Source organism: Lactuca virosa, chromosome 9 (genome assembly GCF_052849685.1).
Source record: "Lactuca virosa cultivar CGN04683 chromosome 9, Lactuca_virosa_CGN04683_v6, whole genome shotgun sequence".
Lineage (NCBI taxonomy): Eukaryota > Viridiplantae > Streptophyta > Magnoliopsida > Asterales > Asteraceae > Lactuca > Lactuca virosa.
Window position 1 is genome coordinate 177,855,430 of NC_136434.1, and position 72,089 is coordinate 177,927,518.

At 36.8% G+C, this 72,089-nt stretch overlaps 2 protein-coding genes across 2 annotated transcripts; one reads left to right on the plus strand and one right to left on the minus strand.

Annotated features, from left to right (window-relative positions):
• Positions 1–19,408: 19,408 nt before the first annotated feature.
• On the minus strand, positions 19,409–27,559 carry LOC145140048 (uncharacterized). The gene is made up of 9 exons (XM_079073665.1): positions 27,347–27,559; positions 26,582–26,642; positions 25,985–26,094; positions 25,846–25,888; positions 25,092–25,183; positions 24,559–24,607; positions 24,392–24,462; positions 23,691–23,810; positions 19,409–19,501 (listed from the first exon to the last, which is right to left on the minus strand). Exons 1-9 carry the CDS (start codon positions 27,557–27,559, stop codon positions 19,409–19,411), a joined length of 852 nt encoding a protein of 283 aa, XP_078929791.1.
• Positions 27,560–64,655: 37,096 nt separating this feature from the next.
• Positions 64,656–65,417, plus strand: LOC145140050 (putative mitochondrial protein AtMg00240). The gene is made up of 2 exons (XM_079073666.1): positions 64,656–64,998; positions 65,314–65,417. Exons 1-2 carry the CDS (start codon positions 64,656–64,658, stop codon positions 65,415–65,417), a joined length of 447 nt encoding a protein of 148 aa, XP_078929792.1.
• Positions 65,418–72,089: the final 6,672 nt, after the last annotated feature.

The following is a 72,089-nucleotide window of genomic DNA, read 5'->3' on the forward strand; positions in this document are numbered from 1 at the left end:
AATAACTTTTTAAACGTTAACACAGAAAATAAAAACTAAAGAACCAATCGCTGCAATACAAATGTTTAATTTGCAGATTTTAACATAAGATGAATGTTATCAAACAGAAGATGAATGTAGGGTTCAAAAATAGTCGATTTTTTTGGTAACATTGATTATCACGAATCATGCAACAAAATTGAAATTAGGGTATAAAATAAAAATCAAAGATCGATACCACATGTTGATTAATAGGCATAATCTAAGATCAATTTATGCATAAACATGAAGAACACTAAATCAATTGAAGAACACTTACTTGAAGGAATTGATGTATTCTATAGTGTTGAAGATGGTGCCTTACTTTGATTCTTTTCACTTCCCGTAATGGTGCTTCAATGATAATCTGATGGATCGATTTTACACATATGATCACGGTGTTTATATGGGAGGATTGTAAGAGGGAAAAGAATCGTTCTATTCCCATCCTCATACGTTTCATATATGTGTGTTAAATCATCATAATTGCACCTTACGAGAAAGTTATATAACCATACACATTGAGTCCCTAAGGTTATAGACGAATGTCATATCCATCATACTACACATTTAAGTCTAGGGACGGAAATGTCATTACGGCAAATGATATGGTAAAAATATAAGTGTACCTAACATGTAATTAACATTACAAAATAGTCCGAAAGCCACACTAATTGGTTATTTTCCAACAATGGGCTCTTCCGGAATGTCATCAGGCTTCTGGAGTGGGGATTATCCTTCATCTATGGGGGCAATTCTGGGAGAAGGAATCGGGGGCATCATTGAGGTGGTGGCTCGGAAGGCATCAGTAGTTAATTTGCAATTTACCTTAGCCATTTCCATGCTTCTATGAAGAACACCAACAACAGTAGATGGCCACGAGACTGCTGACCAGATTCTTTGCTCTTCCTCCGTTAGCACTTTAGCGGGAAATTTCCTTGGAGCTTGAAGTCCCAATACTCTGTTCTTGACATACATAACCTCTTCATCACTTTCACCATCATCATCATTGTCGTCATCACCAGGAGAACCTGAAAGGATTTGTAGAGAGTCATCGGATTCATCTCAGAGTCTGAACTCCGAGACAGGTTTCCATGGTTGAAATCTTGAGCTGGGTCCTTCTTCCCGTCTTGCAACGGATGGCCCGACAACCGATGGAAGCATAACAGACTCTTTTAGATCTGAAAACTTGTCAAACACCTTTTGAAAACCGGTGTTGAGTTGGAGAGTGAGGGCGTCATAAGCTTCAGCAGTGGGAGCCTGAGCTTCAGCAGTGAGGGCGTCATAAGATGATCAAAAAGTTGGGAGAGAATGGAGAGCATCTCATCAAATATATGGTTCGGAACATCCACGATGTTCCAACACGCCCTGAGTAGCTTGATTAGAACTTGTTGTATAATGCGATTCATCTCATCCTTCTTCCGAATCTCCTTCTCTAAACACTGAATTTGCTTTTCATGACGAATGTGGGTCTGCTTGATGAGTTCGTTGGAAGCATTGAGCATATCGTCATGAACTTTCAACATATTTGTGATTGTGTCAAGGTAGTGATCGACTGAGGCATCATACTTTTGTTCCACTTCCTCAATAGTGTGCTTGAGCCTTAGAGAGATGAGTTGATCAAGCTGAGCCTCTCGTTCAGCGACAGTGGGTCCGGACTTGTTGGCTTCGGACAATGAGTTAAGGATTGCATCAAGCTTCGAATCCAGTCCGGAAACCTTCTCATCAATCTTTGTGTTGAGTCCGGCCACAGAAGATTTAATGGAGTCAACTTTCTTCATGGTGTTAGAGATGTTATCTCGGAGTTCCAGAAGGGCAAAAGTATCAATGTAGTTCCCTGCAGATGATCCTGTGTCCGAAGTGGAAGTCCGAGATGCATGCTTCGACTTGAGATATGGTGAGCTCCGAATGTCTTGTCTGAGCCCTGTCAACAAAATCTTCCCACATAGGATCGTTAATTCCTGGTCCTCCTGTACCCTTACCGGGTATCACACCAGTTGAGGCACTTAAGGTTGGAGGGACAACTCCAGCCTCAGAATGCTTGGGGTCCGGAACAGGGGTTTCAGACCGTGCTTGTGAAGAAGAAAGTGGGATCTCAAAAGTGACTCGTGGATTTGTTCCAGGGGCAAGGAACTTTCGTCAACACGGGCATCACCTTGTTGGGAAGGTGAGGGTGGATTATGTGGAGACTCCCCGTGTGTGTGTGTGTGTGCGTGTGATTTGAAACTCTGAAGGGTAATTCGGAAGAGTGGGTAGGTGGGGTAGAAGGATGTCCAGAGTCAGCCGGAGTGTCCTTGGCTCCTTCCTTTTGAGAGGAGGAACAGACTTTGCTTCTCTTTCTAGCTTTTGGCTTGGAGGGGGATGATTTCCTCTTGGCGGATTTCTTTTTCTTGCCTCCGGAAGGAACTGCTTGTGCCTTGTCCGAGATAGGCTCAACAGAGACATGGGTAGATTGTGTAGGGCTACACACAATCGAAGTCTCTAAGTGTTGTTTCAAATAAGTGGACTCGGATAGAATTAAGGCTAGCATGTGTTCCGGTAAATTCCTGATAGGTCCGAAAGACTTTTGGTCCGGAAGGCGATAAGATTTGACAGTTTTAAAAGTAAGAAGTACCTCTTCCGGAATGGTGCTGATAGGAATGGGATCATTACGTTCCTTGTACAGTTGTTGGATGGTAAGAGCCCAAAATCGAGGGCTTGAGATCTTATGTGGCTTGCAGTTGATGGCAAACTTCCGAAAGTCTTTCCATAATACTTCAGTGAGATCAACTGCATTTGTCTTCCCGTAAAAGATGTTGTAAACCACGTACAACCAGTCCTTGCTCAGTGAGTCAGTTCCACCATGTTTGCCCGATAGTCCTCTTACGATGAAGTGCATGAGAACAGTCCATAACCCTGATACAACAGACTTCTTGAACTTCTTTGCTTTGTACTCTTCGCTGTACCCAATGTGGTTTAGAAACAACTAAAACTCTTCAGCCGTTGGTTCTTCAACCTTGAAGTTTTCTGGGTTTTCTTCAACACCAATTGCCTTCAAGAATGTCGATTTGTGAACAAGCACGATTCTGTTGTCAGTTATCTTTATTTCAAGAATATCATTGTCGATCTTGATTCGTTCAAAAGCAGCATGTAATAGACGGAGAAGAATTGGTGGGTCTGGTATTTTGGTAAGAGGAACCGAGATGGGATGATTTGCGATGAACTCGATCATAACACAGATTGATTCATCATAGTTGTTTGGATCCAGAGAGAAAAGTTGGGTAGTGTCTCTGAGGAAAGGTTCTGATGACATGGATGATGAAGAACCCTTCGATGATTTCTTTTTGTGTGCAGGTTTGGCGATTTTGGGAGTAGTTTGGATGGACGCCATTGTTGCAGGTTGAGATCTTGAAGAACACTTGAACTGAGAGAGAAGAAGAAAGATGAAGGTTTTGAGAGCGTAACGGGTAAAGGAGGTTTCGTTTGGCTTTTATAGGTTCAGGAAATCAACGGGTCGGGTCGAAAAGTAATGATGAGATCCATATTGGGAACCGGATCGCATTAAATGAGTTGCCAAAAATGGGGCTGAGTTGACCTGATGTGAGTAAAGTAACCATGATTTAACGTAAAAAATGGAAACCGTCGCTTATGACATGATGTTTGCTATAGCAGACGTGGGCAAAAGTTGCAAGTTTCAAGTGTAAAAGATAATCATCAATAAAGAAGTAACCGTTAGAAACGTTTCACCTTAAAACCTTTTGGACTTCAGCATGTGTGTTGCTTTCGGAACAATGGGGTTCCGGAATGTTTTGAAAACAATTTCTTAACATGAAGAGTCCGAGATGAAATTTGGTGATTTCGGAACATGAAAAAGTTTTGAGACTTATTCCGGAATGAAACATTTGAGTTAAAATGGTCCAGAGTGATTTTTGAAAATTACGGAGTCAAGAGTCCGGAGAGAAAATTTAATGAAGTTCCGGAGCAAAAAATTTATGAGATTCCAAAGTGAAATTTGAAAAACTTCCGGAGTGAAATGAATTCAATACCTTTCCGGACTTGAATTCTGAGATGATCTATGAAGTAAGTTCCGAGATGAAAGTAGCACCAATCTGACTATATTGTTCATGAACATCTTATGATAAGATGAACTGTACAACTTAAAACTCCAATAGGTGGTTAGAGAAAAAGACATGTAAAATGACCCTTTTTATTCCGAGAGGCAATAGTTCCGAGATGAAAAGCGATTTCGCTTCGGCACTAATTCTCTTTCTGATGTTGCCATCAGAGAGTGCAAGCCTCTTGAAAGAACAGAGGATCAGGCATCATCATACCCATTTTGTTCAGAAAACCATTGAATTTGGTTTCGTCTAATGCCTTAGTAAAGACATCAGCAATTTCATCGTCAGATGGAACAAAAATAAGTTCAATGTTACTATTCAAAACATGATCTTTAATGAAATGGTACCGTATGCCGATGTGCTTCGTCATGGAGTGTTGAATTGGATTGTGCGAGATGGCAATGACACTTTGAGAATCACAATAGATTGGAATTTGTTGAAACCGGTAACCATAATCCAAGAGCTGAGATTTCATCCAGAGAACTTGAGATGTGCAACTAACAGCAACAATGTATTCCGCTTCGGCTGTTGAAAGTGCAATGCAGTTCTGTTTCTTAGATGACCAGCTGACCAGTCGTCCACCTAAAAATTGACAGCCACCAGATGTGTTTTTTTTTGTCCAATTGAAGACCGCAATAGTTTGAATCAGAATATGCTTGAAGGAGGAAACTCTCATTTGCTGGGTACCAGATTCTGAGATTCATTGTACCTTTGAGGTATCAGAATATTTGCTTAACAGCCAATAGATGAGACATCTTTGGATTGACTTGAAATTTGGCACACAAACATGTTGAAAACATGATGTCCGGACGACTTGCTGTGAGATAGAGTAGGGAACCAATCATTCCTCTGTACTTCTTTTCATCAACTGCGACACCTGAAGTGTCCGAAAAAATCTTATGTCCGAAACCCATAGGTACCTTGGCTGAGGCACATGTGTCTTCTCTTGGTGAATGAAGATTCCTCTGTTGGTCTGTTTGACTTGGAGACCTAGGAAGAAGCTTAGTTCCCGATTCATACTCATTTGAAATCTACTGACCATTAACTTAGTAAAGTCAGCAACCATTGATGAATCGGTGGATCCAAAAATGATGTCGTCAACATATATTTGGACAAGCATGAGATGTTTTCCATTTGACCTTCGGAACAGAGTAGGATCGAGTATACCTCTTTGAAAACCTGAACGCTTGAGAAAGTCGGTGAGGGTCTCGTACCATGCGCGAGGAGCTTTCTTGAGGCCATAAATTGGTTTCCGGAGTTTGTAGCAGTAGTTCGGATATGAGAGATTGACAAAACCGGGAGGCTGTTGAAGATATACTTCAGTATCAAGTTCACCATTTAGAAAAGCACTTTTAACATCCATCTGGTAAACCTTAAAGCCTTTGTGAGCAGCATGAGCAAGAAAGATTCTAATGGCTTCAAGACGGGCAACAAGAACAAAGGTCTCATCGTAGTCAAGCCCTTCGATCTGTGTGAATCCTTTAGCCACCAATCTTGCTTTATTCCGATTAATGACTCCCGCATCGTCTAATTTGTTCCGAAACACCCATCTAGTACCAACAATAGGATGATTCTGAGGAGGAGGGACGAGAGTCCAAACTTCATTTCTATCGAATTCTGCCAATTCTTCTTGTATGGCTGTAATCCAATCAACATGTTCTAGGGATTCTTTGATGGATTTGGGTTCACCATTGATATAAATGCCGAGAAATGACATTCATTTTGAACACTTGTGGCAGAGCGAGTTTGTACACCATCATTTGGGTTTCCAATAACTTGGTTCGGAGGATGATCCTTAGTCCAAACATGTAGTCTCGAAAGCTCTTGTATAGCAGATGATCCAATATCAACAATGGGGTTGTGTTGCTCCCCTTGAATAGTTTGAACTTGTGGATGATGCTCCCCCTGAACTTCTGAACCGGATAGGTTAACGTCATCACCAAGTGGGAAATCGAAGAAATTTTCATCATCATTGTTATTGATAGGATTAGAGTCGAATTCAGCAGCTGCATTTTTGAATCCACCCACATTTGATTCAAGGGAAGGTTGACCATTCTCCCCCTCAACCTGAGTAGGTTGAAACGGTTCGGAATCAAATGGAGAAAAACTGGGTGTTGGATCGAAATCATTTTGGGAGACCGGAGCTTTGGTTGATGAGGTGTGTCTTGTTCGAGATTCCGAATCAAGAGCTGTTTCTGAGGGTCCGAACAAGGTTTCAAAGTCAACTTCATAGATTGTTTGCTGGTTCGGACATCCTGGCGCTGGAGCATCAGACTCCATGATGTGAGTTGTAACATGGGTTGGGCCAGAATTCTGAACGACATTGTCATCAAAGGTAACATCAAAACTTTCTTCCAGAACACGAGTTCGTCGATTAAGAACTCGATAAGCCTTTGATTTAGCAGAGTATCCAAGAAAGATGGCTTCATCAGCTTTGGGTTGGAACTTGGTAAGCTGATCACGATTGTTCTTGATGAAGCATCTACATCCAAAAACGTGAAGAAAAGAGATACTTGGCTTCCAACCGTTCATGGCTTCATACGGTGTTTTGTTGAGGCGTCGATTGATGATACTTCTATTTTGAGTAAAGCATGCAGTAGAAACAACTTCAGCCCAAAGATAGAGTGGGAGATTTGCAAAGTTAAGCATGGATCGAGTAGCTTCAACAAGTGTTCTGTTGCGACGTTCGACTACACTGTTTTATTGAGGAGTGTATGGAGCAGAAAAGTTGTGGTCAATACCCTTCTCGGTGAGGAAGTTCTCAATGGTGGAATTAGAGAATTCTGAACCATTGTCACTTCGGATTCGCCTTACTGGCAGTTTGATGAGAACTTCAATTCCTTTGATAAAGTTGATGAGTTCGGATGCTGTTTTTGACTTGAGCCTTAGGAAGAATACCCAGGTGAACCTAGTAAATTCATCCACGATCACAAGAATGTATTATTTGTGATGCAAACTCTCTACTGTTGAGGGTCCACACAGATCAATGTGTAGAAGTTCTAGCGGCTTCGAGATTGATTTTTCAATGATGACGGGATGACCCTTCTTGGACTGCTTTCCACATTCACATGCAGCACATAAATAATCATTTTCGAACTTGAGGAGTGGCAGACCTCTTACCATCTCACCAAAAACAAGATCATTCATATATCTAAAGTTTAGGTGAGCAAGCCTCCTATGCCATAACCAACTGACGTCAGGAACATCTTTTGAGAGTAAGCAGAGTTGGGGCTTGCCGATGATCATGTTGATGTCAAGAGGATACATATTTTTGTTGTGATTTGATTTGATTAAACATTTCTTCCGGTCTTCTGACATGACATAGCTATGTTTCTTGCAGAATTCAGCTCATCGATTTTGCATCAGTGAGTTGAGCCACACTAATCAAATTATGCTTCTAGTCAGCTACATATGCCACGTTTGAAATGGAGAAGTTGCCATTTTTAAGGGTTCCATAACCTCAGATCTGAGAATTGAAGTTGTTGCTATACGTTACATAGCCAGCATTTGGTGAAAATTTGAGATCTCGCAGAAAATTCTTCTTCCCCGTCATGTGCATGGAGCAAGCACTATCAATATACCATATTGTTTCTTGCTCCGAAGCACAGAGTGCCTACAAAATTAGTAAGTTGTGGAGTTTTTAGGCTCCAAGTTAGATTTTGGGACAAAGGCACGAGTTTTAGGCTTCGATTGTGATTTTTGAGCAACAGATGGTTTGGAAGGTTTGTTCCGAGATTCCTTAGGAAACAAACAGAAAGCCATGGTTCTTTCATCTATCCAATAATCATACTCAATGACACGAGGATTTGGAACAACTTTTCTCGGACACTCAACTTCCGGAGCAGTGAGAACCACTGTGTCTCTCGGAGTTGCTGTTTCATCTTTGTGAATTTTTACTTTCCATACAAAATTTTGTTGTGAAGATTTTTGTGAAACTGTTTTCTTTAAAACTTGTGCTTTGGTGGATGGTACATTTGATTTTGAAAGTTGTGGTTTGAAAATTGTACCATCAGATTTGGCTATGAAAACAGATGAAGTTGTCCGAGGAGAGTTGGTTTGAGTAGATTGAGTGCCTATAATGGACTTTGGCGGATTAGGACTAACCACTTTCTTATGTTCTACAGATTTGGAAAGAATGGGAGGTCTCTTGAGGATCTTAGTGGGTGCGAAGGTGTTTTGAATCTTGGTTGGTGAATAGACAGTCCGAGATACACTCTTTTTGGAGTTCTCAAGGAATCTAGAATTTTGTCTCGATCTAACTTCCTTTTTGTGAGCATTCCGGGATTCTACCTTAGGATTAACAACATCTTTCCTATTCAACAAGGGTTTCCTTTTGGAACGAAGTAAAGATTTAGAGGTTTGTCCTACTGAAGGGTTGTTGAAAACATGCTTAATTGGAACTAGTTTTGTTTTGGAAATCACTTGGGGTTCAGAATCACATGAGATTGACGAATCGTCGACTTCACTATCTAAAGATGCCCAAACACACTCAGAGAATTCAGGTCCAGTTGTCTCCGGAAAAATTTCCTCAACAATACAATTGTTAAGAGGACTGTGGTTCAATTTTTGAACAACAGAATTCAGAATATTAGAGTAGGATTCCGAGGTCCGATTCAGGTTCAGGTTTATCAGAGGCGGAAGAGGCGTGGAATCGGGACACTTGACAACTATAGGTTTAAACTTAGGAATCAATGGTGCATATTGGTCAGAAGTCTCAGGAAGGGGTGACAAAGGCGATACAGGGGTGTTCGAATGTTTGATGTTCGGAACGTCTCCCATAAAAGTTAGGTTTTGTAACTCCTTCAAGGGATGAGCAATAGGTTTCAGAAACTCGCTTCTGACACCAGGAGCTTTTGACCAAGGATGACGGAAATTGTGAGTCATCCAGTCATTTGCTTCAAGAATGTCAATGGAATTGTGCAAAGCATCTATTTTAGCATTGAGACGTTTGTTGTCAGAAATTAAAACATTTCTTTCAGAATAAGTGATTTCACATTTGTCTTTAAGAATGATACATCCATCTTGTGACATTACAAGCTCTCGTTCTAAAGACTCTATTTTCAACTTCTTATCCTCAAAACGTAATCTAAGACGACTTAATTCACTTTCCTTCTTCTCACTGGCTTCTATGGGTGACTCATTGGCTTTGTAAATGATGTTCATATCTGATTGGATCTGGGTTAGATATGGTTCAAAAACAGATAAGTCAAAATTATTATCAGTAATCATAGATTTTACTTGTTGAACGATGCTTCTGCCAGGTGGATCGTTGGTAACCATGTAGTAGTAGTTTGGCTCAGCATCTTCATCATCTCTTTCTGACCCAGACGACCAGTAGCCTTCATCACATTCTATTTCTTGTCAAGCCATAAGACACATGTACCTGCCAGTGGTTACTTCATCATCATCTCCAGATGACCAATACCCTTCTACATCCCTTGATACAGTGGTAACAAAATCCTTTTCACTTTCTGCCATTTCTTGAGCTCGACGTGCATAGTAAGCAGAGTCCTTGATCTTGGGTTTCTATGGGACTTCGGCTAAGCAATCTTTGGCAAAGTGATTTGCATGGCCACATTTGTGACATACAACCTTGGGTTTTTCCGACTTCGGAATTTGTGATGATTCCGGGGTGTGATCTGGTGTAGAAAGATTAGGCTTGTAGGATGGTGGATTTTCTGAGGGTTTGTTGAAAGGTTGACGATTGTTTTGGTGAGGTGCCTGGAAACGCTTGTTTTGGTGAGAAGCTTGGAAACGATTGTTATATGGATTGTTGAAAGGACGGTTGTATTTCATGGAAAGTAAGGCAAACTCCTGTTGGAACCGGAGTTCGGAGTCCATTTCTTCAGAGTTAAGATCACCCATTGATTGGTAGTTGTTAGTGGTGGGAGCAGGTATGGTTGGAGGTGAGGGTTGAACATGAGGGATATAGGGAACAACAACAGAGAGAGGGTCCAAAACAGCAGGGTTCAGATTTTGTGGATCGTAGGAACTGACAATAGCTAGAGGGCCTCCAGTGAGTTCACGCAGGGTTTGTGCACCATTTGATTCATGACCTTGAAGCTCATCGAAAAGTTGGTAGAGCTTCAGCTTTTTCAGAGATCCATTACTCTGAAGACATGATTTCACATTTCCCCACCCCTTTCCGAGGCTATTGATGAACTTGAATACATTTCTTGAGAATTAGAAGCAGCCATTGAAGTTAAGATATCTTGAGAAAAAGTGGTATATAGAAGAAATTTTATCCTGAACACAGAAATGATCGAAATACCAAGGTAATCTCGAATCAACTATAATATGTTATTATGGATTCAAAGGACAACCACTCGAGCTCTGATACCAATTGTGAGAACAAGGATCTGATTGCGCAGGGACAAGGCTTGAAAACTCAAACCTTGAGTTAATGCTTAAGATCAATGTCTACTTTTGATTCTGAATTCCAGTCAAGTCTAGCAAGACCAGTCAAGACTTGAAGATGAAGATCAACAAAGTACTTCAAGTATTAAATATGAGACTATGAGAATAATCAAAGTAAAGACAATAAATGAACAAGTAGAATGTTTGAAAGAGTTTGATTTGAGAGAAAGATGCAAGTGAAGTAAATGTGAAAATATCTATCTTTGGAGGAACAGTCCGTCTACTATTTTTGTCATTAAACGCTCCTTATATAGGTGAAGGAGTTACATCAGATAAACCAAGTTACTTACATAGGACCGGATAAAGTGTTTACTTCTGACACTTCTGATTATCCATTTTGACAAAATAAACTAAGTCCTATGAACTGTTACATCAAATAAAAGACAAGAATAATAAATGCAAGACGGAAAGATAGACTCTGAACAACTTCTTCACTTCGGACATGATCACTACCACTCCGGACACCATCAACACTTAGGACCACAAACTCACTCCGGACGCCATACCACTTCGGAACTAATACTGACTTCAGAACATACAAGGGATAGTGATTGCTAGAGGTTCACTTTCAGGTTACAACAAATGGGTTTGTGGATATTGGTAATGGGGTTGTTGTGGTGGGTAGGATGGTCTAACGAATGAATTTTGAGGAAATGTTCTTGGGTTGTAGCTCATATTGGGATTCGATTTCCAACATGAATTGTAGGCGTTTTGATAACCGAATGGCTTGTTATAGTAGCTTTTGTGAATGCAGAAGATTTGCATGGACAAGGTTTGAGAACTCAAAGCTTGAATTAACTTAAGATCAATGTCTGCTAATAATAAAGATCTAGTCTAGTTTGGTAAACCAGTATAGTCTCGTAATTAATATAATCACCAAAGTACTCAAAAGTATAAATGATGAAGTATGACCAATGTAAAGTAACTCAAGAACAAGAAGAACGTAAGAGAGAATGATTGATTGAATAGTTCTTGATAGATGTGAAAAAGGTGCTTGGTTCCCCACATGATACATAATAGACGACTCCTTAAATAGACTAGGAGTAACTAGAAGACAAATGACAAAAAGTAAGCGTGGACTGCTAGACCTACGAAGATCAACCGATTGATATAGTCGTTGTTGTTGATCTTGTCTCATGTACGATAGAATAAGACAATGGGAACAAAACAACATAGTACTTGTATCAATTAATGTACATTACATAATCAAAAACACTTTAACACTAGGATACATCTCGGACTGAACTGCAACTTCGGAATTGTCTTGACTTCGGAAATCATCACCTCGTACATCTTCACTTCAGATTGCTTAAGGATCAATTTTCATGTTCCAACAATATCCCCTAAGTGACCTTAGCAATCATCCAATTCATCACTTAGCTTCATCAAACACAAACAAGTAAGCACTCTGGAGCTAGGTTCGGACTTCGATGTACCATTAGAGATGCTCAATAAATTTCTTTTTGATATGCTCGGAAGAATCACTCTTGGCGATATTTGAGATGAACTTATGAAGAATATTGGTGGGAACGAGGTATTTGTCAAACACTATGACCAATTCCTTTTGATTGGTCTTCTTTTTGAGGTAGACATAACCAAGTTCTGGTTCTTTAATTGGACCTTCTACTAAGATCTGAGCTTCAGGAAGTTTGGTAGTGATCTTGGCCAAAAAGTTTTTTGTTTAGAAAATATGAGCAAAATCCACATTGGATATACAGAATTCAGAAATGTAGTCCTTTAGAATGCTGATAGTGGAGTTGTAAGCTCCAATGCTTGATTCGTTTGTTTGGAGATCTCGGAGATGAGCAACTATAACGAGAATGTCGTTTGGATTCATTGAGGGAAAATCTACATTAGATATGGTTATAGTGGATTCCTTGTTCCGAGATATGAAGTATCTGTATAGAAGACATTCAAGAACAAATTTGCCTTGGACCTTTCTACCATGACCAACAATTTTGGTAATTCTCTTCCAAGACCACACTTCCTTTTGGGGTCGTGCGTTGGTAGAACAGAAGGTTCTCAATCTCAAACGCTCAGTTCGGGTAATGATTTGAGGATCATCAGATGGGTGCAAGGGTGCGAACTTGATGTAATAGCATCCATGAGGAGATATTGGTAGGTCAAGTTGACCAGCATCGTGTGTTGGAAGATCGAAGTACATAAATGGCACAAAGTGTATGTCATGAAGAATCCGTTCTCGGAAGAGAGGAGAAATGCCCAACATTGGATTTGGATTGTCTTTTAGTGCTTGAATATGAATGCTTTCTTCTAGTGCTTGTTGTAACTGTTCTTTTGACCAACCCTCACACTTTTTGAACGACTTCATTGGGCTGTCCGAACCCGTGGCTATTTATTTGCCTTTGTCTATTGATTGATCAGGTTGAGATGAGATGGAGGAGATGATTTGTTGGCCGGGTTGATTAATGAACAACTCGGATGGAGGTGGGAGAAAAGGCTCATAAGGTATCTCATCAGGTTTCCTGATGGGAGAACCTCCATCGATTAGGACAATCCTCGGAATAGGAATTGGAGGACACATTAGTTGAGTGGCTCGAAAGGCATTAATTATCAGCTTGGTTTTGACCTTCGCCATGTCTCAACTCCTTTTGAATGCTTCGGACAAAGATGATGGCCAAAAGATTGAGGACCATTTCATCTTCTCTACTTCCGAAAGGACTTTGGAAGGTTGTTCCCTGATAGATTGAAGTCCAAGAATTGCATCATCCACACAATCATCTTCATCATCATCAGCTTCAAAAGTATCTAATTCCACAACTTCTTTATCAGAATCTTCATCTTGTAGAGCAAAATCCGAGATTGGTTCCCATTGTACTGTCTGTTGTTTTCTCAGTTGTTCTCCCATATGTTGTTCTCCCCCTCTTGCATGAGATGGCCCTGCCTCCGATACAAGTAATGGATTTGACTTGAGCTTGCTTAAACGTTCAAAGACTTGCTGAAAGCTCGTGTTGATTTGCCTGGAAAGCGAATCATAAGCTTCGACAGTTGGAGCTTGAGCTTTGAGATGGGCAAAGTTTTCGTTGAGAATGAGGAGCATTTCATCAAACTTGTAGTTCGGAATATCCAGATGATGTTGAGCTACACGGATGACCTTGATAAGCACTTCTTGCATGACCATATTCATTGCGTATTTGTGACGAATCTCTTTCTCTAACCTCTGAATTTGTTTCTCATGACGGATGTGAGTTTGTATTGAAAATTTTTGTTGTAGGTTTAGATTTTGTTGCATGTAGGCAATGTAGGAAATTGCATTAGGGTGAGGTGGGATTAAAATAGTTTCCTGAAAATGGTATTTATGATGAGTTTTAAGAGTTGAGGAAGTTTATATAGCTCTCGTATTGTGTAAACCCCATCGGAGTGGATGTGTTTGTGTTTGGTGTATGGGTGTTCGAGTTTTGCTCCATACTTGGTGGAAATGAAATGTTTTTGATTTTTCTTTTGTGTAAATAGAATGAGAGAATGGTGTATCTTTTTTTTTTTGTATATATGAGTATTTATATGTGAAAAGTAAATAGGTAATATATATATATATATATATATATATATATATATATATATATATATATATATATTATTTCCTTTTTGACCATTTGCAACGGTCATTTGATTGTTTCTTTAAAAAATATGCACGTATGAGTTGTTACCGTCGCAACGGGTGACAACACAACGGGTAGGGGGCGGTGTTGTCGTTGTTAGCACGACGTTATGGGAGGGCCAGGTCGATAAAAATGAGGCTTAACAGCCCCATACCACATAGTCATAGCCAAAAAGAAATTGACCGTCTTTAATCGGATTATTAGTTTTATACCAATAAAACATGTATGCTCGGTAGTCCCATCAAAATTTTTTCTTTAATCACATTTGTGTTCTCAATTACTTTTAAGACAAAATTACAAAAATGGTCCCTGTAGTTTTCCAAAAGTCACAAAGCTAGTCCCTACTATTTTTTTTTGATACAAATGGTCCTTGTGGTTTGCAAAATTTGCAAAGTTGGAGCTTTTTACTAACACCGTTAGTAAAACGCCGTTAGGGACTGAATCTGTAAGGGTATTTTCGTCTTTTCAAGTATAAAGGGACTGAATTCGTGACAACTAGGTAAAAGTATGTAAACCAAATTAAACTATCTAATCAATGAAATAAGTTTACACAGAATTTAAATAATTTGTGACATTTGGTTTATATATGTATTTTGAAGTTCATACTCTCTAATCAATGAAATAAGTTTACACAGAATCTCTTTAATCTCTCTTAATCTTCATCGCAACATCTAGTATTGAAATCACTCAAATTCAAAGATAAGAGTAGACCCAGAAGGCATTTGAAATAATCAGGATCATTTCTGAAAACCTTAAAAGAAAGATGTGGTGTTGAAATCATGACAAAAATAGAGATAACCAGAGTAAATTCATGTCTAGAAGACCTAAACATTAGTAGCTTTCTCTTTCTCAATTTACTGATTTACTCTCATGATCGAACATTGTTAGCACTTAGCAGCTTCTTATTTGTGTATGAAAAGGGCATGACTCGGCTAGAAGTTTAAACACACACACAGCCGGTGGTCTAGTGATGAAAGTGGCGGCGGATTCCAGCAAGAGAAGAGAGGAACGACAACGAGGGTGTCGATAATGAGAGAGTAGATGAGGTTAGGTACTTTTAAGAGTAAATTACACAAATCGTCCCTCGTGTAAATGCCAAAAGACACGTTTAGTCCTTATTTTCAAAAATTAACTCACACCTTCCCTCGTTTGTTTAAAACTTTCATCTTCCGTCCCTAACAGATATGAATGACCATATTACCTTTTTCTATTTCTTTTTTCATTTATTTTGTATTCATTTGTTATTTATAATTATTTATTGATTTTTTTATTAATAAAAAAAATATTCACTGCCTTTAGAAAAAATGGGAATGATCCCCAAGCACAGGTAGTTAGGGGGTGTTTGGATAGGGAAAAAAAGAGGGTGCTTATTGCTTATTGCTTATTCCCACCACAATAAGCTAAGTTTAAATGTTTGGATATAAATCCTTAAAAATCAGCTTATTGTGGTAGGAATAAGCTAAATAAGCTGATTTTAATAAGCATCTCCCCCCTTGCTTATTGCTTATTGCTAATTCCCACCACAAATAAGCTAATAAGCAATAAGCGAATAAGCAATAAACTAATTTATCCAAACACCCACTTAAGCACGTTCATAAGTTCCCCCTTTTTCTTAAGTAAGCATCCTATTCAACATCACCACCCACACCGACGACTTACATCTCTACCGACTCCAGTACTCCCGCGACTCCACAAAATCTTTGACCACTCCAAGAAATCTCTGGCAACACCATCAAACCCTTACTCACACACACACACACACACACACACTCTCTCTCTCTCTCTCATCTTTAACTCCAAGAAATCTGGTGCACCTGGCCGGAAAGAAGAATAGATCGGTATACTTGGACATAAAAGACAATCGAAGAGGGGAAGGAGATGGTAACAGAAGGGGATGGGTAGACCCCAAACCCTAAATCGTCTTCGACATCTGAAGAGTCTAAATCGAAACGCTAGATCGACGACATATCCCTTCATCTTTTCCAATATGCATCTGGAAGAGTCATAGTCACCGAAAACCCCTCTTGACCGTATCCATCTCTATGTAGAACTCTCCGGAAACCACCTATCCCCCTCTGCGACGCCATTGATCTGGACTTTCCTCCTCTCCCTTTCTGACTACATCTCTATCGATGACTTAGATTTAAAGAACGATGACGACCCACGTGACAGATCCAGTGAAGCTTTTGATGGCAATAAAGATGGATATTTAGGTGGTTTCTTTAGGGGTTTAGACAAAGACGTGAAATGGTGGTAGGTGACGGCGACACACCGGAGGAAGTGAAGACGTTTCCGGTTCAAATATCTGGTTGTGGTGGTGCCTATTTCCGATGATTTCATAGAGAAAAAAGAGAGAGATAAACACACAAAGAGACATTATGTGAACAGTGAGGACATATTTCTTTTTCATTTTTTTTAAATTAATAATAATAACATTAAATTAATTGGAAAAAAATTACACAAAGGGCATTATTGTCATTTCAGAACTAGCACTGATTAAAATCGAAACAAAATCGTATATCAGGAACGAAGCCTGCAAGTTTTAAACAAATGAGGGACAGTCCGAATTAATTTTTGAAAATAGGAACTGAACATGTCTTCTGGCATCTGAACAAGGGACGATTCGTGTAATTTACATTATTTTAAAGATCCTCTTTTTTAGGTAGGGGTAGGGGGAATTAAGTAATCTAACCATTTTTAATGTGTATTTGAAAAAAATAACTCTTTTTTTTTTGACAAAAATAACCACTTGTCCGGAATGGGGTATTCCGGACCAAGAAAAAACATTTTTTTGACTAATTCCATAATGGCATTCCGGATTCCGAACTAAAATTTCTAATTTTGGAAAAAAAAATCTCTAGAATTTCAAGAACAAATCCGAAATCCGAAGAACAATTCCGGAATTTCGAGAAAAAATTCTTTTTTTTTTTACTTAAATTTAACAAAATGTTAAAAAAAATATATATTAATGTGAACTATATACGATATTAGTGCATGAAATTAGATATTTATTGAGAAACGATGACATTAAACATTTCGAAATGTAGCATGTGAAATCCCAAAATAAAAAAAAAAAACTCCGGAATATGAACAGTACTTCGGAATTAGACATTCTGAAGAAAGTGATTCTTTTTTAAAACTAAAAAAATATGGTTATTTTCTTTGAAAAACTCATTTATAATGGTTAGGTTACACAATTTCCCTTTTTTTTTGTATCGTGTTTACAAAAGGTAAATTAGATTTTAGTCCCATGGTTAAGTCCTTTTAAAGATCCTATGAATGTTTTTTTTTTAGTTTTAACATTCATCAGCCAAACAAAAGTTCCTTGTCATGTTTTCGATTCTTAGATCGTTAACCTTAACGAATCATTCATTTAATCGATGAAAATGACTATTTTGTCTTTTATCTTTTTCTTCTTTTTCATCCCCTTCTTACCATGTTCAAGAACACTAAAATATCTAAACCAGAAATCTTAAAGGCTTTAACATCTAAACCAAAAATCTACGAATTAATAATCATTATCACTACAAAAAAAGTTGCAACATAAGTTTAGCCGTTTCAACCTTATTTTTAGTAAATACCATTTTATCATCAAGTATGTTATAATGTTAATAGGGTATTATGTGTCTATTGTGTAAGTTAAGGATTTTTGGAGTTGACGGAATGATAAAACGTACATAAAGTATGGCAGAAACTTTTAAGTACATTACTATTATAATTTGATAAAGTTGGTGTAATTGGGATATCATTTGCACTTTTGATTTGAGAGAAAAGATTAAGGTGTAAGTTTTATAATTATTACAATTATTTAAAATTTTCTAATGCAAAGTAACAACTAGGTAAAAGTATGTAAACCAAATTAAACTCGTAGTGGTTTCTTTAAGTTCAACCAAGAGAGAGGATGGGGGCAAGGGGCAATTTGTTTCTTTCAAAGGAAGGAGTAAGAAATTTTGCAACAAATTAATTTTTAGGGTGTGTTTGATGAAGGTAAGAAATTCTAACACCCCTCACTATAGCCTCATTTAAAATTACATCATACTTTGAAACAATTTTCTTTTCATAACTTCAACAAGAAATATCAAATAATGTAAAACATCTTCAATATTTGGTCGGTTTGTCGATAATAACGCAAAAAGAAAGTATATTATTAACTTTTAAATCAACACACCCTTGTTTTAACTCTCACTCATTGATTCCAATCTAAACCGCAAAACCTTCTAGAATAGTCTTCTTGTTCTTTACTTCATTTCTACAAAGAATATATAATACTTGTGTCTATATCGAAGAATAAAAGTTTCATGTTCTTGCATTCCTTCTTTCATCCAATGCCTATTTCAGAAAAAAGAAGAAGAGAAATGTGTTAAATAAATTTCCCTTTTTGGAAACTCAATATAGAACCATATAGAAATTGTCGAAATTGGGCAAAAATTTGAGAATGATAAGGACTTGAAAGATACCTTTCTTTGGAACATTCTCATTGTGAGCACCAATGTATCGCGCATTCTGAAAAATGAAAGAGTTAAATCCAAGAAATAGCAATGTACTTTTATTGATTAATGTATTATAACATTTTACTTTCATTTCTTCCTATTATAGTTTTGTACTTTGAAAAAATATACTCAATATAGCTATGTCATCTAAATACAAAGCACTTTTCACTGCTATAATCGAATAGATTTCTCAAAGTACAATGCCGTAATAAGGGAAAAAAAGTACAACGTTATATTCGGGTAGATTTTTAAAAGTACAATACTTAATAAGATATAAGCTGAAAGTATAACACTATAATAGAAAGAAATGAAAGTAGAATGTGATAATATAAAAATAAATGTAAGTACGTTATTATTTCTTGCATTTAGCCCCAAAAGATACAATAGAATGATATCTTGTTGACAACAAAAAGATTGTTCCATTAACCAAATCACCCAACAAATCATTGAATTTAGCAAGACGCAGGTATTAAAGTTGAAGCGAAAAGGTAGTACAGTTTGACTTTTGAGGTCAAAATGTATGTAACAATACTTCCAAATTCAAATTTTGACATGCATCTGTCACAAACTTGCATCAACATATTTTTTATTTGTAGTAGTTGTCATAAAGATTAGTGTAGGCATCAATTCTGCCTTGAAACTAAAAAAAATGACATCAATTTTGAATCTGAAAAGAAGTTTGTTTGAGCTGAAAAGTCAAAGAATACTATCTCTTTGTAATATGTAAAAAACTAACTCACTAAGTAAATAAGAACAAGAGGTAAATATTTTACCGAGCATCCTGGAAAGTATTAAAAGGATGTGAAGAACCATCCGAATATGTCAACACAAATTGTGTAGGAAGACCTGAAGGGATCTTTATCTACAAAATCATTATAAGAAAGAGATGACCATTATCAAAAGAGTAAACTGCACAAATGGTCCTTGTGGTTTGTTCAAAATTGCCACTTTGGTCCAAAAAAGTTTGGACTAACACCAGAGGACCAAAGTTTTCATTTTGTTGCTTGTTTGGTCCAATCTATTCTAATTTTTTTCAAAATGACGGATTTGCCCTTGTTAATATGATTTTCTCTTTTTTGTTAATTGTTTTCCTGATTTTCAGATTTAAAAAAAAATAAAAAAATTAAAAATTAAATTAAATTTCTCTCTCTCTTCTCTCTCTCTCTCTCTCTCTCTCTCTCTCTTATTTCTTCCTTTTCTTCTTCATTTTTATGGTAAAAACACCACCGGAGGTGGATGCATTTCCAGTGACCATCAAGAACAACTCCACCGGCGAGCCAAGGGGCTGCCATCGCCACCACCAACACCTCCCTCGCCACCAACTGTTGCCTCCGTTAATGCTTCCTTCTTCTCGGATCAACAGAGGATCGAAGACCTCCATCCTCTTTTACGTTTTGTTGCCGATCACAACAGAAAGGGAATGAAGGCTCCGGGGATAGCCTTCTGTCGGCACCCCTCCTCGTGATTGTGTAACCACCACAGATGAACCACCATAGGACCAAGTTTCTTTGTTGCCCTCGTGTTCCTTTTCTACTTCGTTCAAGTTCTTTCTTCCCTGATCAGACAAGGACCGGAGAAACCCACTCCCGACCCTCCTCCTCATCCCCTTTCTGCGGACGATCACCACCCACATACATCCCCCTCAATCTGTTGCTGCTTCCAATCGGGTCTGTAACACCCAGAATTCGAAAGACCAAGAAAGGAAAGAAAAGCCCTTAGTCAAAGGAGTCAACTCGTCGAGTCCAAGGAGGAACTCGACGAGTCGAAGCATGACCCGTGTCGCGGATTAAGTGACCGACTCGGCGAGTCGGGGAGACTGACTCGACGAGTCTGGTCTGGGTTGAGAAACCCTAATTTCGGGACTTGGCACCCTATTTAAGCATCTCATTCTCATTTCTAGGGTTTCATTTATAGACTCCATTGTCCAGAGACGCAACCCTAGCCACCCAACTTCATTCTTGAGCTTGTGTGAGAAGATTTAGACTCTTGGTGTGCATCTTGAAGATTGTAGAAGAAAGGGAGCAAGGAAAGGAGTATAGATCCAGAGTTTGGGTGACATTCCAGATCATTTGAAGGTATAAAGATTATACCTTGGCTGTTAATCATCTAGATCCCTTTTCTAGCTTATCTTTTGTTACATTTGGACCATTCCCAAGTGGAATCCGGGTGATAATCCTTGGAGGATGGATTGAACATTAGATCTTGACACTTTTGAGCTCTAGAAGCTCAGAGTTGTTGGCTTTATCTAGCTAAGGCTCCATGTATTGACCTTGAACTTCTTATTAGCTTGGATTTGGTGTTCTAGCCTCATAACCCCTTGCAATGCACGTAAAGTTAGCAACTTTACGTGCAATGCTAGCATAAGGAGTCCAGATCTATGAGTTATGAGTGTTGGAATAAACTGAAATCGACATAATATAGTTGTCTCAAGGAGGACTCGGCGAGTCAACTCATGGACTCGGCGAGTCGGGTCGCAAAACCCAAACCCTTCTGTTTATGAGTCGGATCAGTGAGTGGGGTTAGAGAAGGACTCAGCCAGTCTGTGTCCGTGATGGACATGAAGATCATGGTACTCGACGAGTTCAAGGAGGAACTCGGCGAGTCCAAGACAATCTCCTTAGCCGATGAATATGGACTCGGCGAGTTGTAGAACAACTCGACGAGTCGGTTGAAGATAGTCCCGAAGTGTTAGATGAAGGAGAACTCGTCGAGTTCTCGCTAGACTCGACGAGTGGAGTCGGGGTTGTTTGGGATTTGAGGAGCATGGACTCGGCGAGTTGGTAGAACAACTCGGCGAGTCGAGTCAACTGGAAGGTTGGCTTTGACCAGGACCTTGACCATAGTTGACTTAGTTGACCTCTGGAGGACAGTTTAGGCTAAGTTCTATTATTTGGTGTTGGTAGCTCGGTGAGCTAGGAGAGCAGCGCTTCAGAGAATAGTCGATTAGCGGCCAGAGGATTATCAGCAGGGTTCAGCAGTACATGTGAGTTTCCTTCCAGTAGGAACGGGTCTACGGCCACAATGCTGGCCCGTTTAGATAGCAGTAGTTCCGGAATTTGGTCCGATGCAGTAGTACAATATGCTTGATGTCTTTGTGATTCAGGCATGTTTATGTGTGTGTTAGTCCGGACCTCGGTCCGATGCAGTATGCAGTATATGCGTTTATGCTAGTAGTTATGACTATGTTATGCTATGTTCAGTTAGTCCGGACTTCGGTCCGATGCAGGGGGCAAGGCCCCAGTTAGTCCGGACTTCGGTCCGATGCAGGGGGCAAGGCCCCAGTTAGTACGGACTTCGGTCCGATGCAGGGGCCAAGGCCCCAGTTAGTCCGGACTTCGGTCCGATGCAGGGGCAAGGCCCCAGTTAGTCCGGATTTCGGTCCGATGCAGGGGGCAAGGCCCAATTAGTCCGGGCTTCGGTCCGATGCAGTGGGCAAGGCCCAATATGTGTTTTATATGTTATTGTATGGTATGTGGTAGTTTGGGGGAGCTCACTAAGCTTCGTGCTTACAGTTTTCAGTTTTGGTTTCAGGTATTTCCAGTAGCGGGGAGTAGAGCTCGGGATGATCGCATGGCACACACCATAGCTAGTCAGCCTGGGATGTTTTACTCTGATAAGAAGATTATGTTTTGAATTAACACTATGATTTTATGTTGTGATTTATATTATGAATTGACAATTGTGGTTTAAGTAATGTTTTAAAACGAAATTTTTAGTCATGATTTTTGGGTCGTTACAGGGTCCCTCTTCTCGATCAGACAAAGGTAGAGGACTGAAGTCCTTATTCCTCCTTCGTGTGTTGCTGACCGATTGGATCAGAAGAAGAAAGAAGACGATGGCAGTTTCAAGATGAACAGAACACAAGCCCTAGCACCGTTCACGCCGTCTCTCGACCCTCCTGGCTCCATCAAACGACCTTCAGGTGAGCTTCAGCTTCAGAGGCTGCCACCATTCTCATTTCCTGAAACCCTAGGGTTTTCAGAGGTTGTCGTCGCTTCAATCCCTAGCTTCTATCTATGTGTCACAGCCTGGAACTTTTAGGGTTAGGGTTTCGCTGCCAGAGCTTCGATCTGGTGGCGTTCATCTTTTCTGGCGGTGGTGTTCATCTTTTCTGCCGGTGGTGTTCACGATTTCCGACGAGAGTAAAGCTTGGGTGAGGGAGTAAGGGTGGTGACGTTCTCTTAGAGAGAGAGAGAGAGAGAGAGAGAGAGAGAGATTTTTCATTTTTATTTTTTTTATTTTGTTATAAAAAAATTATAAAAATAAAATAGAAAATGCAAATTTTCTTTTTTCTTTTTTTTCTTTTAATCAAAAAAAGTATTTAAATAATAAAAAAGCTGAAAAAGAAAAAAATAAGGGCAAAATAGTCATTATGAAAAAGTTTATAGAAAAGTGGACCAAACTCGCAACAAAATGAAAAGTTTGGACCTCTGGTGCTAGTCCAAACCTTTTTGGACCAAAGTGACAATTTTCAGCTAACAACAGGGACCATTTGTGCAGTTTTGTCTTATCAAAATTATAAAGAAGCTTTTTAAGGATTTTTTCAATGATAATGGATGACAGGGGCATTTACGTCCTTTGTATAAACAAGAAATTAAGATTGAGTCTCGGTTCCCTTTTTTCCACTTTTTGGGTGGGACAAAAATGTGTAATATTTAATTTGCTTCGATCACAAGTTTTTAAATTTAATACTCCATCTTTCCCATGAGAAGTGCAACAATCTCTATTTTTAGAAACTTTCCAAAAAGTTACAAAAAATCAAGATTCCGTAGTTTTTTCATTGTTGAAGGGTATTTTAGTCATTTGACTAATAATTAAGTAGGTATCCAAAAAGTCAATTATTAAATGTATTTTTTCAACAAGTTAAAAATTTAAATGCCATCAAAACCGCTTATTCAATTTCTTTCCAAGAAAGGATGATTTGCTTGCAAGTTGCAATAGAAACCAAATATATTTAGGAAGTCAATATTAAAATACATCCCTAAATTTATATGCCAAATCAAACTCATATTCGCGTCTATATAAAAAAATGAATGTTTTATTTTACATACCGATACATCATTGGTATATTCCCCTTGGATGAAAATTTCTTGTGTCCGATTGATCTTTACTTGGTAGTTTGATCGCCTTAAAGTGAAAGTTGTTTGCTCCCAATTCTCAGAAGAATCCATCTGCAAAAAACAGCCTCAAGTTTTATGAGCCTTAACAAAAATTTCTAAGGGTAAATTGGTCATATCATTCCAATTTCGCAAGTCAGAAACTCAGAATTGTCTTACAAACGTTCTGGTTCAAAAAGTATATGGATAAATGATTTATAAAAAGTATTTGAGAAAACAAGGTTAGGAAAAATATTAAGGGTTAAATGCAAAAAATACTTTCATTTCTTCCTAACAAAACATTGTAGTTCGAAAAAATTACCAATTATAGCAATGCAATAAATATACAAAACATTTTTCAATGCTAAAATTGGGTAGATTTTAGAAAGTATAATCCCCTAATGAGAAATAAAAAAAATGGAAGTAGAATGCTGTGATTGTGTCGAATTTTTGACGTACAATAATACTCCTTGATAACAAAAAATGTGAAAGTACAATATTGTAATGGAGATAAATGAAAGCAGGAATTTAGATATTATGATAACACATATAAATAAAAGCACGTTATTTCTTGACTTAAGTCCAAAACTAAAATGAGGGCAAATTTGTAAAAAGTTAGGGGTTAATGTCAATAAGAAAAAAGAAAATTAACTTACCAGAAGCAAAATACTAAATGATGCTTGACCAGCTGCCATATATTTGTCTATTTCTTCTTGCATTTCTGGATCTGTGAATTATCATATTTCAAAAGATTAAAAACTCCCTTTTTAATAAATTATTCATGAAGATTACCAATTTAACCTTGTTAACAAGGTTAACTTACCACAGATTATCTTGTTTTGCTCATTGGCAAAACGTCGGACTATTTCCCCCTGACAACAACAAAGTTTCTTAAAATAAGTTGCATCCATAGTGTATTCAAATGGTTACAGCCTTCTAAAGGTTTTTTTTCCCACAATTTTAGATTATCATATTGAAAATATAGTTTTTTAATAATATGTATTGTATTCTTATTTATAAAAATTAAAACAGAATCAGCAAAAATGTATTGGGGCTCAAGCTCAACCCAAAACTCCAAAATAAAAAAGTACGATTGTATTAAAATATAAAGAATTAACAACTTAAATTACCATATCACATATATAACGCTGTATGTTGATTAAAATATCTAATTAAAAAGAAAACTTGATGATTATATCAACTTAATAGATGGTTACTTTTTCATTTAGTTTTGTGCCATTGAAAATAATTTATTATTCTTTAACTATTTTATATCATATTAAATATCTAGCTAAAATTTTAAAAGTTGGTATAGATTTTGAATTTAAAAATTATGGATTTGAATATTTTTTTTACCTGACGACCATGATCATCCATTGGTATGCATTCAACAGCAATAAGTTTATCAACATCATCAGCTGTAACTACATACTCTGGACTTGTGGCTCCTGAGAATTTGGAATGAATTACCTTTTTACCCTTTAAGAAAAAGGATTAAATGCAAGAAACAGAAATGTAATTTCATTGTTTCGTATGATAGCATCCTACTTTCATTTCTTTCTATTAAAATTTGAAACATTGTACTTTAAAATTTATAACGAATTATAACAATGTCATACATATACAACGCGATTTTCAAAGCTACAATTGGGTAAACTTTTCTATGTACAATGTTGTAATGGAAAAGTAAGATACTATAATACATGAGAATTGAGCAATGAATTACCAATCATGCGTCAATGGGTGTGCATTAGAAATTTCGTACACTTTTAAAAAAGGGTTAAATGCAATAGCAAAAAAGATTCATTGCTATAATTGAGAATATTTTTTAAAGTATAATATCTTAATAAGAAAATAATTGAAGTACAATGCTACACTTGCATAGATTCTTCGAAGTACAATAATGTAATAGAATAATATGAATGTACGATTCTAAAATACACAAATGGCAAAATAAATGCAAATATGTTGCTATTTCATGCATTTAGCCTTTAGGAAAACACACACTTAGTGTCATAAATATGAATAATACATATAAGGGTCCATCTCTCCTATTTTTCCTTTACTATTTTTTGCATTTAGTCAAATAAAATTATTTTTATATACTTACCCTCAATGTACTCCAAAGTAACATCTCGATGGTAATGAACCCACTGAAATACATGCAAATACATTATAAATATATAAAAATATCAATCTCTTCATGGTTAATGTTATATTTTATATGCAAATTCTTGAAACTTATATACCTGAAACATGCATTGTGAGGTCCCATGCAATGGAAATCCACACACTAGAAGTTTACCTCCAGGTTTAGCATCCCCAATTATTTGGAACTCTTTTATTCCCAGGCTATCTTCTATTGAAAAACATACATATAGTAATTTCATCAAGGTTTTAATGCAAGAAATAGCAATGCACTTTCATTGATATGTTTATTATAGCATCATATTTTCAATTCTTCCTATTATGGCAATGTGGTTTAAAAAATACATCCAACTATAGTAATGTCATCCAACTTCAAAGCAATTCTCACTACTAGAATAAGAAAAAAAAGAACATAAAGGTACAATGCCATAAATTTGGTAAATTTTCCTAAGTACAATACCTTAATATGAAAACTTTGAAATCACAATGTTGTATTGGAAAGAATGAATTTAGGATGTTGTAATACACAAATATATGAAAGAACATTGCTATTTTAAATATCTTGCATTTAATGCTTTCATAATTGTGTTTGTTACCTTCTAAGTATGAATTACCCCCATCATTAGATCTATCACTATTCACCCTATTAGAGAACAAAAAGAGATTTTTCATTATAGAAAAAAATACTTTGGAAGTACGATGCATCAAGTTATTCTTTTCTCTATGGTCTCTTTCTGCTTGTGAAAACCGTTGCTGACCCTGCAAGAAAAAGAAATAAATAAATATTTTCTGCATAAAACTATAAATGAAATGATTGCAACTTAATGCCAAAAGAACTTCTCATGGCTATTAATCATAAGATAGGGGGAGATGATAGTATAAGTTTAAACATAATCATGCCTAAACAAGCTAAAAGAGTAGCAAGTTAGAGCGAAAGAATCCAAAATGCAAAAAAAATGGCAACCTAGTTTCATATGTGTATCATAGCATCATAATTTTATTTCTTTCTCTTACAAACTGTACTTCTAATCTTTTTATAATTGAGGCATTGTGCAATGAAATCTAAAAAATTACAACATTGTACTTTTAAAATTTCTTACGACAAATCTTTAACCTAATTTTCCAAGAGGATTAACTTACAATTATCCTGAACAATGCCTCAATGGCCATTCATTACATCATCGTACTTCAAAATTCTACAAAATTATAACATTGTAATTTCACATTGTTTTCTTAGAACATATCTTCAACCAAAAGAATACACATCAGATTCTTTTGTAAGTACCCCGGTTGATACATATAATGGATCAACATACCCTAATGTCCCAGCAGCATTGGTGACAAGAAAAGTAAACTCCTGGTTTGTGGGGCCTATTTTAGACAACCCGAAATCAGAAATCTTTGCATTCCAACTCTCATCCAACAAAACATTAATTTGAGCTCTTTATGTCACGGTGTAGCACCCTGTGCCCCTTTCCTACATCATTATGCAGGTAATTTAGTCCTCGAGCAGCACCAAGACATATATGAATCCTTTGCGCCCATGTAAGATCAGTGGTCAAATGATTATCGAGGCTTCCATGAATCTCATGCTCATACACAATGATCTTTTCATCACCTTCAACACAGAATCCAACAAGAGAGACGAGATTCTCATGTTTGTAACTTGAGAGCATCACGATCTCCGTCAAGAACTCTTTTTGTCCCTGCCCGCACTTCACATCTAACCTTTTTACAGCGACGGTGGTGGAAGAGGCGGGGACGACTGGGAGTACACCCTCCCAAATGCACCCTGACCAATGACATTACTGTCGGAAAAGTTTTCTGTGGCTAATTTGATGGCTTCAAGTGGAATTTTAAGGTGGTTGAGTTCTTGAATAAGAGACGTATAAGATATTAAATATTGAAAAGATAATTGGAGTGTTGACGCGCAGATAAGCAAGAACAGAACAGCAGGAAATATATTTTTGTTGAATATGTAAATGATTTTCTTTTGAGACATTCAGACCTCTGCATTGACGAATGACGTTGACCAAAACATTTAAGAAAAATAAAAAGCCTCGAAAACACCATCCAAGTTCCAATCACATCGTCCCACACGGAACACAAGTCGACCTTCAATTTTTTTTTCTAAATATCTAACTAATATTTATAAAGAGAACTAAAATTATTAAATTGTCTCCTATCTACCCAATACAATCAAAACTCAACCTTCTTCCGTCTCATTTTTATTTTAAATAATAAAATTAATATATATATATATATATATATATATATATATATATATATATATATATATATATATATATATAAGGGTTGTTTGGAAAACAAAAAAACTCTAAAAATCATAAAAATACATAAAAAAAATACTTATAGATCACAAAACTTTTTTTTGAATTTTTTTATGAAAAAATGCAACTTTTTTAATAAAATCGCTGAAAAAAAAAATCAATTTTTTTTTTAATAAAAAAAAAGTTTTTTTTCAAAAAAAAATTTAGCGATTTTGTATTAAAAGCGGCGATTTTTTCATAAAAAAATTCAAAAAAAAGTCTTGTGATCTCTAAGTATTTTTTTATGCATTTTTATGATTTTTAGGGTTTTTTTAGGGTTTTTCATAGAACCTAAACCTATATATATATATATATATATATATATATATATATATATATATATATATATATATAGGGATGAGATCGGTTGAGAACTCATAGTTTCCCGAGAACCCGACAACTAAAAGTGGAGCGTTGGATCAAAATTAATTCATTAAGGACATGATCGTCATCTTACCGATCTCATTTAATGTTTAATTTTTTGTGTTGTTGATCATATTAAATGTTTAAAAAGTTACATAATAAATCAAATTTTCGGAATTTTTTAAAAATAGGTTTTTTCAATTTTTTTTAAAAAAAAGTGCAGATTTTTAATTTTATATAGAAACATGAATTTTTGAAAAAAAAAATTGAAAAAAAAATATTTTATTTAAAAAACTGCAATTTTTTCAAAAAACTACATTTTAAAAAAAATGCATTTTTTTCAAAAAAACATCAATTTTAATAAAAAAAACTACAATTTTTTAAAAAAACTGTATTTTTAAATAAAAAACTTAAAAAAAAAACAGCAAGTTTTTTAAAGATAGCTGCATTTTTTTAAAACAAAAACTACAATTTTTTTTAAAAACTGCATTTAATAAAAAACTGTAATTTTTTCAAAAAAAATATTTTTTTTAAAAGTAAATTTTTAAAAATCAATAAATTAAAAAAAAAAGAACTAGAATATTTAAAAAAATACTCTTGTTTTTTTAACAATAAAAATTAAAGTTTTAGGTACATATATGCATATATTTTCAAATACATATATACATATTTCTTATACTATAATATTCGTAAGTAAATCATAAAAACTCTCATTTTTATTAATTAATCTATAAACCTAATACTACAAGTATTTTATTCAATACAAAATAAAATATAAAAAATCTAAAATGCTTCAAATTTCAAAGTGTTTTCATGTATTCGTGTTGATATTTCCTTATTTTATTCAATTTATCATTTTTCACCTATTCAATATTCACCAAAATTTCTTCCAAATCTACAAGAAAATAAAAAAAATGATTGATGCAAAAAACACTTACAAAAATACATATGTGATTTTCATGTGATTAACATATGAATCATATGCGATTCACATATGAATCACATGCGATTCACATATGAATCACATTTACATATGACATCATATGTAAATCACATGCGATACACATATGAATCACATGTGAATCATATGCGATTCATATGTGAATCACATGTGATTCAAATGTGAATCACATGTGATTTACATGTGAATAAAATGTGATTAATATGTGAATTACATGTGATTTTCATGTGATTAACATATGAATGTGTACATATATACATAGTTCATATGTAATTCACTTGTGATTATGTGAATTACATGTGATTTACATGTGAATCACATGTAATTCATATTTAAATTATATATGAATCACATGTAATTCATATGTGATTCACTTGTGATTTACATGTGAATTACATGTGAATCACATGTAATTTACATGTGAATCACTTGTGATTTACTTGTGAATTACATGTGATTCATATGTAATTAATATGTAAATTACATATGAATCACATGTAACTCATATGTTATTCACTTCTGATTTACATGTGAATTACGTGTGATTTACATGTAAGCACATATAATTGTGATTTACATGGGAATCCTACTTTCATTTATTTTTATTACAACATTGCACTTTCAGTTCTTTTCTTATTTAGGCATTATCATACTTTGAATAATCTACCAAAGTATAGCATTGTACTTTCACTTTTTTAAAAGTAAAATACTATAATAGGAAAAAATGAAAGTAAGATGCTATAATAAGCAAATTATGAAAGTACATTGTTAAAAAGAGCTTACTTGTGTCATTCTACCAAACAATGTGGTAGGTGAAGCGTGACTACGATGTGGAGACATATAAGGTGAACCACTTGTTTTGATTGTACTTTGCAGTAGGAACAAAAGAGTTGAAGTTGTTGATAGCCAGTATGCTAAATCTTTGATGTTGTCTTGAGTCTTCAATAATATGGAATGCTAAATCTTTCCTAGAGCTGAAATTTCCATGTCCAAAACCATGCACAACTTTATTTGTAACTAAAGAGGAAAATTTAACAATTAAAATATGCACCACATATAGAGTTTAATTAATTATATTTAGAAAATGGTTAGTTTTGACATTTTAGTGACATAATTGTGGCTTACTCGAATAAAAGATCAAGAACTCTTTTTATGGTTCTAGAGATGACTAATTCCTTTTCTGTAACTTTGTTTCCAGTTTTCAATAAAACTGCAATGAACTCCACAATTTGCAAGTAGATGTTTATTACTTATTGATATAAATTTGTTATTATGCCTATTTAAAAAAAACAGATAAAGGCAAAATATTTTTAAAAAAATAACCTTTAAACGATGCTTTCCTATAGGAGACTTCAATTGGCCATATGTAGTTGGCAAGATTTTTTCATCTAGTGACACGTTTAACAAGTTCAACAAGTCACCTGAAACATTTGAAAACATCACATTCAAGATAAGGTTATTTCTTTTTTTTAAAAAAATAATAATAAGTTGAAAAAATAAGATCAAGAATATATTTTGTTTTTGTATTTTGTTCATTTTTGTGATTATCCCTTGATTTAAATAGTTGAATAATCAGTACAATGTTTTTGTAAAGCATGAACAAATGAAAATCATATGCAAAAACTCACTGAGTTGAGGCAACATTGCTCCTACAATTTCCTGATTGACTTGTACACGTGACTCATATACATGATAAGCAGATGTTGAGAAAAGTTCATTGATCTAAATTATCCTTGAAATCTAAAGGTGTATCAAAGTACACTTCATCACAGATCTCCCCTTAATCTTGTGAAACACAAAACCTCAAAATGACAATTTGTTCTTCTTGTCTATATAAAGTGAAATTCAAGGTCTCAAATCGAAACTATGCTCTTAATTACATTCACTTTCTGAAATAATATCATTAGCTAACAACATCTGAATAAACTCACCGATTTCTAAATCACATCGATCTACTTTATAAACCTAACACCAGGTTCATAGAACTTTAAAAACGAATAGGAAGATCATCCATCTCCTATGCTATAAAATCAATTAAATAAAAAAAAGTCGATACGATTACAACTTTCTAGTACCAAAATCGGAAAGCAAACAATACACATATTTATGTAGTGTGAGGATATGATATAAATAAAAAACAAGGTACAGTATGCGGTTTAGGAGAATCAATGGAAGACGATGAGTCTAGTGTTTTTCCAATTCCATTCCAGACTTTACAATTCCAATTCCAATCACTAAATCCAACCTGTCAAACCATATCTGTCAGCAACATTATACATTACCAGCTCATCCCATGTATGCCCAAAAAGACGTTCACCTCCGATGGTGAAGGTGAGGGCCCACGAAGCTAGCATGGCTGAAAATATCGTCAAGCCTATTGCTGATCCTACCACATCTACACAATCAACAAAACTAGTTTTTACTTTCTAACATAAATTTCAAATCTTCTAACCATTCAATTTCCCAGTAAACATGGAAGTGTTTATGAAAATATACTTCACTTTTTACCCTAGAAAAGCACAAAACATGTAAACTGCAACATCTGTCCCAAAGAAAGAGCTGAATTTTGATGTTTTAGATGTCAAACCTAGTTAGCATTCAGTAGCAAAACCGATTGCAGATGAAGTATAACAATTTCTTAAGATACATTTTCAAATTCAAAATGTAAATCTGGAATAGAGACAGATAGCCTGACAATTTTGTGCCATTGCAGACGATGAAGGTGAAGATGGAGAATTAGAGAAAAGATTTGTCAGCTTGTCACGAGTACCTAGTTGATCCACCACCGAACGATTTAGGTTTTTGATGAACATTTCTGCAATCGAAGATGAACAACCGGAATCGATCTCTTGGATCGTGGATTATTCATCGATGATTTGGAGATGAATGACGGTGGATTTGTACTAGTTGCAGAGGTAGAGGTGGCCGATCAAGAGAGGAGGGACGGAGACGGAAGACGGTGAAGAAGACGTGAAAGAGGGGGGAGAGAGAAAGAGTCGTAAATAAGAGGTTTAATTAGGGAATTAAGATAATTCCTAAAATGTCCTTGATTCATTTCAATTTCTTTACCCCCGTATCTTATTTTCCTTAACTATTTACAAAAATGCCACATATCATCTTGTTCCTCTTTTATTTTGATCTAACGGTCCTTGTTGGTTCTCAGGTTCTCGGGAAACTGTAGGTTCTCAAATGATCATTCCTCTCTCTCTCTCTCTCTATATATATATATATATATATATATATATATATATATATATATATATATATATATATATTAGTGGGGTACTCGTGCGATACAACAGTGCCAAATAGTTCCTTTCGACGAATAGTTCTTGCGGGCGATTACAAAGTCCAAGTCCGGACCTATTTTGCAGAAATTTGTGGACCTTGGACCGGACATGTTGAGGTTGAAGGTCCAAATGTTGACCCTAACCTAGACTTGGTCAGAATATTTTTTATACCTTTTTGATTTTTTTTATCATAAATTTAGATGTTTATTTTTATCAACGTGCTTTCATTTATATTTTTGTAATAAGTTAATATTTTAATATTTTATTTATCTTGCTTTGTGTTATTTTTTATATGTTTAGAGTATATTATTATAAATACATGGTCAAAATAATAACATAAAACATTAAACAAAACAAAATTTCTATTTTGATAATAAAAAACAAAATCAAATTAAAAAATGAAATGTAGCCTAATAATAATAATAATAATAATAATAATTAAGTCAATAATATATATATATATATATATATATATATATATATATATATATATATATATATATATATATATATATATATATATATATATCCTGTTAAAAGAAAAAGTATGGTAACATTGTAAAATCCCAACAAAAGAGAGTAAATATGTAGGCCTAATGCGTAAATGATTGGTTGTACTATGACTATGTTGAAACTTGATGACTGTGTTGAACTTGAGAGTTGTGTTTTTAGGGATAATGACTTGAGAGGATAACGTATTTTAGTTTTTGGTCATATTTTGTCACTAAATTCTTTTTCGTGTTTTATTAACCCTTATTGAAACGTGTACATTATATTAGTATGACCGGTAATAGTGAGTTTTGCCTGTTTTCGGCGTTGTTTCCGGCCAAACATGAGTTTTTCGGCCAAGTTTGATTTTCCTGTCATATTCTCCGGTCAAACTCGATTTTCCGGCGATACCTTTTTCTTCTGGAAACCAATATATGAATGACTTCAATCCAACATTAGATTGACCTACATGGCTACCTGAAAAACATACAAGAAATCGGTGGGGTTCCAAATCAAAAATCTGAAAATCTATGTGTTCTTTGTTCGTTATTGTTCTTGGAACAAAACCCTAGAAATCCGAGGAGGGGCAGTTATCCATCTCTAGCGAGCCCTCCTTGGTTCTCTTGTCTCATCGCCAGTAGCAACCCAACCGAAGAAGGGCCGCAACAGTCACCAATCAAGAAGAGCACCACCGGTGCTCGATTTAACTGAGGAAGGAAGTCGCCATCTCTAGCGAGCCCTCCTTGGTTCTCTTGTCTCATGACTTTTTGTTTTGCTCAAGAAAATTCATTTTTATCAAGATAACAACTTTACATTTACATAACAGTTAATTGATGCCATTGTCTTAATCTTGGCCATATATATTTCTTATGGAACAAAATATATACTTTCACAGCCTTTAAATCACATACAATTTCTAATTAAACAAAAGTTGTAACTTGAATTCCCATTGCATATTAGAAAACAAAATATTTTAAATCAATTTAAATCACAAAAGATGGTATCGTTCTTTTAAAAGGTTTTTATTCATGTCAAAACTAAAAAGCAAACAAATATATTAAAAAGCTTTAAAATTTAATGTTTGTAACGCAAAAATAAACTAAAAGTAGCATCCCTTAACTAAAAAAAGAACTTTCATTTTTTTTTTAGAAAAAAAAACCTTTCATTTACAAGGCAAACTTTCAAAACAAAGCCGTTTCACTTTGATTTTAAAATGCTAACAAACCAAATAAAAGACAAAATTACAAAAATGGTCTCTGTGGTTTGCCAAAAGTTACAAAGTTAGTCCCTATTAATTTTTTTTGATGCAAATGGTTCTTGTGGTTTGCAAAACTTACAAAGTTGGTCATTTTTACTAACACCGTTAGGGACCGAATCTGTAAGAGTATTTTCGTCTTTTCAAGTATAAAAGGACTGAATTCGTGACATTTGATAAACCACAGGAACCATTTTTGAATTTTTTTGAAAAAGACAATTAAATTGCTAGGGTAAACTCATGACCCCCACCCTTTTATTTTGCTAGTGACTTAACCACTTGAGCTAAAGGCTCACTTGGTTTTTACCTTCTAAAACTCATTTATATAATAATAAATCGATAAAACATAAATAATAAATAAATTAAAAAAACATGTTTTTTTACATAATTTTTTTAATAAAACAAAATGTATTTTAGCGTATTATAAAAAAATACATTTAGAAAAAGTATTTATTTTTATTTATTTATTTTACATAAAATGTAAACAATAAATAAATACATAAAAATAAATACTTTTTCTAAACGTATTTTTTTATAATACACTAAAATACATTTTGTTTTATTAAAAAAAATTATGTAAAAAATGTTTTTTTAATTTATTTATTGTTTATGTTTTATCGATTTATTATTATATAAATGAGTTTTAGAAGGTAAAAACCAAGTGAGCCTTTAGTTCAAGTGGTTAAATTGCTGGGCAAAATAGAAGGGTGGAGGTAATGAGTTCGATTCCTCCCCAGTGGCGTACCTTCGTGGGGCATTTGGGTTCCCGGGCCACTGCTCAATTTCCGGCACGCAGTGTAAATATTATTATTATTATTATTATTATTTTTCTATTAGGTGCACGCGCTTGAAGTACGAGGGACACTCCTACTAAAACAGTCTGCGTCCGTCCGCCACTGTTCCTCCCCCTAGTTACCTGATATATGCATTATCATAGTATCTTTTTACATTTAACATACATTTTCAATATAGAATGCTTAAGGTCGAGTTAAACATTAATTTCTACAAGCATCATATCATGTTGTATCTTTTTACATTTAACAAGATTATTCTCTTATTCTGACATTGCTAACTCTTCTTACAGAATCATCTTGATTTCTGTTGTGACTTTTCTTTGTGGTAACTGTAAACACCAGAAACATCAGCGTTCTATATTGATAATGTATGCAGTAATCACATGACATGAAACAAAGAAATGTTTGTAGCGTTGGATGGAACCCTTCAAAGTGAAGTTTGAACTAGCGATGAAAGAAAGCACTCGGTTCAAGGAAATGGTGGTATACGTGTAATTAAGAGCAAACAAGGGATTTAGAAGAACACCACAAGCCACATTTTGAAGAGCCATAAAATATTTTCTCTAAAAAATTGATGCCATGGTGCCAGAAAAGAACATCGTTACTTACTTGATCAATGGGCTTTCAACAAAATTCGATTTCGTGACCATTATGAATTTATGATCCGACACAAGACTCCTCTTCCCACCTTCTTGGACACTAGGTCCATCATATTACTCGAAGAACAACAAATGGAACACCAAGATCGGCGATCCGGACAAGTAGTTCACATTGATCATGCGTCTTCACCTACTGTTCTCAATGTAAAACCAATCAAATCAAGGCTCAAACAACTCAAATAACAATCGTGGTGGAAGAAGCGGCAACATAAACCAGGGAAGCAACGGTGGTCAAAACTTCGCTGCCGGAAGCCAAAGATTGGCGGAGGAGAGGTCTGATACCCTTGGCCGACAGCAGGTCTTAACGCTGCTGGTGGGTGTGAGCCTCGATAGGCGGCTGGTAGGGGACTTCTTCCTTTGTCGGTCCAAAGCAAACTCATCATCCCACATGCAAACTTCGGCCCACATTCAACCTTTGGCCCACACACACCAGCAAAATTAGTGGGCTTCCAATTTCTCCTCTCCACAGTAGCTGCATGCTTTCTTCGCTGGACAAATGGCTTCATCACCTATCACCTTGGCAGTGGTTCCCAATGCCTCAATCCAATGACCAATAATAGACTTCTCTAGCACAGGTTTTTAGCTCCATGAGCCTCAACGACCCCGGCATAGCCGATTGGTACATGGATTCCGATGCTGCCACTCATCTCCGCGCCAACAAAGGTACACTTAAAAACTTTTATTGATAAGTGCAATCTATCTTCGGTTTTAGTTTGTGATGGATCTCAAATTCCTATTATCAGCTCATTCCAAACACACCACTCTCATTCAAAATCCTTTTCATACTTTGTAACTAAAAATGCTATTATTGCACCACAACTCATAAAAAAATCTCATTTTTGTGTGTAAATTTACCCGTAAACAATTAATTCTCCATCGAATCTGATGTTTTTGGGTTTTTTTTTTGTAAAAGACTTTCAAACTCGGAAAATCCTCCTTCGGTGTGACAACATGGGTGACTTGTATCGGGTAACAAGTCGTACTCTAAGACTTTGCTTCCATTAGATCATCAACATGACATCAAAGACTTGGACATCCTAGAAAAAAAACTTCTTTAAACATTTACTTTCCAGTCATTCTATTTCATGTAGTAATAAAAAATTCCTTCATGTTATATCATGTTTGACAGTTATGAAAACATGTTAGATTTGTTTTTGATTTGTCTTACACAATCGTGTCATCTCTATTTCAAATTGTTTATTTTTATGCTTAGACTTTGCATTAGCAAAGTCATAATGGAATATAATATTGACAAAATTGCAAAAATGTTGCCTGTGGTATGCATTTTGTGGGGATTTTAGGCCAAACATCGATTTTTTTGGATTGGTGGTCCTTTTGAGCTGGTTTACATGCAGTTTTGGTCCCTGTCCAAACTAAAAAGACTATTATATCCTTAATGAATTTAGTTTTCATTTTTCTTTCACTTTTTAAAATTATTATTATTATTAAATATAAAAATGGGCCCACCTCTCTCTCTCTCTCATATGTATAATCGTCTTCTTCCTAAAAAAAACACACACAACTTGTCAAAATTAAAACTCAGAAAATTTCACACATACATAAACATTGTGGTCTCTCATCTTCTTCATCAATACACACATACACTTAATGGAGAAAGCTTCAGTGACCCTATATATATATATCAATCGGCCACTACATCCTAGAATACATACCACAACAATCATCTTCTTCAATCTCATACATCAATCTATCTTCTCCTCCACCTTTGCAAGATTCATATCTAAATAGCATTTAATCACCGACAACAATCTGCAAGATTTCAGCAATTATTAGCAATTCGATGGGCGACGGGAAAAGGGACCTCCGATCCTTGGTTTTCATCTGATCGAGAAGGCTAATCACGAACGGGGAAGTGACTGGGAAGGCTCGGGAGTGGTAACGAAAGCAGCAAGGGCTGCTTAAGCAGCTCCTGCGTTTCTTCTGTCTCGGAAGGAAGGTGTGAAGGTGGGGAATCAAAAGGGGGCTGCCGCTTCCGATGTTTGCTCTGGGGAAACACCCCCTTCGGTGGTGGGTTCAGGCCAGGGACCGAAGAAGAAATGGAGGATGAAAGGGGGAAAGGCAGCAGTGATCACAATAGTCTTCGGGGGGGGGGGGGGAGTTCAGTGACTACGATCGACAGGTAAAAGGGTGGAGCAAAAAGGGGTTGTTGCCTCGAAGTCTCGCCGAAATTGGCCATCACCCCTGACAGTTCATGACAGGAAACGAAGGAGAAGACAGGTGAAGTAGAAGAGGCAGCTGCCTCCTGTTCACTCACTCGAAAACAACCTCTCCTTGGGGTTGTTCTTCTTCTTGATGGCAAAAACAAAATTGAATGAAAAGAAGGGTGTTTGGAGCTGGTTTATCTCATCAAAGCTTTGGGTGTGAAGAAGGCGAAATGGGTTCGAGATTTGGGTTCTTATTTTGGTTTACAACTTCGATTTTCATCAGAACAATGGTGGTTTCAAGGTTTTGTTGGGGGAGAAAAACGATCGTCAAAGGTGGATGCTGGAGAGAGAGAGAGAGAGAGAGAGAGAGAGAGAGAGAGAGAGAGAGAGAGAGAGAGAGAGAGAGAGAGAGAGAGAGAGAGAGAGAGAGAGAGAGAATGGGGTGTGGGACCCATTTTATTATTAATAAAACATTAAATTAAAAAGAAAAAAATATAAAAAATATATCAAGAGGGCAATTTAGTCATTTTAATTTTCGAAGGCACCATTTTCACATATAAACTAGTCCAAAAGGACCACCAATCCAAAAAAGTCGAAGTTTAGACTAAAATCCCAAAAAAATGAATACCACAGGGACCATTTTTGCAATTTTGTCTATAATATTATGTTATATTTCTTGATCAAATCCTTCAATACGTCACTACTAATAAAATGACATATAATGGCACACATTTTTAGTGGCATATGGTTAATGTGCCACTATATCATGGTTTTTACTGACATTTATTATATGCCACTAAAAAATTAATCCATTTAATGGCACTTGATCTTTTGTGTCACTAAATTTCATAGTTATCAGTGGCATAATGACTTGATATACCACTAAATTTTTTTTTATTAAAAATACCGTATAGATAATTCTTATAATAACTAAAAAATTTAATTATAATATTAACAATTTATTTTATATTTCTCATTTAAAACTGGTATTACATATTTATGGAAATTTATTATAAATATTTATGGAAATTTATTATAATTATTAATTGATTTGTGAGTTTTTACGAAAAAGAAATCGGGAACCCATGACATCAGTAACCCAATAACCCAACTTGACATTTTTATGTATTAATCCCCTTCTTTATCTCTTTTTCCCCCAAAAAGAAATCAATTGTGTTTGTGATTTCTTCTTTTTCCCCAAAAAAGAAATCAATTGTGTTTGTGATTTCTAGCTATTGATCCAACCCCATGACATCAGTAACCCAATAACCCCACATTTTTATGCATTAAGCCCCTTCTTTCTCTCTTTTTCCCCCAAAAAGAAATCAATTGTGTTTGTGATTTTTAGCTATTGATCTAATAAACAGTTTATTTCGAATCAAACAACAAGACTGAATTGGGGCATACATTTATTATTATGTTTATAATGATCTCAAGCTATTGATCCGAGATAAGACTATTATGTTAATACTTTTAAATTTTGATTTTGTTGTTTTATTATTTTGAAAACAAAAATTGATTTTTACTTGGGATTGATTTATAATATTTCCATTAATTTATCTATTTTCTTGTTTATAAAAGGGATTCTAACATAATAATTTGGGTTAGATAACAATTATCATCACATTACGTTATTTGGAGATACGGAAGTCACAAAAATACGTACAACAACCAAATCACACATCGAAGATATCAGAACCCACTCTCACTCTCCCACTCCTAGTGATGATCTAAACGCACCATCATGACCCTCTCTTCGTTGACGCCGGACCATCACGCTGCCGTCGGCCTGTGCGTCGCTGCTTCCACGATCGTCGTTGCTTCCGCGATCGCCTCCGCTTCCTCGATCGCCGCTGCTGCATCTTCAATCTCACGGTTAAGTATTTTTGCTGCTCAAATAGGGTATTTACAAATTTCATTTGTTGGTAAATTTGAAGTTGTATACTACTCTATTTCTTGCAAAATCATTGCCCAAACTGGTAGGGTCTATCAAATTTGAATGATGGGTCTTTTGCTATCTGTTCAGCTAATTCCTTAATGCTACCGGTCCTATAAAAAAATTATCCACTCATCCTTCTGGAGCTTGTCAAACTTTCCTTCTTTTAATGTGTAAGAATGCCACCTGGAAATAACTAGACCTGTAGGACACCTTTCTAATATATGTACATTAAAGTATCAAACGTATTGAATGCACTCAGAGGCTTTCTATGCTCCCCAAAAGTCAATGTTGATAGTGAGGTCCTATTTCCCTACTATCATTTTCATGATGGAACACAACACCCGATCAAATTGGAGTTTAATCTTTACCATTTTTGTGTACCCTATAAACTGGTACCAAAAGTTCCTTCATCTATTTGTTGATCTCCACCAGCCAATGGAGAATAACAAAGTAAGCCAACATTGCAGTTATATGGATGGCATACTTCAACAAGATCAACCGTAAAAGTCGAAAAAAAATGATTTTGGAATTGGAATTTAAAGAAATTGAAAACGTAGCATATGGTACGGAATTTATTTCCATTCCTTTGTATGTTTTTGTTTGGTTTTGTAAATCTGTGACAATATTTATAGTGTAGATAGTGACAAATGATAGATTTTCCCTCTTTAGATTTCTTGTTCACAAAACTTTTATCAAATACTAGTAAATTGAATTCCATGAGTTTATAGAAGGAAAATTGTAGGAATTAGTGAATTCCGTAGTCATTTGCAATCAAACGTTGGAATGGAATTAAATTCCAATTCCAACCAACTTCTAACAAATCATGCAAACAAGAATAATAAATCAAAGTAATAACAATAAATTAAAAGTCCACAAAGTACCTTCATGTTGGATTAGGTGTCTAAGCCATAACTATATTTGGTATGTACTTGACCCGGTTGTAGCATGGTCATTTTGGGTTGCCTTCATAAGAGCAACTTGACTGCATGAATAATGGAGAAAGAGGTTATTATGGTTTATTAATATATTATTTGAATAATATATTAAAAGAAAAATCATATTATTTAATTAACATTGGTTAATAATTAATTTAGAATTAATTTTGTGGTAAAAAAAGTTAATTGAATTAGGGGGGCTGATATTGTAATTATAAGCTAGTTGCAATATGGGATGTGGATCCCTTAGGAAAGGGATGAACGATTTTATATGGAAGCCCAAATATAAATCGTCCAAGCTAGGGATTCTGGAAGGATCTAATGGGCCGCTTAGGGATTAAGCAACCAGATTAGGTGTTTGACTGAAACCCTAACTCTGTAGCTATATAAGGAACCCTTGGGTACTAGAATTCGGCTAGCACTTGAACCCTAAAGATCATAGAGCCGATTTTGAGCCTTCCTCTCTCTCTCTCTCCAAGATCATCCAATTGCTTTGGTGTTTGTGATTCATTAGAGGCATCACATTTGAGGTGCTAGGTTCTCAAAAGCTCAAGATCAACAAGCAACAATCAAAGGTAACTTTCTAACTTGTTTATTAGATGTTAATTTCGTTTTTATTGTATGCTAGATTAGGTTTTGCAAGTCTTGGACAATTATTGCATGTACACATAGAAAAACTAGATCCAAGCATTAGGGTTTGCATGTGCACCATATGATTGATGTAATGCTCATAACCCAACACTTCAAACTTGCATTTTACTAACAAACTATAATTGTTTTGAATGCTAACAATCTTTGGACGTCCTTCAGCTTTTGCAACATTAATGAATTCCATGACTCCATATGAAGTTTCATTAGAAACACCAATGTACTTCTCCTAATATGAATATAGATAACCAATTATTAGAAAAGATTACAAAAAAAGAGACCCAAGTAATAGTTTTGATTCAAAAATCTATAAAGTGAAAGTGAAATAAAGAAGGTATATGATTATTATATTCATTACCTTTCCTTCACTAATGAGTTCTTGAAAGGGTCCGAGTTGTTCAATAAATGGCACACTTTCCCTCCATTTGGAAGGATCATAAAAGAACTCACCAAACAATCCCTCATAGCGATCTGGCCTGGAGAGAAAAAAAATAATAAGGGCAAATTTGTAAAAACAAGTGAAATTCCCTATATTGTAATCCATCAAAGACTTGAGGAAATATTTAAGAAAATAAACATTAGTTCCCTAATGTTTCATTAAGACATACACAGAGTTCACATGTATGCATTTCATAAGCACAAAGAATCTATTGGTTACTTGTTAAAGATTCATTTGAACAATTTGATCCTTCAACTTATAAATTATGCATTTTTAGTTTATTATTTGTATAATGATGTTCTTTATGTAATATATATATATATATATATATATATATATATATATATATATATATATATATATATATATATATATATATGAAAGCTATTCCAATGCATAAATGTGCAATATTTTTATAATGCATGTGTAATAAACTAATAATTATTTAGAAGTGTGTAATTAAATACAATTATTGTTTTAATAATACGAAAGATAATTAGAGATTAATTATATACGAATAATTTAGTTTGCTTATAATTGTCTAAAAATATAATTTAGTAAGTCATTGTAATGCAAAAAACATGTCAGTCAAGAAAAACATATCAACATCTTCCATGTCTTCAACATTATCTTTTTTGAAGTACAAAATTGTCTATTTTGACAAAAACCAAAATAATTTTATCATTACAACTGCATTACATAAAATGAAAAAGCTTAGGTCTATAATTACTAAAAAAACGACGTAGTTTTGGGTAAAAAAACGTAAGTACATTGCCTTTAATGCATTAATAGTTAATACCTTAGAATAAATTGTGGTTTCAAACTCTACTTTCTCATTCTGAAACTTCTCACTTTGTGCTAAACGCTTTTCAGCTTCTGTTTTCAGTTTCTCATTTGACTTTATTTTCATCACAACTTCCTCCTATTTTATTAAAGCATCAGTTATCAAGTAATAATAAAAGAATAATAGACAAGTTTCAGATATGAGTTGAAATGAAATTGTACTATCTTACACTTAGGTGTATGTTAGCATCCATCAAGAAGTCAAGTAAATTGTGACTATAAGTCGCTTTTGGTTACACTTTACATTCTAATGTCTGTTTAAAAGTAACAAATGTGATTATAAGATAAAACAAATTATGACTATAAGTCTATAAGTGGTCATAATTTTATATTTTGTTGTGTCTAAAGGTAACTAATTGTCATAACAAAGATGAAAAAATTGTGACTATAAGTTTCTTATGGTCACACTTTTATATTCTAATGTGTGTCTTAAAGTAACCAACTGTCATTACAAAGATAAAAAACACAAATTATTACTACAAGTATTTAACAATTTTATATTATAATGTGTGTCTAACAACAACTAATTCACAAAGATAAAGAACAAAAAGTATGACTATTATTCTCTTATGGCTACACTTTTCTATTATAATGTGTGCATAAAAATAACAAAATAGCATGATAAAGATAAAAGATTAGTGAAGATAACTACAAATATGTTCCTATTTTTTTTATTATAATGTGTATTTAAAAGTAATCAAATGTCATGATAAAATAAAAACTGTGACCATAAGTATTTTATGGTCATAGTTACCAAAACAAATGATTGAATACATGTATTAGCTTACATAAACTAATATCAGGTAATATATTAGCTGCAGTTATCTTCTTACTATGTTCAGCTGGTTTAAACTTCCATCGTCACTCTATCTTTGTACCTTCTTTCTTGCAAACCCGTAAATCGAATCAGGTTGTTGATTTAAGAGTTCTTACAAAGCTGATTGATTTTCTGCAGAAAATCTGGTGTATTAGCTTGCAACACTAAATCTGATGAGCTACTAATCTCTTTGAACTATTAAAATATTACTTTGTTATGAGCAATGCCTGCAGAACATGTACATTGAGTCTCCTGTAGAACTTGCAGTCTGAGTTCAACAACAATTAGGGCTCCACATGTTAAGAGTTATATTGTACTACAACAGTTGGTTGACCTCTTAAGTGAGGTTGTTTACGTGTTGACTAGGCTTATTTTTTTATGACTAAGAGTTGACTAGGCTTCAAACTTGCACATGTTGCAACTAGCTCTAGTCTATGTTTCTTTATGTGTTCAACCATTCATGAATTTGTTAGTTTCTTAGCTTCCTACTATGTTTATATGATTCCATTAAGACTCATGAACTAAATTTTGGTGTGTTAACAACTTTTTTTTTTATATCTTTGTCGCTTTTTTGCTTTTCCTGCAATAACTAAATTTTTTACCATCAATATGATTACGAAGCTCGGTCCTATATGGTAACTTTTTCCAATGTCGTCAGAACTTGCTTTACTATGTAACTTGTTTCTTTTCATTGGAGTAGTTATGGATAGATCTTCGATGTATTCTGCACCAATATGTAGTGAACCTTTTATAAATGGGGTTCAATTGTTCTTGAATTTTGCATTTGAGAGATCAAATGTTAATGGAAAGATATTGTGCCCTTGTGCACGTTGCCTAAATATGTATTATCGTGGAATAGGAGATATTTTGGATCACCTCACCAGTTCGGGGTTTCATTCAGAATACTTGGTATGGGTGTATCATGGGGAAGGCTCAACATCTACATCATCTGGTATAGTACATAATGTAGTTGAAGATCTATTTGACCATGACATGTATGAAATGTTGAATGATGTATTTCAACCTAAAATCGGTGGAACTGGAGTAGAGACTGATGAGTTTTGAGCACTACATCATTCCTATGATGCACATGCAACCCTAATGCTTTGGATCTAGGTTTTTCTCAAGTTATACATGCAATACTAATCATCCAAAGCATAAAACCTAACTAGCATACAATTTTCGAGATTTATAACATAAAATCAAGTTAGAAGGATACATTTTCCTTGTAGCTTGTAGATCTTGACCTTCAAGAGCTTAGTGCCTCAATTGTTGCACCTCTAATGAGTCACAGACACCAAGTAGCAATTGGAAGAATATGAGAGAGGTTATGAGGCTCTAAAAATCGGCTAGGGTTTCCTCTAAGGATCAAGTGGCCGATTTCAGGGATCCAAGGGGTTCCTTATATAGATGAGCTGCTAGGGTTTCAGGTAAAACCCTAATCTATTTGCTTAAACCTTAAGCAGTCCAGTAGATCCTTCCAGAAAGGCCTCCTTAATCTATTAGCTTAAGCCTTAAGCAGTCCAGTAGATCCTTCCAGAAGGCCTCCTTGGACGAAATCTATGTGGGCTACACATAGAATTTCGTCCACCCCTTCCTAGGGATCCACAAGCCCAACTTGCAACTATCATATAATTGCAATATCAGTCCGCGCAATTTAATCAGTCTCTTTTGATCACCAAATTAATTCTAAATTAATTTCTGATAAATACTAATTAAATAATATGATTTCTCAATTAATATATTATTCTTATAATATATTAATAAATCATAATTAACCTCTTTTTCCATAATTCATCCTATTAAATTGCTATGGTGAAGGCAACCCAAAAGGACCATGCTAATATCGGGTCAAGTACATACTAATTATAGTTATGGGCTTAGACACCTAATCCAACAGTCTCCTACTTGGATAAGTCTAATAACTATAACTGCAAGTATGACTTCAAAATCTGATTAGCAATCGTAGCTTTCAAAAGCCACAGTCGAACTCTGACTTAGTCAATGACGTGTCCTTTAGATAAGGGATCATATAATCCTCCGTTCTGCAAGATATCGTGTGGACAATGACATGGAACATAATCATTCTCAATGTCCAACAGTTTGTTTCCTAACTTCTAATTCGTTTGACATAGAACTTAATTGAACACATCAATTCAGTCCTGACCGGGCCCGACACATAAGTCAACACAAAATCATCGAGGGGCCCAAGATATCGCTTTTACCCTCCTAGGATAAAAGGAACAGATAAATTTTGACTTATATGCTTGTACTATTTACTCATTAAATCGTAAACCACAACACGTTTTATAACATCAAGTTACTGATGCGTTTACGCATTATCAATGCACAACCAACTTGTAAACAACAACTCATATATCTCGGTTTAAAGATTATACGATATTATCGTCTCACAATCACTCGTGATGAATTCCATGAAGTGATTCAAATGAGCGTGGGTTTAATCCAATACTTAAATCTTATTTCAAGAGCACTCATGAACGTTGCAGCAAACCTTTGCTATGTCTAAACACTTAGATAATCTACAAACCAATTCATGACAATCTAACCTCATAACTTACTCCCAAAGTATGATTCACTGTGGATAATTTGAACAATCTAATTATTTTGGAAGTAAAACATGCAAAATGAAAAAAATAGTAAACAATTGACACAAGATAGTAAACTTTACTCATAAATAAAACTCCTTTATTTAATCATCAAATGTCAATTACATTTTATCTATTACAAGTTTCTAAACAACTATCTAATTACTAAAACTAATATCTTCCTTTAGACCAATGCTCCTCGCATGCTGTAAGTGCTTAGCCCTGCTCAGACCCTTTGTGAGGGGATCTGTTGGGTTCTCCTATGATGATACCCTCTTTACTATGAGGAGTCCCTCTTCTACCCGATGTCTGATGAAGTGGTATTTTCTGTCGATGTGTCTGGATCTACCATGATCCCTTGGTTCCTTGGTTAAGGCAACCGCTCCTTCGTTATCACAGAAAATCTCCATAGGCTCCTTTATGGCTGATACAACTCCGAAGTCTCCAATGAAGTTATTCAACCATATTGCCTCATTCGACGCTTTGCTCGCTGCTATGTACTCTGATTCGCATGTTGAATCAGCCACAGTCTCCTGCTTGGAACTTTTCCAAGTGATTGCCCCTCCATTCAGGGTAAATACCCAGCCCGACTGAAAGCGGAAGTTATCGCTGTCGGTTTGAAAGCTGGCGTCACTGTACCCTGTCACTCTCAAGTCATCACTCCCACAAAGGGTAAGGGCCCAGTCCTTAGTCCTTCGCAGGTACGTAAGAATGTTCTTTACTGCGGTCCAATGAGCTCTACCCGGGTTCCCTTGATATCGGCTAACCATGCTCAGCGCAAAAGCCACATCAATGCTAGTACATGTCATAGCATACATGATCGAGCCAACTGCGAAAGTATATGGAACTCGATTCATTTCCGCTATCTCAGCATCAGTACTTGGGCTCTAAGTCTTACTCATCTTGGTATTGCTTTGGATCGGCAGTTCCCCTTTCTTGGAGTTCTCCATGCTAAAACGTTTCAGCACTTTGTCCAAGTAAGTACTTTGACTAAGTCCTATTAGTTTTCTGCTTCTGTTTCTCAATATCCTTATCCCTAGAATATAAGGAGCTTCTCCTAGATCCTTCATAGCAAAACACTTCCCAAGCCAAAACTTAACCTCCTGCAAGGTCGAAATGTCATTTCCTATGAGCAGTATGTCATCTACATACAAAACTAGAAAGCTAACTATACTCCCACTATCCTTAACATACACATAGGACGCATCCTCGCTTCTCGAAAAACAAATCTCTTTGGCTTTCTCATCGAAACAAAGATTCCATCTACAAGACGCTTGTTTCAATCCATAAATGGATTTCTCAAACTTGCACACTCTATTGGGGTATTTGGCATCCACAAAACCTTCTGCTGACACATGTAAACATCTTCAGCCAGCTTCCCGTTAAGGAAAGCGGTTTTGACATCCATCTGCCAAATTTCATAATCATGAAATGCAGTGATGGCCAACATAACCCTAATAGACTTGATCTTGGCCACTGGTGAGAAGGTCTCATCATAGTCAACCCTAGGGGTTTGAGTGAAGCCCTTCGCAACCAATCGTTCCTTGAACGTATGCACTTTTCCATCCATGTTGGTCTTCTTCTTGAAGATCCACTTGCAACCGACTGTCTTGCGACCCGGTACATTGTCAACCAAGTTCCAAACTTGATTGTCATACATGGACCGAATCTCGCTGTCCATAACATCTTTCCATTTTGCAGACTTGGGGCCCGCGATGGCTTCCTTGTAGTTATTAGGTTCATCCAAATTTATCAGTGTACTATCGCAGCTAAACGTATCACCTTCAGCTGTTATATGGAAACCATACAACACAGGTGGAACACTAACTCTATTGGAACGTCTTAGAGGTAAGGACTCGTCAACTGGTTCAACATGAATCTCTTCCTCAAGTTGAGCGCTAGTGTTAGAGGTTCCTTCATCGCTTGACTCTTGAAGCTCTTCTAGATCAATTTGCCTCCCACTGTCCTCTTGGCATATGAGTTCTCTCTCTTGAAAAACTCCTCTCCTGGAAACGAAGACAACATTGTCACTCGGTCTATAGAAGAGATATCCAAAGGATTTTTGCGGATAGCCGATGAAAATACACCTCTCACTACGAGGCTCAAGCTTGTCGTGAGTCTCTCATCTTACGAAAGCCTCGCAACCCCAAACCTTGATATGTGCCAACAAGGGAACCTTCCATGTCCACATCTCGTGAGGTGTTTTGGCAACCTTCTTAGTTGGGACTAGATTAAGGATATGTGCGGCAGTCTCTAAGGCATACCCCCAGAATCAGATAGGTAATGAAGCTCGACTCATCATGGAACGAACCATGTCCAACAAGGTTCGATTGCGCCTCTCAGCCACACCATTGAGCTGCGGTGTCCTAGGCGGCGTCAATTGTGAAACAATTCCACATTCCTTAAGATAGTCGTGGAACTCGATACTAAGATACTCACCACCCCCATCAGATCTGAACATCTTTATCTTCCTGCCCAATTGATTTTCCACTTCTTTTTCAAACTCTTTGAACTTTTTGAAGGTTTCCGACTTGTGCTTGATTAAGTAGATATACCCATATCTGCAATAATCATCGGTGAATGTAACATAGAAGCGGTTTGCATCCCTTGTGGTGGATCTGAAGGGCCCACATACATCAGTGTGTATGAGATCCAACAATCCCTCACCTCTCTCACAAGTACCAGTGAAAGGTGATTTAGTCATCTTTCCAAGCAAACAAGATTCGCACATGTCATCCGACTTTAGGTCAAATGACTCCAATACTCCATTCTTTTGGAGTTGGGCTATGCGCTTCTAGTTAACATGTCCAAGACGACAATGCCACAAGCATGATTTGTCCAAACCATTGGATGAATCAATATGCAACACATTATTTCCTAAGTTGTCTACAACCATCACAGTTTCATATATACCATTACAAGGCAATGCTTCAAAATAAAAAATACCATTATAGAAAACATTAATAGAACCGATTTCATTATTGAATGAAAATCTAAAACCTTGTCTATACAAACCATGAAAGGAAATAATATTCCTCGTCGTTTCTGATGAGTAGCAACAATCGTTCAAATCTAATCCTAACCCACTACTAAGCACTAAAGAATAAACTCCAATCTTGGTGATAGACGACGCTCTCCTATTCCCCATGATCAAGTTCATCTTCCCATGCTCCACATCCCTACTTCTTTTTAGCCCCTGCAAATCAGAACAAATGTGAAAATCACATCCTGTATCAAGGACCCAAGAACTAGCATACGATGAGTTATTAGATTGAATAGTATAAGTACCTGCGAAGGTGGGCTTTATCTTCCCATCCTTGATATCTTGCAGATACTTCAGGCATATTCGTTTCCAATGCCCTTTGTCGTGACAGTGAAAGCACTCTGCATCTTTTGGATCGGATGAGGGAGCAGCAAAACCACTTTTTCCTTTGGACCCATTTGAAGAGGATCCATCATGAGACTTTCCCTTGTGATTCTTAGAGGGAGCTTTCCTCTTCTTCCCCTCCCCTTGTCCAATAGCCATGCCAGGGGCATCAGTAGTAGGAGTGGTTGCGACAGCTTTGACTTTCAACCTACTTTCAGCTGTTCTTAACAACCCTTGAAGCTTGCTCAAGGTCACTTCCTCCTTGTTCATATGATAAGTCATCTTGAACTGATCATAACAAGGAGGTAAAGAGTGGAGAATGATATCAATCGCCAACTCTTCGTCAAAGTTGACATTCAACTTGAGCAAACGATCCACATACCTTTGCATTCTTTGCAAGTGGCTCGTGATGGACTCTCCATCTTTCATTTTGGTCGTTATCAACGACGCGACAATCTCGTACCTTTCTTGACGCGCACTTTGATGGTACTTTTCCATCAAGTCTTGGCAAATCTCTTAAGGTCAATAGTCCTCGTAGAACCACTGCAGCTCAGGAGTCATAGTGGCTACCATTATACACGACACCTTTGTCGCGTCTTTTTCGTGAGCCCTATACTCAGCAATTTCTTCAGCGGAAGCTTTAGTTTCATCTATCTCTTTGAGCTTTTCTTCGAGGACGTACTCTTTTTCCACGTATCGGAGGGCCATGCGGATGTTGCGAATCCAATCATTGAAACTGGACCCATCGAAGGTGACCCTCCCACAAATGTTCATAAGAGAGAAGGAGCTTGAGGGGTTCGAGCTTGAAGCGTTGTTTGAGCCAGACATCTGAAAAAGAAAAGGAACAAAGTTTAGATTAGATAAGCAATCCTTAATATAACACCCAAATGAAATATTAAGGCTAGGACCCAACACTATAATTCACAATTCGGAAGAGGGATGCCGTAATCCAATTGCAAATTACATGAAGGTAGGTAAATGACGATTTACCAATTTTCACCATGAAAAACGAAATGAACACTTAGGTTTTAAATGAATTGAAATTCCTAGATTCTTTTGAGATTCATTGAACTTTTCAGTGGCATGTTTAATCTTGATTATGCATTTCAATTTTGTGATTGGGATACCGAGGATCACAAAAAGGTGTGAATAACCATGCAAATTAGCTTAGTACTCTCGAGTCATTTACCACCTAATCAAAATTGCCGGTTAACCAGACACGCTCCATTGATCTATGATAATTCTCGAGCTACCCTTCGCCACCCTTGTTAATCCAAGTTAGTGTGACGGTTAACCACACACACTCCACTAACGACTTTGACAAGGTGCAAAGTGCAATTTCATGGAATAACATCATTTTCACATTTTTCCTAAAGTAACTAAGATTGGGAATTTATGAAAACATTTAGTTACTTTATAACTTTCATTATACTTATTAATGAGGAATTAATGTCCTATCCTACCCGTTCGGCTAACGATCCTCCACTAGTCAAGAGGCGGTGGGTAAGATTGGATACCCAATGACAGTCATTTTACAGGCCGCTTCCTTAAACACCCCTTATAGATCAGCTTCGTGAATGAGACCTACTAACGTTAAGACTGACTCATCTTATACATACATATATATATATATATATATATATATATATATATATATATATATATATATAAGTATTAAGCTTTTAATATTATAATAGTATAAGGGTTGTATTTTAACTTTTAAAACACTAGGGTTTTAGAATTTAATATTTCAAAAATAAAAACTTTTTAATCAAATTTTAAATTCCAAAACTTGAGGGCAAGTTTTGAAACTTTTCTAAACTTCTAGATCAAATTTAGAATAATGAAAATAATCATATAATTTTATCTTTATCTAAATTTGACCTAATCCAATTTTATTTGGTAAGATAAATACAAATCAAATTTTACAAATAGTTAATTTATCACATAATCTTGTAATTATCTTAAAATTTGACTATTATCTTTTAATTAGATTAGGATATCAATTACCATATCAAAAAAATTCGAATTTTAATTAGTAAAACAACTTATGGTAATTATCCAAATCTAATTTTAGCCAAAATCCGAAAATATGCTATCTGACTCGTCTCCACGTCGTGTCAAGATATTACACGTCGTGGAGGGCCAACACGCCATGTTCCATTATGAACACGTCGTGTTCATCAGGCAGAACCAAAAATCGAATTTACTTTTGCTTTGAACAATTCATTAGTGCATCAAATATAACAAAAAACACCCTAATCTCTGATACCACTGATGAATTTTGAGCACTACATCATTCCTATGGTGCACATGCAACCCTAATGGTTTGGATCTAGGTTTTTCTCAAGTTATACATGCAATACTAATCATTGAAAGCATAAACCCTAACTAGCATACAGTTTTCGAGATTTATAACATAACATCAAGTTAGAAGAATACCTTTTCCTTATAGCTTGTAGATCTTGACCTTCAAAATCTTAGTGCCTCAATTGTTGCACCTCTAATGAGTCACAAATGCCAAGTAGCAATTGGAAGAATATGACAGAGGTTATGAGGCTCTAAAAATCGGCTAGGGTTTCCTCTAAGGGTCAAGTGGCCGATTTCAGGGATCCAAGGGGTTCCTTATATAGCTGAGCTGCTAGGGTTTCAGGTAAAACCCTAATCTGATTGCTTAAGCCTTAAGCAGTCCAGTAGATCCTTCCAGAAGGCCTCCTTGGACGAAATCTATGTGGGCTACACATAAAATTTCGTCTGCCCCTTCCTATCAGTCCCCGTAATTTAATCAGTCTCTTTTGATCACCAAATTAATTCCAAATTAATATCTGATCAATACTAATTAAATAATATGATTTCTCAATTAATATATTATTCTTGTAATATATTAATAAATCATAATTAACCTATTTTTCCATAATTCATCCTATCAAATTGCTATGGTGAAGACAACCCAAAAGGACCATGCTACTATCGGGTCAATTACATACCAATTATAGTTATGGGCTTAAACACCTAATCCAACAAGACACACGAGGCTGCCTTGAATAATGGTCAAGAGGCGGAAAATGTAGGAAGAACATTTGATAATATAGTGAAGGAAGTTTAAGAGAAGTTATATCCGAATTGCAAATACAACAAGTTATCTAGGATGGTGCATCTATACCATCTAAAGTGTCCTAATGGATGGAGTAACAAATCGTTCTTTATGTTGTTGGAGTTTTTAGAAGATTTGTTACATAAAGGAAATTTGTTACCTAAGACCACACCACAAGTGAAAAAAATAATGGCTAAACTGGGATTAGGATATGAAAAAATTCATTCATGTCCTAACGGTTGCATGTTGTTTTGGGAAGAGATGGAGAAAGATGAATGTTGTTCTATTTGTGGATCATCGAGATGGAAAGTGTCTTAAGGTAATTCAGAAAATGGAACGAGTCCACCTAAGAAGAAGGCATCAAAAATATTACGATTGTTTCCTTTGAAGCCTAGACTTCAGAGATTGTTCATGTCGTCGAAGACAACTAGCATGATGAAGTGGCACCATGTGGAACGTGTGGAAGATGGAAAAATTCGACATCCAGCTGATGTACTAGCCTAGAAAGATTTTGATAAAAAATTTCCAGAATTTGCTAGTGATCCCTGCAATGTTCGTTTAACTCTAGCAAGTTATGGTTTTAACCCATTCAGGACAATGAACGTGTCGCATAGTATTTGGCCTGTTTTTCTTATTCCCTAAAACTTGCCACCATGGTTGGTTATGAAAGAATTGTTAGAAAAATTCAAGTTGTTATCACAACTATGCAAATGAATAAGGGTAGTTGCTCCACACTTTAATGAATTTTCAAAATACTAAATTCTGTGGTTCTTCAGTTTGTTTCTGTACACAACTAAAATTGGTACTTCAGTGACCATTAACAAGTTTCATTGTTATACTTTACTTAGAGTTATATCGTCGTAAACATCAAGGCCTCTCATCATTTTATTTCATCACCCATCAACTATTTCATCTATCGATGTTCTACCCAACATATTCGTAGATATAATATACATATACAGTTTAAATCATTTAAAACATGTATAAATCGTTCATCCATCATAGATATCAAGAACACAGATAATATGCACACATATAACATAATTTATATTAAATACTTCATATCTATGTGTAAGATGAAAGTTACTATGCACTCACTTGATAAAGTGGTGATTCCAACTTGGACAACGCTTCGCTTCTTAACAATACAATTTCTTTCGACGAAACCTAATATTATTACCACTAGATTTTAGTCTAATATTTATTGCGAATAATTACGAGTGTTATTATTTTATAAGTGTTAAACAATATTTTTAACCACTATGTACAGACAGGGACCAGACATGAAACACCGGAGGGCAGTACCATTTTGGCATTATAGCTAATCTGAAATCCAACAACCCTATGCGGCCCTTCAAACCAGATTCCCCATACCACGAGTAGTTAAAAATATTATAATAAGACTTTATATATTATATTTTATAATATATATGTTTTTAATAAGTTTATAATATCGATAATAAATTTAAACCTAAGCTATACTTAAAGTAGGGTAAGCATAACTCATTTACCGGGAGGTTTGCTAGAAACCGGGCTCTGCGGGGGCGGAACTTTCCGAGCCAAAAAGCTCTTTTTCTCGGGGCCTTCTGGCGCTCTGGGGCTTGCCTCTTAGCACCTTGAGGTTACTAGGAATTTGGGAGGGCTTAGAGAGAAGATAATGGGTTTTGGTGTGAAGAATGAAGGCACCCTCGCACCCTTTATATAGTGTTGGAAGTTCGGTTATGCAGGGTGTACCTTCGGTGGTACGCTGGGCGTACTTCGGTGCGCATGGCGTACCCTTATTACGCAGCGCATAGAGTGGACAGGTCTCCGTAGTCTGCTGGGGCGACGTGGCTGATCCGGGACCAAGCATCCGAGACCGCGGGGTGTACACTGTACCCTCGCAACAGCTTCGCATTTCACACTCCCGACTTTTAAAACTCGTAACTTTTGCATACAAGCTTCGTTTTCGACGTTCTTTATATCCACACGTAGATAGAGTCGTACTCTACAACTTTCGTTTAGACTCCGTCGGCTAATTTTGAATTTATTTTTAAAGTTATATTTTAACAGGCCGGGAGAGGAAAAATCCGTTAAAAATTCATAACTATGTCAGCCGACGACCATTTTCGTCTGTCTTTTTATCGTTAATCTCCTATTAATGAGATCTTCGATTCTTGTTTAGGTTGTGTCGGCTAAAAATTGGTTGATCTAAGATTCAAACTCCGGGGTGCATACTGCTATGCCAAAGCCTAGAAAAATCATAACTTCCTCATAAGAAGTCAGATTTTGGACGTTCTTTTTATGCATGCTCTCGGATTAACGTATACTACGACTTTCGTTTAGGTCGCTAAGGCTAAAAAGTACTTTATCATAAACTCTCTTTTTACATCACACATCGTCGTGCCGGTTTTGTCGCGAAACTTCGACATGTCATAACTTCTTCGTTATAACTTGGATTTCAGTGTTCTTTATATCTCCGGAATCCTTATCACGACCACTACAACTTTCTTCATAGGTATTGGGTTTATCTATTATTTTATTTTTTGATGCTTATTTTTATTCTTGACTTATTATATTTTATAAATAAGTATAATGCACATAAAATCACATAATTCACATAATATTCAAGTAATTCCTCTTTATTACTTCAAGGTAGGTTACAATTGTTGACCGGAACTATTACATCATCACACTAATGCTTAGCTTAGAAACACGGGCATTACAATTCTCTCCCCTTAGGATGATTCCGTCCCGGAATCATGCATCAGCAAACAGATGTGGATATCGACTCATCATGTCATTCTTTGTTTCCCAGGTGAGGTTCGGCCCATTCGTATGTTTCCATCGCACAAGCACTAAGTTGACCATCTTGTTTTGCAACTTCTTTGTCTTACAGTCAATTATCGCCTCAGGCTCTTCGATTAGCCTCTTATTTTCATCAATCCATAACTCCATAAGTGGAATTATATCGGGAACTTCTCCCGTGAACTTCCTCAAATAAAACACATGGACAGTGTTATGGATACCATCTAGTTCTTCTGGTAGTTCCAGCTTGTAAACTTGGTTCCCAATCCTCTGAAGGACTTTGAACGGTCCAATAAACCTTGGACTCAACTTTCCTCTTTTCCCAAATCTTATAAGTCCCTTCCATGGTGAGAATTTGAGCAAAATCGAATCTCCAACTTCGAATGTCATCGATCGTCTCTTCTTGTCAACATAACTCTTTTGAAGATCTTGAGGTGCAAATATTTTTTCCCTAATCACTTTCAACTTTTCAACAGTCTGATGGACTATCTCGGGGCCCATAAACTGTTTTTCTCCAGCCTCAAGTCAACAAGACAGCATATGACACTTCTGTCCATACAAAGCTTGATAAGGTGCCATCTTGATGCTCGAATGGTAACTATTGTTGTAGGAAAACCCTACCAAGGGTAAGTGCTCATCCCAGTTACCTTGGAATTCTAGGGTACATGCTCTTAGCATATCTTCCAGTGTTTGAATTGTTCTTTCGCTCTGACCATCAGTCTGCGGATGGTAGGTTGTACTTAAACACAACTTCGTACCCATTTCCTCTTGTAGACTCCTCCAAAACCTTGATGTGAAATGACTATCACGATCTGATACAATCGTGAACGATACACCGTGAAGTCTTACACCTCCTTCACATAAGCATTTGCACGCTTATCCATAAACCATCTCTCATTGGCTACTATGAAGTGTGCACTCTTAGTGATCGATCCACGACTACCCAAATCATGTCATGACCGTTCTTCGTTCTGGGTAGTTTAGTCACAAAATCCATGGTGATGTTTTCCCATTTACCCATGGGTACAGGTAAAGGTTCTAAACTCCTATATGGTTTCTGATGTTGTGCCTTAACTCTCACACATGTTACACACTCTGCCACATACTTTGCAACATTGAGCTTCATCATCGGCCACTAGTAGTAGGGTTTCAGATCCCTATACATTTTAGTGCTGTCGGGATGAATCGAGTACATGGTCTTGTGATCTTCTTCCGTCAGAAGATCCCTTACTTCTCCCATCTTAAGCACCCAAATATAGTCTTATAATACCTTCAATCCTTGACTGTTTGTACCGAACACAAACGTTTTGCCTAAACGTTCTTCCTTTCGGTCATTCTTCTCTGAAGCTTCTTCCTGAGCTTTCTTGATGCTTTCTACAATCGTTGAGACAACTTCAATTGTTAACGCTCTCGGCCTTTTTCTTTCCAAGTTTACCTTTCGACTTAGAGCTTCAGCTACAACATTTGCTTTACCAGGATGGTAAAGTATCTCACAGTCGTAATCTTTGACTAACTCTAGCCAACGTCGTTGTCTTAGATTCAATTCCTTCTTATTAAAGAGATACTGGAGACTCTTATGATCATTGAAAAGTTTGCACTTCGTGCCGTAAAGATAATGCCTCCATTTCTTTAATGCGAATACTACCGCTTCTAACTCCAGATCATGAGTGGGGTAGTTCTTTTCGTGCTCTTTCATTTGTCGAGATGCATATGCTATCACCTTATCTCTCTGGGTCAGAACACAACCTAACTCAACTTCGGATGCATCGATATAGACTGCGAAATCTTCAACTCCGCCAGGTAAAGAAAGAATCGGTGCTTCACACAACTTCTTTAGTTTCTCGAATAATTCCTCATGTTTCTCACTCCATGTATACGTTGCTCCTTTGCGGGTCAAAGCTGTCAATGGAGCAGTTATCGAAGAAAAGCCTTAGATAAACCTTCGGTAATATCCAGCTAATCCCAGAAAGCTTCAAATCTCTGTAGGACTTTTTGGTCGTTCCTACTTCATCACAACTTCAATCTTTGCTGGGTCAACCATTATCCATTCCTCGTTAACCACATGACCCAAGAATTGGACTTCACGAATCCAAAAATCACATTTGGAGAACTTTGCGTACAACTTCTCCTTCTTCAGAACTTCTAATACTTATCGTAGATGCTTGTCATGCTTATGCTGGCTCTTTGAGTAAATCAGAATGTCATCTATGAAAATTATCACAGATTTAACGAGGAATGGTTTACAAACCCTGTTCATCAAATCCATGAATGCTGCTGGAGCATTGGTTAGTCCAAACGACATAACCAAGAACTCATAGTGTCCATATCTCGTTCTGAATGTGGTCTTCTCAAGATCTTGCTCTCTCACCTTCAGCTAATGATATCCTGACCTAAGATTGATCTTTGAGAAATAGATCGAACCTTGCAGCTTATCGAACAGGTCGTCAATCCTTGGCAATAGGTACTTGTTATTTATCGTTGCCTTGTTCAGCTCTCTATAGTCTATGAACATCCTCATGCTTCCATCCTTCTTCTTTACGAATAACAGCATAGCTCCCCAGGGTGATGACCTAGGTCTAATGAAACCGTTGTCCAACAACTCCTAAAGTTGCGTCATAAGCTCCTTCATCTCTGTCGGTAGGTATGGTGCTTTCGCTATTGGTGTTGATCCTGGTAACAAGTCTATTCGAAACTCCACTTGTCTACCAGAGGCAATCCAGGAAGATCTTCGGGAAAGACTTCTGGATAGTCACACACCACTAGTATTCTTTGTATTTCTTTCTTCTCCTTCTTTGCATCGATCACAAATGCAAAGTATGATGTGCATAATTTAGACAAACATTTTTTGGCTTTCATCAGGGAAATGATTCTAGAATTCACTCTATGTTTGTCACCGTACACCATAAATGACTCTTTTTCGGGTGGGTTCACTCTTACTATCTTCTTCTTGCATAGTATCTCGGTATCATTGGCGCTAAGCCAATCCATTCCCAGTACGATGTCGAAACCATTCAGCTCAATGGGTAACAGCTCCTCGTGGAATTCATTTCTGTTTAAGTCGATGAAGATGTTTTTAATGCACTCGCTAACAGGTATGAATTTGCCTCTGGCAACTTCTACAACTAGAGAATTATCAAGTTTATCTATAGGCAATGCTGGTCCTCCACCAAATTTGTGTGATATAAAGGAGTAATTCGCTCCGGAATCAAACAATATATGGACAGGAAATCCATTTACAAGAAAGGTACCTAAAGCGACATCTGATGCATCCTTTGCGGCTTCCAGGGTCATCTGGAAAGCTCTCGCCTTCGGCCTTGGTGGAATGTTGGGCCTTGCTGCCTCCTTCTTCTTCAGGTAGTCTTTCGAAATGTGCCCATCTTCGTTACATCCATAGCACACCCTCTTGTTGGATGCGCACTCGTTGGAATAATGCCCAATCTTTCCATACTTGTAGCAAGTCACTTCCTCGCTATATTTCCCGAAGTGTTTCTTCTTACACTTCTCGCACCATTTGGCTTCGCCTCCTCCTCCTCCTCCAAATTTACTCGAACCAGACTTCAAGAATTTGCTCTTCTTGTTGGACCTCAAAGATCCATCGAACTTCCTCTTCTCACCAACCTCAGCTCTCTCCAGACCCTTTTCCCTTATCTGGGTCTCAACATTCTTAGCTACCCAGATGGCAGGTTTCAAAGTGGTTGCTTGCTTGACCATCAGACCAAAGTCCGCTAGTAATCCATGGGCAAGCTTGTTGACCTTGGAGAGTTCAGTTGGAACTAGCTAAGGAACAAGCTTCATCTTCTCTGTAAAACTTGCGGCATATTCGGTGACGCTCATTTTTCCCTTCCTCAGATTCTGAAATTCATTGTTGATTTCCAGAAGATACTGCTCTGAGCAGTACTGCATTTTTAGTTGCACCAGGAAATCTTCCCAAGACATCTTGCTAGCTTCTCTCTTGGGCATCGTATCAGCTAGTAGCTTCCACCAGCTCAGTACTTCAGACTTTAACAGAGGAACCGCGAGATCGGTCTTTTTTCTGTTGCTACAGTCGCAACTCTCAAACATTGTCTCCATCTCGGAGATCCAATCCATAACTTTCGTCGGTGTTGGGCTTCCAAAAAGACACCGTGGTTTGGATGCCATGAAATCCTTGTATTTGCATCCATGTCCGTCATTTCCTCCATTCTGGTGGTTTCTCCTTCCCACTCGTGGTCCAGCTTGACTGACAGTCTAACTATAATTCCCTTCATCAGACTGCTCAATGTTCAGCTCGGGCTGTTCACCAGGCATCGTAGGTTCATCCCTATTCCTTTGAAGTAAACGCCTTGTCTCTTCCATCTGACGATCCAAAATCATTTGGATCATTTCTTATACCCGACAATCGTGATTGGCTCAGGTGTAGCTGCTACTATCGTTACTTGCTCAATCACTCGGGGTTGAGGCTGCCGATTTCCATTAGCATTAGCATTTCCGATTCCGCTTCAGGTTCTTGCCATCTTGATATATACACTAAAGTAGGTGAATTTAGATCTTTATTTCGATAGACGTTTAAATCTTCCTTGTCACTCTGAAAAGTTACATGCTAGTTCTAATACCGTAATTATACGTTTAGAATCTTGAACACATAAAGTTTCCAGATCTGGTCGGCAATAGACCATAGATCTGATCAAATAATATCATATAAGGCATCATTATAACTAAAAAATAAATCATTTAGCACATAATAGCAATCTAGGCATCTTTCCTAAAATAAGCTAGTGCTCGTGTCTAAAATGTAGCAAACACTCATCTCACAATCATCGCTTAGCATTCTAAGTTTAAGTCTAGAAATCCTACAAATTCCTAGTTCACTTAAACTAATGCTCTGATACCAACTGTGACATCCCCAATTTCACGGCCAGAAAATACCGATTTGTTTATGCTTTATTTGAAAATCAGATTATATTTTTTTTAAAGAAATATGTTGCGGAATTTGTTCCAAAAAATATGATAAAGAATTTATCAAAGCATTTCTGAAGAAATGTATTATATTAAAAACCTTGGGATGTCATTATCAATACAGATCAAAAGCATAAACAAATTCAACATAGGCCTTACAACATCTATTTATTCTAGTGGCCTATAATACATTGATCTCTCATCAGACCATCACTCCTGTGCTCTCTTGCCACTACCTGTATACAAGAAACTGAGTGGGTCAGGCTTGGGAGCCTGGTGAGCACATAGGGTTTTCAACCCACAATAGTTAAGTTCATTAATTTCGTCAAATCATTCAACCCGATTACCCATTCCCGTTATCCTCACGTTATGTCCCAAAAGCATCTATTATAAAGGACCTAGCCTAATGATTTTTTCATCGGGATGGACAACATTGCTTAGGGGATTCCTCAGCGATACATGTCAAATAAGGCAACCATGAGGGGCATGCAGTACACCTGGTGAACACATAGTTCCAATAAACACCTACAGGTTGCGAGCCTGCTAGCGTTCCACTGGACTGTCTAGAATAGTCTGTGGTCGTCATCTATACTCCGCTAGATGACTGGATCATCGTAAACATCGAGGCCTCTCATCATTTTATTTCATCACACATCAACTATTTCATCTACCCATGTTCTACCCAACATATTCGTAGATATAAATAACATATACAGTTTAAATCATTTAAAACATGTATAAATCGTTCATCCAGCATAGATATCAAGAACACAGATAATATGCACACATAGCACGTAATTTATAGAAAATAATCCATATCTATATGTAAGATGAAAGTAACTATGCACTCACTTGATAAAGTGGTGATTCCAACTTGGACAGCGTTTCGCTTCTTAACAATACAGTTTCCTTCGACGAAACCTAATATTATTACCACTAGATTTTAGTCTAATATTTATTGCGACTAATTACGAGCGTTATTATTTTATAAGTGTTAAACAATACTTTTCAACCACTATGTATAGACAGGAACCAGACATGAAACACCAGAGGGCAGGACCATTTTGGCATTATAGATATTCTGAAATCCAACAACCCTATGCGGCCCTTCAAACCAGATTCCCTGTACCGCGAGTACAGACAGGGGGCAGAACTTTCCGAGCCTAAAAGCTCTTTTTGTCAGAGCTTTCTGGCGCTTCGGGGATTGCCTCTTAGCACCTTGAGGTTACTAGGGCTTTGGGAGAGCTTAGACAGAAGTTAGAGAGAGAAGAGAATGGCTTTTGGTGTGAAGAATGAAGGCACCCTCACACCCTTTATATAGTGATGGAACTTCGGTTACGCAGGGCGTACCTTCGGTGGTACGTTGGGCGTAATTCGGTGCACAGGGTGTACCCTTCTTACGTAGTGCGTAGAGTGGAAAGGTGTCCGAAGTCTTCTGGGGCGACGTGCCTGATCCGAGACCAAGCATCTGAGACCACGGGGCATACAAGCTTCCTACGTGGGGCGTACACTCTACCCTCGCAATAGCTTCACATTTCACACTCCCGACTTCTAAAATTCGTAACTTTCGCATACGAGCTTCGTTTTCGACGTTATTTATATCCACGCGTAGGTAGAGACGTAATCTACAACTTTCATTTAGACTCCATTGGCTAATTTTGAATTTATTTTAAAAGTTATATTTTAACAGGCCGGGAGAGGAAAAATCCGTTAAAAATTCATAACTATGTCAGCCGACGACCATTTTCGTCTGTCTTTTTATCGTTAATCTCCTATTAATGAGATCTTCGATTCTTGTTTAGGTTGTGTCGGCTAAAAATTGGTTGATTTAAGATTCGAACTCCGAGCTGCATACTGCTATGCCAAATCTTAGAAAAATCATAACTTCCTCATACGAAGTCAGATTTGGACGTTATTTTTATGCACGCTCTCGGTTTAACATATACTACGACTTTCGTTTAGATCGCTAAATCTAAAAAGTACTTTATCATAAACTCAGTTTTTACATCACACAGCGTTGTGCCGGTTTTGTCGTGAAACTTCGATATGCCATAACTTCTTCGTTATAACTCGGATTTTGGTGTTCTTTATATCTCCGGAATCCTTGTCACGACCACTACAACTTTCTTCATAGATATTGGGTTTATCTATTATTTTATTTTTTGACGTTTTTTTTTTATTCTTAACTTATTATATTTTATAAATAAGTATAATGCACATAAAATCACATAATTCACATAATATTCAAGTAATTCGTCTTTATTACTTCAAGGTAGGTTACAATTGTTGACCCTAACTATTACATCATCACACTAATGCTTAACTTAGAAACATGGGCGTTACAATATTGCCTTCATGCTGTAGCCTATAGAGTTCTGAAGAAAAGAACCATGGTGATAGATGAAAGCAGTGATGTCATATTTGATGAAAGTTATGTAAGCGTTCTGGATCCAAACCACTTTGGTCCTCAAATGGTAGTACCTTTTGATAAAATAAACCAACCATGATATTGAAGTAGTACCTCAAATGGTAGTACCTTTTGTAAGCGTTATGTAAGCGTTCTGGATCCAAACCACTTTGCTTCTACTCCAGTCCATGCTATTGAAGTAGATTTTGAATTCCTCTTTCCAACTCAACCCACTGCCATAGAATCAGAAAAGCTCACAAAAACAGCTTCTCCTTATGTGTCTCAACCTCATCAACCATCAAAAGACTCAAGTTTGACCAAAGCTCAGGTTGAGGGGGAACCATGTTCGAATGATTCTATCCCTAAAAGTCCTTTAGAATCTTCTAAACCATATACCCCAACATCCCATCATCAATCTGGACCAGTCATAACACCAATCACTGCATCTTTTGAGGGGGAACCACCATTGAATGGTTGCATTGTTAAAGGTACTTTACAATCCTACCAACCATCCAGTCCATGATTTCAGGGGAACCCCACTCGACTGGTTCCGGCCCCTTAATTTCCTTCACATCCACTCCATCTGTTGAATTCAAGCATGCAACAGTTGAGGGGGAACCACCTGCTTCAGGTAGTTATGGACTCTTTCAAGACGATCTTTTTGAAGCAACATTCACTTTTGACTACCCTCCTCGTCCAAGAGAACAATATGAGGTAGTTTGCACTCCTCAAATCCTTAAGAAGCTCGCCTCACAAAATGGACAAAGGATCATCCAACCGAACAAATCATATGTGATCTAGATTCTAGGGTAGTGACTCGTTCAGCAACCAAGAATTAATGTCTATACGCAAGATTTCTATCCATGATAGAGCCTAAATGAATCAACGAGGCTCTACAAGATGCAGATTGGGTAAAAGCCATGCAAGAAGAGTTAGTTGAATTTGAACGCAACAATGTGTGGGACTTAGTGCCAACACCAGAAGGAGTATCGGTTGTTGGTTTAAGATGTGTCTATAGAAACAAGAATGATGAAGATGGAGTCATCATCAGCAACAAAGCCATACTGGTTGTCAAAGGCTACTCGCAACAAGAAGGAATAGACTATGATGAAACCTTTGCACCTGTTGCAAGAATAGAAGACATTAGGATTTTCTTGGCATTTGCTGCACACAAGAACTTTATGGTTTAGCAAATGGATGTGCAGTGTGCATTCTTAAATGGTGAAATTGATAGGGATGTCTATTTTCAACAAGCTCCTGGATTCGAAGATCTAAAGTTCCCGAACCATTGCTATAAGCTTCAAAAGGTTTTCTATGGATTGAAGCAAGCCCCAATAGCATGGTATGGAATACTGTCCAAATTTTTGGAAGACTCCAAATTTCAAAGAGGTTCTATCGATCCCACTCTCTTTAGGAAAATCCACAACAACCATCTGATCGTCATGCAAATCTACGTCGACGACATCCTATTCGGTTCAACCAGTAAGGACCTTAGTGATGCGTTTGCTGAGTTGATGAAAAGCAAATTTAGAATGAGTATGATGGGTGAGATCAACTACTTCCTAGGTCTAAAAGTTCGTTAATCTCCTAAAGGAATCTTCATTGGTCAAGAGAAGTACATCAAAAATCTATTGAAGAGATACTCCATGGACAATGCATCAACTGCAAAGACACCAATGTCTACATCTTACAAGCTTGATTCAGACATTGATGGGAAATCTGTAGATCAGAAGCACTACAGAGGAATGATTAGCACTCTAATGTACCTTACAGTTAGTCGATTGGACATCAGGTTTTCAACATGTCTGCGTGCACGCTTTCAAGCCAATCCAAAGAAATCACACCTCATGGCAGTCAAAATAATTTTCAAATATCTTAAAGGAACTGCATCTCTGGGTCTATTCCATCCTGCTAAAGGCAACTTCTATCTCCAAGCCTTTACTGACTCAGATTATGGAGGATGCAAGCTCGATAGAAAGAGCACTTCTGGTAGCTGTCAATTCTTAGGAGGCAGATTGGTCAGTTGGACTTCAAAGAAGTAAATATGTGTTTCAACCTCTACTGCTGAGGCTGAGTACGTTGTTGCCGCCAGTTGTTGTTATCAAGTGCTCTGGATGCAAACACAACTGAGAGATTATGGATTCAAAATGCAACAAATTCCCATATATTGTGACTCTAAGAGTGCAATTGCAATCTATCACAATCCAGTCAACCACTAAATGACCAAGCACATTGATATCAGGCATCACTTTCTAAAAGATAATATTCAAAAAGGTCACATTGAGCTTCATTTTGTTCTTACAGATGAAGAGACTGCAGATGTGTTCACAAAAGCTCTGGATGAATCCATATTCTTACACTTTCTAGGACGACTTGGCATGCTTAATCCAGATTATTTAGGCATTTGATTCTTTTTAAATTTTTTTTTTCAAAACTCCAAAAATATTTTTTTTGCTTTATTTTACACAAAAGGAAAACTCCAAAAAAATTTTGCTTTCATTTTTACTTTACATAAGAGAAAACTACAAAAAAAAATTTATTTTCTGTCTTTTGTCTTTACTTTAAACAAAAGAAAATACCAAAAAAGATTTTATTTTTACTTTTGTTAGGAAAATGCAAGTTGTTATCACAACAATGCAAATGAAGAAGGTTAGTTGCTCCACACTTTAATGAACTTTCAAAATACTAAATTTTGTGGTTCTTCAGTTTGCTTCATTACACAACTAAAAATGGTACTTCAGTGACCATAAACAAGTTTCATTGTTATACTTTACTTAGAGTTATAACATACATCAAGTACTAATGTTATGTGGGATAATTTGAGGTGAACTCTAAGGTTTAGTTAAGCCAATGTGTTATAGTATATTTGTGGCTTCCCTGTCCTAGTGAACTCATGAGACAAAAACGCAAACTTGTATAGTTTGAGGGACATAAAATTTTTTGCTTTGTGAATATCTATACCCAATAAAAGCTTCTTAGTTAAAACAAAGCGAGTCAAGTTTCAAGTTTATCTGTTTAATTTCTGCACTTTGAGTCTAGTTATATATGCAATAAGTTATAGTTCAGGAGTGGAGTCAATCTGTGGCCTTTGGGACCCGATGAGTATTCCCCCAGAGATATATTTATATCTATCCACCTAATTATAAAAGCTTGGATGGATGGGAAGAAATATTGTTTAAAAGGGTTTTATAGAAAGTCATGGACTCCATTAGTGACCAAAGCGATTCCGAGCACTCCAATGACTTTCTTAGAAAGTCACGAACTAAAGTACAAATAGAAGTAAAGATAGGAATTATTTGCTTGTGTACTTTGTCAAAGTTAGAGTTATAAGAAAAGATAATAAAAAAAAATCAAAAAAAAAATCAAAAAGTGTAGTTATATTCTTAGGTCAATTAGTATATATAGTATTTTTCTTTTAAAGTCCTGTCACTTGGAATTTGGTGATACCTTTTGAAACGAAAGGGGTAAATAAAAAGGTATAGGTGGTAGGAATGCCAAAAATGAATGTTGTTCAAAATAAATGGAGATCATTTATGAGGATTGTCAGTATTTAGGGCTTGGGAAGTAACTAGGCCTTAGACGCAAATATACGCATTACAGTGATACATAATTGGTGAGTACAAATCGGGTTATTTTGTGTGATGTTAAGGAATTCAAAAGTAATAATCAACAATCTTGACAATGCGAAGTGAAGGATCATACACAAAATTTAGTTCCTTGATAAATCTGTAAGTGACAACAAGATAATCCACAATGCTTCTAAAACAATCATCATTCTAAGTTTAATGTTTCCTTAAGATTATTTATTCCACATGAACACACTCCACCAAATTTTCCTATTTCTTTCTCAGATTCTCTATCCACATGCACACACATCACCATTAAAGATAGATTATTTTGTTTCTGCATTTTCATAATTTATGTTTAACTCATGCCTTAGAATCTAGGTCAAGCAGCTTAGTTAGATAGAGAATATCACTTACTTAATCATGGCACATCCTTAGCCAAGTGGAGCATCTTATGACAAGTGCACCATCCCCTTCAAGAGAACCATATGTGCTTGTCTTGCTTCATGGAGCATTCTCGTGTGAAGTGAAGCAGGAAAATATCAAAAGCTTTAAAGGACCATCTTAGACAACTGGAAGCATCTTGGAGCAACTTCATGCACTTGGACCAACATGGAACAACTTCAGGTACATGGACCAAATTTGGAGCAAATGCATTCAACTTGGAGCATCTTAGATTCTCTTGGAGCAACTTCATCAACTTGAAGGATCTTAATCACTTGGACCATCTTCAACCAACTTGGAGCAATTGCATTCTCTTAGACCATCTTCGACCATATCCACCTCTTTGGACCAATAGGACGAATAAATGAAGCATCTTCATTCTTCTTGACCATATTGAGGTATCTTGGACCATCTTCATTAACTTGATCACTTGGATCCTCATGGACCATCTCTACTACCTTGGATCAACTGAAAAATCACTTGGACCATCTTGGAGCATCTTCAGTCACTTGGAGCATGTTCAAGAACATTGGAGCATGATCAAGAACTTGGAGCATCTTCAGCCACTTGGTGCATCAAGTCCATGTGGCTCATTAAGTCCACATAGAGCATAATAAATGTGCCATGCACGTTTTGAATAGGTCATACACGTTTTTAATGAGCCATGCACGTTTCAAGTAGGCCATGCACATCTCAAGTAGGCCATGCATATATCATGTAGGCCATGCACGTTTCAAGTAGGCCATGCACATCTCACGTAGGCCACACACATCTCATGTAGGCCACGCTCGTTTCAAGTAGGCGATGCACGTCTTGAGTAGGTAATAAACATTCCATAGGTGCCATGCACATCTCTATGATAACATCCATGCATGCGTCACATTTTCTTTTTTGATTCTCAAGTCATTTTTTTCTCGCTCGCGACTCAAGTTGACTTTCTCCTATTTATACTTGATTGTCATCTAAGTCTTATGGGCCCACAAGTTGGCCCATGCAAGCCCTATCTCGGCCCATTGAGAAACCCTAGAAACCTTCACCTATAAATACTTCACTTCTATTTCTCATTCTTGGTTTTTCACTCTCTCACAAAATCTTACTCTCATACTCGCTTAGAGCAAAATCGAATTTTGTTTTGGAGCAACAGTCTTCGTGAGCAACAGCCTCATGAGCAACAGTCTTCGTGAGAAACAACCTCATGAGCAACAGTCTTCATGAGCAACAACCTCGTGAGCAAAAGTATCCGTGAGCAACAGCCTTGTGAGCAACAGTCTTCGCGAGCAACAAGCCTCACCTTCAGTCCAACCTTTGGCGCAACAAGAACTCCAACCTTTGGCGCAACAAGAACTCCAGCCTTGGCACAACCAGCTCCTTGTCGCAAAAGCAACAAGCTTCGGTCAACACCCCTTGGCGCAGCAGTGGCTCTCGGTATCGCATCCTTCTTGCACCACTCCCTCTTTCGCCAACCTTCTTTTCTCTCTTGACCCTCGCAACTTATCAGCCTTCACAGGCCAACACCGCTGAGACCAACTTCGCTTCGGTAACCAACTCCCCCTCACAGCTCCTTGGCGTAAAAGCATCACCTTCGGTCAACAACCCTCGGCGCAACAAGCCTTTTTGCGCAACTGTGGCCCTCAGTCTCACACCCTTCTTGCGCCACTCCCTCTTGCGCCAACTTTCAACTTCCTCCTGTACACTTCGGTTGGTGATTAAGACCTTGGAGTAAGAAGTCTTTAGCGCAACAAAACCCTCGCAGAAGATCCTTGGCGCAACTTCTCCTCTCCCCCCTCACATACACTTTTTTGCGCCACACACCTCCTTGCAGCATCTGATCGTTCATATCAACAATCAAGCAACACGATCAACGAACTCATGAGCACTCTATTTTTTTGGATCTTGAAAAATTTTCATGATCATCTTGAAATTTTTCGTGATCATCTTGAAATATTTTCATGAGCTTCTTATATTTTTTTATCGTGAGCATCAACTTTTTTTTGAATAAAAAAAAGGAACAACATTAAGTCCCTTTTTTTGTATCATCAAATATTTTTTTTGGAGCAACATCAAAACTTGTGCAATCAGCCTTAAATCCCAACCAAACTTGCGCCAACATTCTTCTTCATGCGCCACAAGAACTCCTCATGCGCCATAAGCATCTCGACATATCTTCTTGGCGCAACAGCCTTCTTGCGCCAAACACATCTTGCGCCACAAACCCCACTTGGCACTTGCGCCATCTACTTCTTGCGCCAACACCTAATTCCTCCATACATGTATATAAAAAAACCTTTGGCGCAACTTCTGTACTTTCAACTATTCCTCGTGAACGTCATCAAGATAAACAACCTTCTAGCGCAACATCTCAGTATTGGCGCATCCTCAAGCATCTGACCTTGCGCCATGTAGTAGAGATCAAACCCTGATTTGCGCCAACCCTAATCAGTACCCAACATTCAATCGTGTACATCTCATGATACCCCTTGGCGCAACATCCTCCCTACCATTCAAGCAGCCTTGGCGCAACATTTATCAACAAACATCCCATTGGCGCAACATCGATCTTCTTCCAAGTATAAACCTATTGCGCCATCAAACATGTTGTGAGTAGAAAACCTAAGTTCTTGTGTCATCGATCTCTACACTTCAACCTCGTGAGCATCCCTCTAGTGATCAATCGGCTTCTACTCGACAAATCGCTCTTCAATAATATCTCGTGAAGATCTCCTTTGCCGCATCTCCCTTAACAGTTACGTTTTTGATAGATCAGATTCAGATGCGCCACTCTGCGCCACTCTACTGGTTCATATCGATTGAGCATCACCATCGCTTTTTGTTTGGAGCATCAACAGTTCCTTTGTATTGGATCATCTCGTAGTCATTCAGGTATGTAATCCTCCTTTGGCGCATCTTCCTAATCAAATTTCTTGGCGCACCCTCTCACATGATCTGGTGATCTACTCGCCATTCTCACCTACTGAGTATGTACCTCCTACTCCAAGAAACTCCATCAACACTCTCGTGAGCATCCTCTTCAAATAATCAGGTCGGCATCGTGAATATCTTCTGCCCTATGTTTTTTTTAAAAAAACATCAACCATCATTGTGATCGTCATGATCATCTTGATTTCTCTTTAAATATGATCATTGTGTGTGACCATTGTTGGAACAACCTGCTGCAGATCAGATCAAGAACATGTCGTGAAAACAGTTGGGCTACAGAGATGGAGAATGTTTTCTCTTCTTTCACTTGCATTAAAATAAAAGTTTACAACTAAAGATATTTAAAGCTGAAAGGAATAACAAAATAAAGCTAAAAACAAGCTAGTCATGTGCTCCTATCTATGTGGCCACTAAGCCACGTTATTCACCTACAAACCAGGTCAGACTATTGACCAAACCAGAATTAGTTTCCTACATTCTTCCCCCTTAATTCTGAGTTGTGTCTGCAATCATTTCAACTCCCAAGAGTTTCCTCATCTCAATGAACTTGATTCGAGGTAGAGCTTTGGTTAAGGGATCCGCTCTTTGCTCTTCACCACTGATATGGTTCACTTCAACTTGCTTCCTTTCAATACACCCACGAATGAAGTGATACTTTGTACCAATATGTTTGCTTCTTCTGTGAAAAACCGGGTTTTGCATGAGAGCTACAACTGACTTATTGTCCACGTACAACTTGACAGCTCCAATCTTCCATCCAGTCAAGTCTCCCAACAAACTTCTTAGCCATAGTGCTTGGCACGCCGCCGATGTTGCCGCTATAAACTCCACCTCACAGGAAGACAATGCAACAGTTTGTTGTTTTTGGGATGACCATGTGATTAGGTTACCTGATAGGTAGAACATAGTCCCCATTGTTCCCTTTCGATCATCTAACTCCATTCCATGACTGCTATCACTGAACCCAATCAACTCTCCATCTCCTCCCTTCCGGTACACCAACCCATAGTTGGTTGTACCCTTTATGTATCTCAGGATGTGTTTGACAGCTTTGAGATGACTTTCTTTAGGTGACTCCATATACCTGCTAACTACTCCAACACAATACCCCAGATCAGGTCTAGTATGGATTAGATAGCGAAGGCTGCCAATGAGCCGCCTATAATTTGTAGCATTCACATGCACACCACCTTCATTTTTAGTCAAAGCTAGTCTTGGTTCCATCGGGTACTTTGAGGGGTTGCATTCCTCCACCCCAGTTGCTTGTAACACCTTTTTTGCATACCCGGCTTGACTTATCGTGATGCTGTTTCTGTTTTGCTGGACTTCTATCCCAAGATAATAGGATAGCTTGCCCAAATCGCTCATATCAAATTCCTTCATCATCAGCTTCTTAAAAACATCAACTTGTTGCTCACTTGTGCCTGTCACGATCAGGTCATCCACATAAACTCCGACTATTAACACCTTGTTTGGTCTTTATAGTTTGTAGACTGCATACTCTTGAGGACATCTCTGGAAACCTAGTCCCTTAAGAGTTTTGTCAAGCCTCATGTTCCAGGCTCTTGGAGCCAGTCGCAATCCATACAAGGCTTTGTTTAGACGATACACCATGTGTTCTTTACCTGCAACCACAAAACCATCAGGTTTTCTAACATACACCTCTTCTTGTAAGACCCCATTTAGGAATGCAAATTTTACGTCCAGATGGTGAACTTTCCATCCCTCCTTGGCTGCTAATGCCAACAACATGCGAATGGTTTCCAAACGTGCCACCGGAGTGAACACTTCATCAAAATCGACTCCCTTTCTTTGCACATAACCCTTCGCGACGATTCGGGCTTTGTGTTTTGTAACATTCATTTCCTTCTGCATCCTTTTTCAACTTGAACATCCATTTTAACCCAATGGGTTTATGGCCTTTGGGTAGACAAGTTAATTTCCATGTATTATTCTTCTCAATTGATTCTAGTTCCTTCTTCATGGCAATTCTCCATTCATGATCACTTGAAGCTTCAAGATAGGTTGTAGGTTCCTCTCCTGCATACATTAATTCATCTTGATCTTCTTCTAATGGTTGTGTTTCGTTGTATATTTCTTGTAGTGAGCGAAAACCACGAACTGGAGTGTGAT

Bases quoted from the DNA above. Each gene is read 5' to 3' on its own strand.
- LOC145140048 (XM_079073665.1), bottom strand. From the start codon at position 27,559: ATGCTCTCAAGTTACAAACATGAGAATCTCGTCTCTCTTGTTGGATTC. The intron at 24,608-25,091 runs GTAAAAAAAATA...TGTTGTTGTCAG, and splicing joins TGGATGATCATGGTCGTCAG to GGGGAAATAGTCCGACGTTT. The intron at 19,502-23,690 runs GTATGTAAAATA...ATGATTTTGTAG, and splicing joins AATATACCAATGATGTATCG to ATAAAGATCCCTTCAGGTCT.
- LOC145140050 (XM_079073666.1), top strand. From the start codon at position 64,656: ATGGACAATGCATCAACTGCAAAGACACCAATGTCTACATCTTACAAG. The intron at 64,999-65,313 runs GTAGCTGTCAAT...TTGTTCTTACAG, and splicing joins CGATAGAAAGAGCACTTCTG to ATGAAGAGACTGCAGATGTG.